Raw genomic sequence first — 60,948 nt, forward strand, 5'->3', positions numbered from 1 at the left:
AAATGATTGTCGATTTAAGCTACCTAAGTTTCAGGGTAATTATTTCATAGCAATGGATAACAGCAATAGATACAGCATTCTTTCACTCGATAATCCACTTTGAGAAATCTAAACTTCATAAACAGAAGCACCCGTGCTGAAGGATGGGTCTACAAGGATGTGTATTGCTGCTGTCTGTCTGAACAGTGGTTTTCAACCTTTTTCATCTCATGGAAAATATAAACTAAATACTAAAATTCTGTGGCACACCAAAAGATATATTTTTTTGCTGATCTGACAAAAAATTGGTATAATTTTTATTTTTTTACTAAAAAAATAGTAATTACCTACTCATTGTGCTCCAAAGTGACTTTTTAATTTATTTTTTTAAAGGTTTTATTTATTTATTTTCAGAGAAGGAAGGGAGGGAGAAAGAGAGAGAGAGAGAAACATCAATGTGCGGTTGCTGGGGGCCGTGGCCTGCAACCCAGGCATGTGCCCTGACTGAGAATCGAACCTGTGACACTTTGGTTCACAGAGCACGCTCAATCCTCTGAGCTACGCCAGCCAGGGCTCAAAGTGACTTTTTTAAGAAATCAAGTGCCTATATTTGTGTATAAGGATTTCTGCTACTAAGAACCAATCAGATGCAATCTTATTATGTGACAGGACCCATAAGATGCAACTTTTTTATATGGTTGGAGACAGGGCATTCACACCAGATGGCTGTTGTGTTGGCTGTTGTAATTTTTTTGACCATCTAAGGGGAAAGAGGTCAGTACTTTTTACTAAGTAGTCAGGTATTGTATGTTTTAAAAATTCTTATAGCATACCTGCATGCCACTCATGCATACTAGTTGAAAAAAATCAGTGTTTTAGAAACATATTGAATATTATTATAAATTACGGTGGTACCATTCTATGGGATAATTGTAAAGCTTTTAATAGAAATGAAGTAGACCTATATGCATTAATCTGAAAAGATTCAGGTCCTATAAAATGGGGAGGAATTCTAAGGGTAGGCATTGACAGATGGTATGGTATCTGGGGTAGGCATTGACAGATGTGTCTTCCCACTATCAATACTCTCTTCTGCCTTATTCACAGGCCATGTGCCCAGCTTCAAAAATAAATCTTTATTTCTCAGCTTCCCTTGCAGCTAGGCATGACCACATGACATATTTCTGGCTAATGAAATATAAATGGAAATGTCCAGAAAAGAACAGGGAAAACGATTTTTTTTTCTAGTAGTATGTGTTACATGCGCTTTTCATTCGAGTCACTTAGTCTGTGCCTGCTGGTTTTTGCCTTCTCACTTCTTCCTGTCTGGAATGAGCTCAGTGCCTGGAGGGGACCAGGTCCCACTCTCAGAAGGGGAAGCATAGGGAGATGGATCATGTACCTTAGCAGCTGCAGCAACCTGCATCATCTAATGAAACACTTCTCTTACTTAAGCCACTTCTTAGGTGCTGAATGCAGTTCTGGTTACTCTACCAGGCATTTTCACTTAAAACAGGGAGAAAAATCAAGTGTGTGTATATGTGTGTGATTAAATATTTGAGCCTAAGATGAAGGATGCATATCTCACCATTAACATCGACAGTTCATAGCAAGGGATGGGACTGGAGGCAATGGAGAGGTCATGAGGCTCTTGTTTTCACTCTGTGCTGTTCAGACTGTTACATCAAACATTTGTTAATTTTGTGATAAAATATAATAGTGTCCAAAAACCTTATAAAAAGAGAGGGACAAAGAAAAGAGGGTATAACAGCATTCTGGAATTACCTGTTATCACTGGGTCAGCCCAGGCTCGAGGCAAGCTGGGTCCCAGTGACTGGGTGGGTACTGGGCTGAGTGTCGGGGGAGGTAAGCAGGGATGGAGGATTTGGCAGAGCTCTGTCATTAAAGCCAACAGTACCAGCTTCAGAGTGGTTCAGTGGGTGTCAGTGTGGAGGGTCAGGCTCCAGCCTGATAGGTTAACACTGCAGGCACCCAGGGGACTATCAGAGCCCCACTGGGGGGCAGGAGGCCCAAAGGGACAAAGTGTAGCCTGCCAGAGGAGAGAAGTCGCCAGGGGAAGCTGGGATCTGGGGTAAGGGATGCAATTCGGGGGCCCTGACCTGTGGTATAGCACAGCTGTGGCGTGTAATGCTGGCCCCAAGGTCCCCAGAGACGGGTTCTTGCTTCCCGGAGCAGGGCTCAGTGACCTTCCCCAGTCTGGAGGCCTGGGCTTCCAGCTAGAGCCCACTGTTCCTGCAGCCGAGCAGGTCTGGGGCACACAAGCCAGGTGTCTAACCCAAATCACAAAAAAGTGGTACAGCTGATGTGCTCTTGATTTGTCTTCTCAGTCAGTGACTCTTTGCTTCCTGGGGCCTTCACGGCACCCACTGTGCACAACCAAGGTGGAGGGGATGGAGGTGACAGTGCTGTGGTCCTGGATCTGGACTGCCTTCCCCACCAGGGCCTGCCTGCTCCAGTTTCCTCTCCCACAGCAGCCAGGGGCTTCCTGTCCTCTCTGGCTGGCTGAGCAGCTTCCTTGTTTCTCTCTCAACATCTTGCAGCCAGTGTCTGGATTGCTTCTGCTTTTGAAAACTCAGGCCCGGACCAAGCAGGGAGCCTCTGGGATTGTTCAAAGGGGCATCATGGAAGGAACTCAGCCTGGCAGGGCCCAGCCAGGGTGGGTGAGGGGTGGCCAGTGCAGGGAGGCTGCCCTCTTCCTGTACCTGCCGGACTGCTCTGCTCCTTGCTCTGCCCTCCCCCACTCGAAGGCCTTCTGTTTGCTGATAACACAGTCTGGCTTGCAAGGTAGGGTTGCCAGAAAAATACAGGAAGCCTAGTTCAATTTGAATTTCAGATGAACAACAAATAACTTCTTTAGTATCTTATGTCCCACTTATTGCATGGAACATATTGGTACTAAAGAATTATTTGTTGTTTATCTGAAATTCACATTTAACTGAGCATCCTGTATTTTTATTTGCTAAATCTGGCAACCTGATTCTAAGATGGCTCAGCTTTCAAAGTTCTAATCAGATTTCCCAGAAAGGAAAGAGGGAGGGAAGAGGAGACAGCACAAAAGAAAAGAAAAAAACTCCCCCTGAAGAGAGTGTGTGGGTGACTCACAGCTGCCTCTGGGGTCTGAGGGCTGAGGGACCGACCCTCTGTGTGCCCAGAGACGAAGGCCAGGCTAGGAGGCTGCACCGGTGCCAATCCTGGCTCAGCCACCAAGTTCCTGAGGGTCACGCTGGGCAGAGGCTGGGTTTCTCTGCCTCCTAGGCTGGCACTTGTGGCCTCCAGCACTCACTCATTCATCACACTTGTCCTGAAAACCCTCTCCACATGCCAGACTCAGGCCTGGGAGAGGAGTGGGACTCAGGGCCCTTGAACAGCTGGCGGGCACTCAGCATGTGGTGGGTGCAGACGAGATCCAGGGAGATAGAATTTCTGCTTCTCTCCTTCAGCCAGAGAGTTACTTGGCCCCACTAGGCCTTGCACCTGCCCTGTGCCTGGTGCCAGTGGCCACTCGGGAATCCGCAGGGGATGCCTGTGGGTAGCATCTGCTGCGATGGCACTTCTCACATTACCCAGTGGTGGCACTGCCACCGTCCACAAAAAGCCATCCATGCAGCCATTCTTTCTCCTGCAGCCCCTAGGATGGCGGCGGTGAGCCTGGTGAGCAGGAAGGTGCTATGGATAAGGGAATTGCTTTCCCTGGACCAGCTGGATCAGGTTGGGCTGAAGCAAGCTTGCGGTGTCTCCTAGACACCAGCCTATGAGTGTCCAGGGGTTTCGGATTACCTGGTAGAGCGGGGATGAAATTGAGATGGGAGTCTTTGAATGGCAGGCAGAGGGTGGTGCGGTCAATACTATCTGCTTTATCCAGCTTGGCTGGATGGGAGGGAAAATGGAAGGAGGGAATTTGATTTCGATGACCAAGAGGATAATCTAGAGGCTGCCATTCTCCACACAGCAGCCAGAGTGCTTTTTTAAAAGAATGTTTTTACAGTAGACCCTTGGTTCATGAACTTAATTCATTCTGGAAAGCTGTTCAAGAAGCCATTTGTTCAAAAACTGGATCACGCCTCAGACACACGTGACTGATCATACCGGTGTCAGCATGGAAGAGTCGTTGGGTCAAGAACCACGGTTTTGTTTGACAGCCGGGGCATTTTTTCCCCTGTGAACCATTTGGTCAAGAACCGAATTGTTCAAGATGGGAGACGTTCAAGAACTGAGGATTGACTTACTGAGTAGAATTATAGTATTAACATTCACTATTTCGGGCACAACTCAGTGGCACTGAGGACATTCACGATGTTATGTGCCCATCAGCACCATTTCTAGAACTGCGTCATCATCCAGACAAACTCTGTACCCATTAAACAACAACCACCGTTCCTCCCTTTTCCCTCTGGGTGGGTTCAGAGCTCGTCACCCGAAGATGAGCCTCTGCTGTACACAGACTGTGTTGAGCTAAAGGCAAGTGTAGCTAGAGGGCAAGGAGTTGGAATTCCAGCTGAGGAAAGTCCAGGCCCAGAAAAGTCAATAAATCCTCCTCCCTCCTATCTTAGATTATGTAATAAAGGTGTGCATTGTTCTATAAACAAACAAACAAACAAACAAACAAACAAACAAACATTTGCAACTTTAGCTGCAGGCTCAAGAGAAATTCTGCCCCTCTACTCACTGCCTAGAAGAACTTGAATTGGGACCTTGTCCATAAGGAGTGATTATCAGAGGTCACCCCTTTTGGCCTGTCTACAAGGGCAGGACAAACTTTGTTTACTAAGCATCTGCCAGTATCATCCTGCAGGGACCATTAGAAGCCCCAAGGCACACTGCCTCATCCCTAGCCAAGATATCTTTTTTTGGTTTTTAATTTTATTTATTTAGTTTTAGAAAGAGGGGAAGGGAGGGAGAATGAGAGGGAGAGAAACATCAATGTGTGGTTGCCTCTCACACTCCCCCTTATTGGGGACCTGGCCCACAACCCCGGCATGTGCCCTGACTGGGAATTGAACTGGCGCAGGGCTCTGGTTTGCATGCCCGTGCTCAATCTTCTGAGCCACACCAGCCAGGGCATCGGGGTGTCTTCTATACCTCAATCCCCTTTCTATTTCTGAACCTCTCTGGCATGTGGGGTCTCTGACTCTCTCACGTAAGGGGATTCCCATACCTATGCATGTATTAAATTTGGTTATTTTTTCTGGCCAGTCTGTCTCACATCTATTTGATTAGACCAGCCCAAAGAACCTTGAGGGTAGAACAAAGCTTGTGCCTCCCCCATACCTCCCAACCCCTGGTAACCTCCAATCTACTTTCTGATTCTACACATTTGCCTATTTTAAACACATTTTATATGTGGAACCATACAATATTTATCCCTTTGGGTCTGACTTCTTTGACTCAGCATGTTTTCAAAATTCACCCCTGTTGTAGCGTGTCACAGCTTCATCCCTTTTTACAGTTGAATGCTATTTTACTGTATGGATGGACCATATTTTGTCCATCAGTTCATCTGTTGGTGGGCACTTGGGTCATTTTCACACTTTGGCTATTGCGAATCAATCTGCAAAGAACACTGTCACACAAGTGTGTGTTTGAGCCCCTGCTTTCCATTCTTTAGGGAATATGCCTAGAGAGAAACTGCCGGGTGAAAAGAAGAAACTCCCGTGTTTCTCCTCTATTCTACTACAATAGTCTGCGGTCACCGAACGTGTGGGGTTTTCCCACACCACGCAATCCTCAAGCACCAGCTGGGTGTCCTACGATTTAGTAGCTCAGTTCTGACACTTTCTACCTGAAGATAGCCTCGGATCCCACAGGTTAAGGGCTCAGTCCCTGAAGGCTGCCCCCACTTCAGACACCAATTGCAAGGAAGTTGAGGTTGCCACCTGTGCCGAGGGATGGGCTATAAATTGAGGTTCCCATGAACCCCCTCCTTGGGTTCATTCATTTGCTAGAGTGGCTCACATAACTCAGGTAAACAGTTTACTTATTAGTTTCTGGTTTATTACAAAAGGTAGGAAAGGATATACATGAAGGTTCCCATTTGCCTACATCCTCCCCAGATGAAGAGATACATGCGGCCAGGTCCAGAAGGGTCCAGAGTACAGGCACTTCTGCCCATTAGAGTTTGAGGGGTTCCACCCTCCTGGCACATGGGATATATCTTGTTCACAGCCTGGAAGTTCTCTGACCCTGATGTTGTAGGGATTTTGCATGGAGGCTTCATTACTTAGGCATGGCTGATTAAATCATTGGCCATTGGGGATTAATTCGATCTCTAGCCTCCCCATTCTCTCCCTGGAGGTCAGGGAGTGGGGGCTGGAAGTTTCATCACAGGATTGGCTCCACCCTCTGTCTGGTGGAGTCCGGAAGTCACCTCATTTACATCAACTCTGGGGTAGTTGGAAGGGCTTGTTATGAATAACAAAAGACACCTTCATTGGTCTTATCATTTAGGAAATTCCAAGGGTTTTAGAAGCTGGTCCCAGAAAGGAAAGTGAAGACCAAAATATATATATTTCTTACTGTGTTACAGTATGGCACTGGTCATATGACAGCTCCGTGTGCAGCTTTTTGAAAGCCCACCCGCTGTGTCCCACGGTGGCCGCACTGGTTTACATTCCCACCAGCAGTGCATGCAGGTTCCTGTTTCCCACAGCCTCAGCAACACTGGCCATTTTCTGTTTTATTTGTTATAATAGCCATCTTAATGGATGTGGAATGGCGTATCACTGTGGTTTGGTTTGTATTTCCTTGATGATTAATGATGTTGAGCATCTTTTCACATACTGATTGGCCATCTGTATATTTTTTTTGGAGACAGGTCCACTCAAGCCCAACCATTTCATAGTTGTTGGGCTGTGTGTTTTTGTTGTTGTTGTGCTGTAGGAGTTCTCTATATTCTCCACATAGCAACCAGAATGATTTTTATAAAAAACCACAAATTGGATTGTGTCACTCCCTGACCAAAGCTTCTTGGTGGTGTCCCAGCCTCTCTGAGAGAAGTCTCACCTCAGTTCAACTCTCTAACCTTAGGACTCTCTCCCCTTCACCACTAGCTGACACCTTCACACCCTCCCAGTCTGCAGGAGCTGCTCCTTCTCCCTGGATGGGTTTGCCTCCCTTCTGCTCTTTGCCTGGCTGACTCAGCTTCAGGCCCATCTATCTCTGCAGAGATGGCTTCCCCGGCAGACCCCAGCCGTGGTCCTGGCTCATGGTTTCCTTCACAGCTCAGGCCTTCACTTGTACTTACATGTTTATGTGTTTGCTGTCCATCAGAAACAGGGGCACAAGATCTTGGCAGAGGCTGTGGCTGAGCTGCATGAATCATTGTTTAATGACAAATTGTCTCTGTAATGGGCCTTTTGGGAAGACACTGCGATCGCTTCCACCTGCTGGCCCTGACAGCCAACTCAAGGGGCCCAGTCTCACAAATTTACTGAAGCCACAACAGGTGACTTCCTCAGTCTCTGCAGTCCCTCCCCCTTTTTCCAGATTCACTTCAAACCACTCTCTCCCTTTGGGCCCTAAGGAACTAGGTACCTAGGCCATGAGGGTGTCCAAGGTCCTGAGATGAAGAAGCAAGCCCCTTGGGTCACGGACAAGGCAAGTATGTGGGCTTACGCAGAGCCCTGGGAGCATGACCTCTGATAGGAGGTGCGGGCAGCAGCAGGAGAGAGAGAAGGGGAGAGGCGGAAACCAAGGGAGCACAGCCAGACTGTGGCCACCAGGCTGGTCGCCTGCAGGACCTCACATAATGGCAGAGCAGGGAGAGCTTGTGGGGAAGGACAAATCATCATGAGACCCACTGAGCCCTGGCTGGCTGCTCAGTTGGCTGGAGAGTCGTCCTGTACACCAGAAGGGTTGCAGGTTCAATCCTGGGTTGGGGCGCCTGCAGGAGGCAACCAATCAATGTCTCTCTCCCTTCCGCTCTCTGTCTAAAACCAATAAACATATCCTCAGGTAAGGATTTTTTAAAAAATTAATTGACAGACTAAATGGGAAAAAAATATTTGCAAATCTTATATCTGATAATGAGTACTTCATATCCAAAATATATAAAACACTCAAGCAACTCAATTGTAAGAAAACAAATAATCCAATTTAAAAATGGGCAGAATATTGCATCAGGCATTTCCCCAAGACATACAGGTGATCGACAGGTACATGGAAAGGTGCTCAGCATCACCAATCATCAGGGAAATGCAAATCAAAACTACAGTGAAATGTCACCTCACACCTGTTAGAATGGGCATTATCAAAAAACAAACAAACAAACAAACAAAAACAAGAAAGAACGAGTGCTGGCAAGGATGTAGAGAAAAGGGACCCCCAGTACACTCTTGGTGAAAATGAAAATGGTGCAACCACTATGGAAACCAGTATGGAGGAGCCTCAAAACATTGAAAATAGAACTACCCTATGACCCAGCAATCCCACTCTGTGTATTTATCCAAAGAAAACAAAAATACTAACTTAAAAAATATCTGCGCCTCTGTGTTCATTGCAACATTATTTATAACAGCCAAGATATGGAAGCAACCTAAGTGTCCATCAATGGATGAGTGGTAAAGAAAAAGTGGTATAGATACACAATGGAATATCATTAAGTCATAAGAAGGAAAGGAGATTCTGCCATTTGTGAGAACATAGATGGACCATGAGAGCATTATGTTAAGTGAATCAAGTCAGACAGAGAAAGACAAATACCCATATGATTTCACTTACATGTGGAATCTAAAAATTAAACCCTAGGAAAACCAAACTCATAGATAAAGAGAACGGACTGGTGGCTGCCAGAGGTGGGGGGTGGGTGAAATGAATGAAGGTGGCCAGAAGGTACACACTCACAGTGTAAAATAAACACGTCTGGAGGATGTTACAGCAGGGAGAACAAAAGAGGCTTCAAGAGGCACAGCAGATTTCCTGAGCAGAGAAGGCCTATATCTCAAAGCTTGTAGAGCATGATGTCTGATAGGCTCCAGAGAAGAAAAGGACCTTCTTTTTTCTGGGGGATATTTAGGAAATGTTAGGAGTTTGTGTGTCGGGCCATGTGTTCAATGAGCTATTTTTCAGGGGACAATAGCACACTGTGATATGCGCTCTGAGAGCACCTGCCGGACCGGGAACGCCTGGGGAGGCTGCACAGAGAGGACCCTTCTGCTGAACCATAAAGCAGAGCAGACTCTGGACAAACAAAAATGGGCAGGGGGGTGTTGGGGAGGGCGAGCCAGGCCAGGGGGAGAAGGCCTGGGTAGTGATATGGAAGCATGAGAGGCTCCAGCATGTTCTGAGAAGAGTGAGGATGTGGTTTGGCTGGAGCCCAAGGTGCACTGGGAAATACAGGAGTGAGCTGTTGGGGGCTGGGCCTTGGATGCCAGAGCGAGGCTTGTGGATTTCCTCCTGGGACAGCGGAGGCCATCAGAGCCAGGCTGAGAGCCAGGCTGAAACCCGGGCTGGGGGAGCATGCTCGGAGCTGTGGGTGGCAGGGCTCTTTGTCAGATGCCAGTTTCTAGATATGTGTGAGCCAAGCACTGTGCTGTGTAATTGGAGATTGTGGCAACACCTCTAATTAAGGTTTTAAATGTGTTGTGTGTATGTGTGTGGGTGTATGTTTGTAAGTATATGTGTCTATGTGTGTGTATGAATGTGTCAGTGTGAATGCGTGTACACGAGGGCATGTGTGTGTGAGTGAGCGTGTACTCCTCTAGTCCTTCCAGCTGTGGTCTCTGCTGAGGCCCCTCCCTGTGGACTGAGAGTGGTGTCTGGTCTGAACAAACTTGCTCACACTCACTTGTTCTTTCTCTTCAAATGCATTGTACCTGTCTTCTTCAAACAAGGGGAAGCCAGGAGGGAAGCTCCCCTCCCAGCCTGAAGTTGCCACTGCTTTTCCATCTCTGCTGGAAGGCCAGTTGGGGGCAGGAATCACTCTGGGAGGGACTGGGTGGCCTGAGTCTCTGAGTCAGGGACCCTAATCTCGAATCCTGGCTTGGTGCTTAATTTTTCCTGGTTGTGTAACCCTGGATACAGCCCTTGATCTTTCTGAAACTCAGATTCTTCATCTGACTTTCAGAAGACATAATATTTACTTTGCAGGGCTGTGAAGATTAACTGCACACAAAAGGTCTTGCCAATGGCTGTGACACTGCAGACATTAAGTATATAAGAGCTGTTTTTACTATTGAGTTGGCCAAAAAGTCCATTTAGTTTTTTTCTGTAAAATAAAAGACAGTTTTCATTTTCACCAATAACTTGATGGACTTGGATATTTTGAGCATGTCGGCCATCTCCCACTACTGGCTTCTAGTGGGTAGAGGCCAGAGGTCCCGCTAAACATCTTCCAATGCATCAGGCAGCCCCACAGCAAAGAATCCTTTGGCTAAAATATCAATAGTACCAAGAAACTCTGCAAACCACTTTTGACACATTTGATCAGTCACAGCACTTCTCCTTACACACTGCACAAGTCTTTTTTGGAATTTCAGTTGCCTTTTTATCTTTCTTCAATAATAAAGCATAATACACCAAAAATGTTGCATATTATCTTCCACCTTCAATATTAACATGACTTCACAAAAATTCACCAGTTTTGATGTTTTTTTAACAAATGCTGATATGACAGCTGTCACAATACAATCTAACAAAATTGTTTCAAACTAAGAACTACCAGAGCCATGGTATGGAAAAAACATAACAGACCTTTTCACCAACACAATATTACCTGCAAAAGTGTAAGAAAGGTGGAATATTTATGCAGCTACTGCTGGTGGCCTCCCCTGCCTCTTCTGGCACCTAGAGTTTATCCTGGGTCCCATTTCCTTCATCTCGTTACCAGACAGGGCCTGGCCCCAAGTGGGTCTGCCTAGGGCCAGACAGTATTGTGTGGGTTCTTGACTTCATGTAGGAAAGACTTTATAACACGAGTCCAGGTGACTAGGAGGGTACATTTATTAAAGCTGGGAACAGTAAAACAAGGAAGGGCTTGGCATAGATGAAGCAAAAGGAGAGCCTAGGCGAAGCTGCCTCACTCACTAGGAAGTCAGAGAAAAGGGGGCTTTGGGGGCAGGTTCCAGGGATTGGCCTGGGACAAGCTGCTGCTGCCCGTTGCCTCAGTTCAGGGAGATGTGTGCCTCTGGGGGAAGAAGTGGGGGAAGAAGGGAAAGGCAGCATATATTCCCCAGAAGGAGAGCACACACCGGGTCCATTATCTTGAAGCTTTCATTTTTCTTGCAGGTAGGAATCTTAGGGGAGGTCTCAGGGGAGGGTTTCAGTAAAATAGTGATCAGTTTCCAGGTGAGTCTCTTCAGGGTTGCGGTCCCCACTGATTGGTCAGCGCTAGGGTGGGGTGTTTAGTCACTACAGTTGGTCCTGGCGTCCCACACCTGGTTTTGCCGCTTCCTGAGCTTGGAGCTGAAATACAACTGAGGCCTAGGTGTTATCTCTAGGGAGGTGAGCTTCTGTACCTGGCTGTAAAATGCTTGGCCATTGTGTTCAGCTGTCTCAGTGCCCCTATTCCACTTGCCAAGGAACTCTCCTAGCTTCTTACTATCCTGTCTCATTAGGTGGGCTGTCTCAGGGACACTGGTGTTGAAATCAAGGACTTCTGGAGTCCGAACACTAAACCAGCAGTAAAGAAAGTAAGCTTCAATGGTGGAAGGATAGGCAGAGGCACCTGTCATGGTTTCCTTATGCATGGATCCTGGGGGCTGGAGGAGGGGCAAGGTTTCTAGAATCCTTGTGGAGGGATTTAGAACTAAGGAGCACTCATTTGGCTTTCCCTGTGGACACAGGTGTGGTTGATTCACGCATCCACGTGGCTCACATTTTGTGAGCAGCTCCCATGTCCCGTGTCTGTGGTAGGTGGTTAGGTTATAACAGCAAGCCGATGAACGCTGTGCCTGCCATCACAAAGCTAAATAAAGCAAGGCAGACAGCCAGAAAATAGCTGCACAGAAAAGACAGTATTACACATGGTAGTAATAACATCATATTTTAAAAAGGAAATGAAACTGAAAAATGATGAGGTTGAGGTATCCGCTTTAGACTGGGTGTTCTGGAAAGGCCTCTTCGAGGAGAGGACATTCAGGGACACTTCAGTGAAAGGTGAGACAGGAAGGAGGTGCCACAGGAGTTGGGAAGGGGAGGCCGTTTTGAGGAAGTGGATGAAGGATCCCCAGCCTCATGTGACAGAGAGGCAGTGCTGCGGAGAGGGCCCAGGAAATGAGAGCCGAGAAGCATGGGGCACAGGCTGAGTCGTGTGGAGTCCTGGGGTTGTTCAGTCCTGTTTTTTACTCTTTACCAGAAGATATTCTTTCATTGCTTTAGAGAGAGAGGAAGGGAGGGAGAAAAACACTGATAGGAGAGAAACTTGGATTGGTTGCTTCCCACACATGCCGGGGCCTCGGACCATATGTGCCTGAACTGGGAACCAGCACACAACCCAGCATGCATCCCGACCTGGAATCAAACTTGCAACCCTTTGGTTACAGGACGGTGCTCCCACCAGCTGAGCCACACCTGCCAGGGCTGTTAGGGTCCTGTTTTGATCCACACCTCCATTTTGCAATTTCCACTTCTGTATCCTTGAACCTCGATTACCCAGAATGTTGCCAACAAGAGTGGTGCTGGTGTCCTAAGAGCTGCCTGCCCAGAGGCCAGTAACCTCCAGTCCTACTCCTTCACTGTCTTTGTGCCTCAGTTTCTCCACTGAAAAACACTTCATGTCATTTTCCCAAAAAGAATTCACCTTTAATTGAACCACCACATGAGGCTTAAAAGACGGGCTATCATTCCTTCCCATCTTTTCTTTCTCTTTTCTTGCCTGGGCCAGGTGGGAGGAAGAGGACCCTGCACAATGGGGGCAGTAGACCATCATTAATAAAACTTTGGTGATTTTGTGTGTGTGGGGGATATTTATTTATTTTTAGAGAGAGGAGAAAGGAGGGAAAAAGAGAGGGAGAGAAACATTGATGTGAGAGAGAATCATCGATTGTTTGCCTTTAGCACATCCCCAACTGGGGACCTGGCCAGAAACCCAGGCATGTGCTCTGACTAGGAGTTGAACAAGCTCTTGCCTTTTGGTCTGCGGGACAACACCCAACCCACTGAATCACACCAGTTAGGGCAACACATTTTCTTGACAAAAGTATAAAAAAATAATAAAAGTAGTCCTGCCTGGTGTGTCTCAGTGGATTGAGCACTGGCCTGTGAACCAAAGGGTCATCAGTTCGATTCCCACTCAGGGCACATGCTTGGGTTGTGGGTGGGTCCCCAGCAGGTGGCGTGGGAGAGGCAACCACACACTGATATTTCTCTCCCTCTCTTTCTCCTTCCCTTCCCCTCTGTCTAAAAAGAAAGAAATAAAATCTTAAAAAATAAAAATACATAAAGAAATCAGAGTTGTTGTGAACCCCCTGCTACTGGGGCTCAGGACCAACCACCTCTATTTTTTATGCAGAAGGTAAGCACCTGGGCAGTGAGGCAGCCTTCGGCACAGCAGCAGGTGCAGTGAGAGCTGCTGTCCCTCCATTGTCTCCCCAGCCCTCCCCTCCCCACGTGCCTCACCCTAGCTTTGTCCCTGTGCTGATTATTGCTTTATTACTGTTTTCAGTCACATTTAATTCTGGCATTTTCTATAATCTCGATCTTTTCTTTGATACCAGATTTTTTATACAAAGATTTGTATATAAAATGATTACGTACCCACCAGAATACATTCCCGGCAATCAGAATGTTTAAGATGCAGCTCCTGACACTCCTTCTGCACATTCCTCATCTATTACTTTTGAAAGTGTTTTGTGATTTTTTTGTGGATATGTTTACAAATCCAGTAACAATTCTCATTTAGAGTTGCAAAACACGAAGCCATTTTGAACCCAGACAGATGGCAGATAAATGAAGTTTAATTAAAGAAAGAGTGCTTTGAATCAAATCACTTTAAAAAGTACAGTACACTGCGAGCCTGGAGAGGCTGCATAAACAGCATCTGGGCTGCTCCGCGGAAAGCAGGGAGTGCTTGCGAGGAAAGACTCGGGAAGCCGGCTCCATGCGATCGGGGCTGGGCAAAGCAAGAAGGCAGGCGGCCATGGGCCCCAAGCTCGTCCTCTATCCTCTGCCCTCTGCCAGGACACACCTCACAAAACCCAGAACTCCCGGGACAGGAGGGGACACTAACACAGGCCACCTCTGCGTTCAAGAGCTTTACTGGGGTGGGAGCATCCCCTTTTAATTTGAGCGAATGTGGCCGGGCACTGGGGTGAGAAGGTTTGCCACACCAACTCACTTAATTTGCACACGTCCATTGTGAGAGTGAAAGGAGACACATGGCTGAGTGTCTGCAGACCTCAGCACTACTGGACCCGGGTCCCTGGCTCTTACCCCGGGGTCCTCACCTCTCCGCGCAGCCGCGGGGGGGCGAGGGGGGTGGCAGGGAGGGGGGAGCGGGGGCTGGGTACAGCCCCACCAGGCACTACCCGCACCCCCACCCCCGGGAGCCACTTCCGTCTCTCTGGCCGCAGATCAGAGCTGCTGGGCAGAGGCGGCGGGGCTGGTCTAGACAACCGAGAGGCGCCAGCCCCGCGCGGGGAGCGTTGTGAGGGCGTCAGGTGGGCCCAAGCGCTGTTGTGAGGCCGAAGCCCAGGCTGCAGCCGCTCACTGCGGGGTGGGGGCTGCCGTGAAGAAAGGGGACGGAACCAGGGGATAAGAGGCAGGGTGGGGGACAGACGGGGAGGAGCCTGGGTCACCAGGGTTAGAAGTTTGTACTCAGTGCTGTGGGGTATTAGAAACCCACGGAGGTTTTTAATTCAGGGAGATACAGTGTTAGACCGGTGAAAGATGGGTTCCAGGAGAGAGGGGCTGAAGGCACTCTGTCAGCAGCTAGATTGGCCTTGTTTTCCCGGGCAGTGTCTGCCCTGAGGGTGGTGGTCAGTGTAGAGTTGATGTTGCCCTGACCTCGAGAGAGACCTGGCCCAGGGCAGGGACCAGAGGATGGAGCCCAGCGCCCTGGGGAAGCACTGGGCCACTGGGACGTGGGAGGGAGGTGGTGGCTCCAGCCCAGGGAGGAACAGTTTGGGTGGGGTGGGCCAAGCTTGTGGTTTCTGGCTTTTCCATCATCTTTCCAGGAGGAAGTGGAGTCTAGAAGGCTGGGAAGCCTTCCCCGCAAGCTCTGGGCACAGAGGTGACCCAGAGGGCTCGCAGAAGCTACTGGACTGTTTGGATCATGTACTTAGCTCACTCAGAACTCGGTTCCTCCAAGTCTGAAGCCTCTTGCTGAAACTTGGCAGGATCCTATGGTCACCCCGACCCCTCTGAGCCCCAGCACTCCAGACCAATTGACCCTTAAGTTCTGTTGGCTGACCTTGTTACTCTCCTCCACTGGCCCAAACCACTGCCAGTTCTTGCTGGAACTGGAAGAGCCTCCCACGTGGTCTTCCAGCTTCTCTCACCACGGCTACTTCCTCGCTGCAGGAGGGCAGACCCTTCCAAAATGTGGTTCTGGTCATGGCTCTCCCCACTCCCCCCCACACTCCCATAAGTCTGTGAGGAAAAGGGTGAATCCTGGCCCCAGAGAACAGAGCTGGGCAAGCAGAACCCAGCCTGCACTTCTGCCCTCACTCACTCCTTCAGCGCAGCAGCATGTTAACAGCCTGCTCACTGCCCCCACCTACCCCTCCATCTCCCTCCAGCCATTCTCCTCAAGCCCTCTGCTCCGGCAACTCCTTCCTCTTCCTGGAATGCCCAGGTTGTCTGTCCAACGACCCTGCCTTTGCACGCGTGGCTCTCGCCACCTAGAGCACCATCTGCCCCAACCCTCCCCACTTGGTCCCACCAACTCCACTTCAAGAATGGTTTCCTGATTCTGTGCTAGATGAGGTCACCCTGCCTTGCCATCTCAGAGCACTCTGCCCTTCCTCATCAGGATCCTTGGCTGGCATGCCTATCACCCCACCAGTGTGCCAGTGACTTGTGTTTCTACCTGTAGTCTTACCTTGCCACCTAAGTGGCCTTTCTGAGACATAATTATGACCCCATCACTCTGCTGCTCAAACACCCTGAGCTCCATCAAAAATCCACCCTACCCTCCAGGTCCAACCCAAAGCCCCCTCTCCAAGACACCTTCGCTCCAGCCATGGAGATCCCACACTTGATAAGCTTGACTTCACCTGAGTTACTGGGGCCAAGACAGCCTCCTACCTCAGGATGCACTTGGGGGGCCAGTCTGGCACTTGGCCTTCTGGGGCCCCCTTCCTCATGTCCCATGGACCCAGCAGCAGAGAAATGAGCAGAGTCTGTACCCAGACATCAGGGCCCAGTGGTCAAGGACACCACCACTGCTTTGGCAAGGAAAGGGCTTTGGCAGGCCACCTGAGGTGGGTCTCCTGACCTCGTCCGAGGGACACCTGCAGTCGCAATTCCAAAAGAGAAGACGCCGCAACAGTTAAGAGCAGAGGCAATGCTTTTTTTTTAACTTATTTAAAAAAGGCCTTGGTGGCAGGAATATAGTGTAAAAATCATTGGAAAAACTAAAAGGCATCAATACATATCCGAATATACACTTTGTACATAAATTACATTTCCTTTAGTCTTTCTGAATGAGGTCCTGATTCAGCACTGAGGTCTAGTAATTCAGAGGTCCCGGCAGCTGCACGTTCAGGCCGGCATAGTCCACCATGTACATTGGCCATTGCTAGAGAGAGGGCGACAAAGGGTCCCAGTTAGGACTCCAGGTCACGTAGAAAGAACACCAGAACACTTAGCTCTGCTTTCTGAAGGGCTTCCTCAGACACTCTTTATTTTGAGGCTGCTAAAGGCCCAGAGAGGGGACGTGACCTGCCCGAGATCATGCAGTAGCCATGGAGCCGGGGCGGGAGCCTTCTGACCTGTTCTCACCTGTGTCCGGGGGCTAATCACGTGGAGCAGACGTGAGGGCCACAGGGAACAGGGGAATTGGCTCAGAACAGGTGGTCACTCCCATAAACTCAGCCCCCTCTAGGTCTCATGCTCTAAGAAGCTGTCATGTTTCTCTGGGGCTGGAGCCAGTCACCCTCTGTGGGCACTCATACAGCCAGGCAGGGAGAGATGCAAAGCCTGCACTTTTTTCCAGGAAGGGGTTAAAGGGAACTGTGGTCAAAGGATAAAGAAATGCTGAAACCTACAAGAAAAAAAAATTTCGATAGCTATGCATGTTAATTACTTATTGTGGTGATCACTTTGCAATATATACAAATACTGAATCATTATATTGTTTACCTGAAACTAATATAATGTATGTCAATTATGGCTCAAAAAAATGTTTCCCCGAATGCGTTCCAATATTCTCCCCATTTGGACTCAGGATTTCAAAGCTGGTATTTTGAAATCAGAAAGAACTCTCAAATGTATGCCCCTAATGAGGTTTTCCTCTTGTGTGGAAAGGAGCGAACCCAGCCACATCACAGAACAGGCGGAGCCTCGCAGATGGGTTCTCCACCCACCACGGACTGTAGTGAGGCCAGAGTCAGTCAGCCTCCCACTTTCGTTTTCCTCACCTCCACTCTGCGGGTAGCACCCACACATCCCAGGGCCATGTGGGGTGCTGTGTGAGATGTGAGCACAGAGATTAGCCTCGCATCTGACCACCTTGGAAACCTGGCGTCCTGCTCTGACACTGCCCAGGAGAGTGGGCAGGTCCCTTGCCCTTCTCAACTTTGGGACGTCTGCCCGCCTGCCCAGTGGGGATGGGACTTTCTGTCCAGGCATCTGTGAAGCCCTGATGCGAGGGCGGATTACCTTGTGGGTAGATCAGGCAGTTGTGTCTGCAACCAGGGGCTGTGGAGCCCACTCAGAGCCCAGTGCCTCCCCGACCCCCAAACCTATACCCCCCATAGTAGGCAGCCCTGCCCGAGTGCAGGGCGAAGGCCAGAAAGAAGAGTGGTCAGGTCCAGATCTGTGCAACTTTACCACGAGTGAGATCTGGTTGGTGGAGGCCATGGACTCTGGGTTGGAGGATGAGGAAGAGGAAGACGAGGAGGAAGAGGAGACCGAGTTTCCTTCGGAGACACGCTTTCTCTTGCGCTTGGGGATGCTGCTGTCTTTGGCTGGTGGGAGAAACGGTTGCTGACACCGGATGCCGAGGCCATTGTCTCAGCCTTCCAGACACCCCTGGAGAGGACCTTTGCTTTCAGGTTTAAAGTCCCCTTCTCACCAGTCAAGGCTCCCAACCCACCAGCTGAGGCCCATCTCTCCAGCCTCCTTCTCTAACCAGGCCCCATAGCTCATTCGTCCACCTCCTGCTTCTGCTCACCTGTCTGCCTTTGCTACCACTATCGCCTCACCCCCAGCTAGGCCTCCCCAGAACTCCCAGAATCCCCCCTGGGGCCAGAATCCCACGGTGAAGAGCACCGCCTCCACAGCTACACAGACGGCACAGATCTGGCTTCCTTTCCTTTCCTCGCCAGTAAAATGCCAGTAAGATTCTGCAGGGTTGCTGGGAGGGTCCCATGAGATAATGTGCCCAGCCCCCAGTGAATACTCGGAAACTGAGAACTGGTATCCATATCATTGCTACTGTTACTGCAGATGCATGACGACCTTAACCTGACCCATGCTGTGACAGATGACATTCACAGGTACACTCGAGTAGACCAGGCAGTGTCCCAAGGTAAAAGAAACTCCACTTTGGAGACAAAAACCCTCAGTTCAAATTTCACTGCTGCCATTTACTAGCTGCATGGCCCCAGGAAACCAACAAAGCTCTGGGAGCCGAAGCGGGAAAACTGAGTGATGGGCGGCTCAAAGGGACTGTGGGTGCGAAAGAGCCCAGCACCAAGTGTGGCACAGAGCAGGCCTCAGCAGGGGTTTTGTTGCTGCTGAGTTGAATTCATGTGAACAGGTAAGACTTAGAAATAAGATCTGCAATGGTGTGCTACATAAGTGGGGCCTGGGGCCTGACCGGGGAACGGGCTGCTGAGCAGAAACCTCGCCCAGGCCACCAGCAGGGTCTTCACGCCACGGTGCGAGGGCAGGCTGGCTCAGGGGCAACTGTCTGTCCAGCTGGTGGGGAAACACCAGAACCTGGGGGTCTGCAATGTGATATAAACAGCGACCCCGGGAAGGAGAAGACTCTGGAGGCAGGGGGAGCCCAGGCTATGAGCTGAGGAGGAGGGAATTTTGTGGGGGGCAGGAGGGAGCTGCTGGCGACTGGCTGGGCCCCTGGATTGTGCCTGTGTTGGCAGGGTGCGTGCCTGCACCAGACTATAGGCTTTTAGAATCTTTCCGTCTGCAGGTACCTAGGCGACCTTAAAGATGCAAGAGGGGCTGGTCCAGGGCTGTGGCCTGTCTGGGTCCCCCATAAGACCTTAAAGACAACCACGGTGGGGAGTGGTGGATGTGATTGCATTTAATCTGATAATCAGTCCCAAATTCTCCTCCTGTCTGAGGCCTCCTCAGGGCTTTCTGCATCTCTGCCTTTGATCTGGAAGCAGCTCCCAACCTAGTCACCTCCTTAACCCGAGTGCCTGGTGCCCAGCCCGGCCCCCTCGATTTGCACGTGGTAGGAGGAGGTGGTCTCTGGTTGGGCTGTGCACCCCAGGCACTGGAGACTCAGGCGAAGCCGGACCTGTCTGGAGTTGGGACCTCAGGCTTTAGGCTGGGGTGGGGTGGTGTTCCTGAACCCCACTACCGTTCCCACTGAGCAGCCACTCCAGCGTCTACAGTCCCCAGTGGCCTGTGGTATAGATGGACAGTCTGGTCACAGGAGTGCAAGTGGCCACCACCTCCCTATGTGGCCTTGGCAAGTCCCTCCGCGTCTGTGGGGTTCAGCTGCCCAGCTATACAACGAGGGCGCACCTCCCAGTCGCCCAGGGGAACATCCTCTGGAGTCCTATCCCACACCTTCTCAATCAGACAGTCTCCCAGGACCTGAAAGGTTCTGAAGGCCCAGGGGCTGGGGCAAATGCAGGCAGAATCCAGGGGGCCCAGCCAGTCTCAGGAGGCACACGGGCCTGCCTACCTTGCCCTTGCCAGTCACATGTCACCTATTCTCGCCTCAGGTGGCTTCTGTGAGCCTACCTCACATCCCCTCCCCCTGGCTCTAGCCTGTCCCTCATCCTCTCTCTAGCTGATCTGACACGCTCAGCTGTGCTGGGGCATGCCCCCGCCCCTCCAAAGGGCACCCACAGGGTTCCTGGGGCCCTCTGGGAATACTGGCTCTGTAGATGGAAATCTTAGGTTCCCTGGAGAGGTACTTGGTGGGAGGGATCTACTCTTCTCTGGGTGGCCAGCCACCTGTTGCCTGACACCTGTTGAATGTCCGCAGATTGGTCCCTGAGAGGCAGAAGTGTGGCTTCTTCAGCCTCTGATTTACCTGGCACCATGGCGTCATTGCAGATTTCTGCAAAAGGTCTGAAAAAGAAATGAGGTTGCAGTTAGAAAATGAGGATTTCTCTTCGTTCTCACCTGCTCCCTGAACATGGACATCTAAGTTAGCCAAGTAAGACCTGGATGAAAACGGTCAGCAGACCCCCTCTCCCCAGAGCAGACAGGCCGATGGCGGCCCGCCTGGCCCTGGTGAGAGCCGTGCCAGGCAAATCGCCCTCTGGGGCTTCTTCCCTCGTCTCCAAAGTGAGCCTGTGGTCTGACCAAGTGATCAGAAATGAGTGCCTAGATTTGTGAATGGATATTCATCGTGACATTTTTTTTACAAGTGTTTTTTAAAAAAGATTTTATTAATTTATTCTTAGAGAGAGGGGAAGGGAGGGAGAAACAGGGAGAGAAACATCAATTGGGGACCAGACCTGCCACCCAGGCACATGCCCTGACTGGGAATGGAACTGGTGACCTGTCTCTCTGTGGGGTGATGCCTAAGCAACTGAGGCATGCCGGTCAGGGCAACAAAGTTTTCCTTTTTTTATTTTATTGGTTATTTTACTTGCAGCATTTTTTATATGAACCAAAAAAAAAAATAGACACAACCCAATGTTGTCTGTTATAGAGACAACATGGTCCATCTGTACTGTCTTTAAAGGGAGTTATGACGGATACAAATGATGCTCAAAGTGCAATCAAAACAGCCAGACAGGAGACACATCATGTTTTATTTAGTCTGTGGGCAAATACTGTAGGACTTCAGTTTCATTTTCTCCAAGAGCGCGTCTAAGAGGCATAAGAAGAAGAGTGGAATGGAGGAAGGGACGCCCTAGGAGGTCTGTGGCTGGTTTCTCCGGGGGCTGCTTGTGGGGCGGGCACTTCCTCCTGCGTCTCCTGTGTTTTCCAGTTGCTACTTCCGGGCGTGGAAGGGGCAAGGGAACCTCTGCTCTTCATGTGAGACCTTTCTGAGTGGTTTGATTATTTGTACACATGCAAATATTATTTTCACTTCAAAACACCTAGTGTAAGATTAAGAAGAAAATACACGTAGGGAAAACTGTGGAAGAAATACACCATAATGCTGACTCTGCAAAGGAGAATTATGGGCTACCTTCTCTTCTTCTGCCTTTTTGGTTTTCCCTAGTTTGTTTTTCAATCTGAAAATAAATAAACTATTCTATTTGTTTTTTAAAGACTGTAAGGATATACAGTAAAATATGGACAAAAATAAATAAAGATAAAATATGGACAGTTGTTATTTCTGGGCGATGGGAGTATTCAAGGGCTGGTATTTTCCAAATACCATCAAAAAGGGTAAAAATGAATGACACAGCCAGAAAGTCAAATTTAATTGAAATTGTAAAAGTAAACACCATGAAAGCTGAGGACTCACCAGGACACTGGGTGATACAGACTAAATGTTTGTGTCCCTCCCTCTGCCCCAAATTCCTATGTTGAACCTAGTCTCCGAGGGGACAGTATGAGGAGGCAGGGCCTCTGGGGATGATTAGGTCACAAGGGTGGAACTGTCATGAGTGGGATTGACACCTTACAAAGGAGACCCCAGAAAGCTCCCTTGTCCCTCTGACCATGTGACGACACAGGGAGGAGGTGGCCATCTGTAAACCAGAAGGTGGGCCCTCAGCAGACACTGAACCTGCCGGCAACTTCCCAGCCTCCAGAACTGTGAGAAACACATTTGTGCGCTGCCGTCTGGTTGACGGCATTGTGTCCTCGCAGCCTGAACAGTGGGAGAGACTGGGTCTGGGGCCGAGCTGCCCCACTGTGACGTCCACCATCCGTCTCCTCCACCTGGCTATCAGGTTCTTGTCCTTACGATGCGAGCCTTCAGCTAGCCCATCTCCCGGATTCAGTGCAAGTGCACAACAGGTCTCTCACTCCCCGTGTCCCCCCGCTCTCGGCTGGGCCTGCCATAGGGATTCTCCTTCCGGGGCCACACAGCACCCTCTCCCACAGCCCTTGCCCGCTCTTCCCACCCCGCCCCAGGTGCCGGGGGCACTCACTGCAGCTGGTTGATGATGACCATCCGGACATGCTCCCGGGCCTTCAGGATCTTCTCTAGCTGGTGGATGTCGTACGTGTTGGGGTTCCGGAAAGGGATGTCATCAGGCAGGTCCATGACCTTGACGGCATCTGGGCTGTCCCAGATCAGTTTGTAAGGGAGCAGCACTGGCCGGTTCAGGCCCAGGGCCTCACCTGGAGGGCACGGGGGCCCGGGGAAGCAGAAGATGTCTGCTGTTAAAGGCCAAGCCTCTGGGAAAGGGCTGGAGCCTGGCAGAGCACAGCACAGCGGCCATCACAACCCAGGGAGAGTATCAAAGTCAACACACACACACGCTATTTTTTTCTTTATGCTCACCCGAGGACATGCTCACTGATCTTAGGGGGAGGGAAGGGGCGGAGAGAGAGAAATACTGGTCAGCCGCCCCTGGCACACGCTTAGACGGGGAATCGAACCAGTGATTCCAGTCCATGGGACACCATTCCCATCTACTGGGCCACACCGGCCAGGGCCACCACACACACCATTTTAAAAGTTCAATTAGCAAAAGTAAAAATCTAATACCCGATGCTGATAATGAAACAGTTCCTGTCACTTTTGTGACGATGTGTTAAATGTGCACACCTAGAACTGAAATGGGGACTTGACATCTGCCTAAAATCCACTACCTTTATGTTAGAAAAAATTAAGTGCTTAAGTATTATGGATGCAATGATATGATGTCTTCGATTTAAAGTACTGAAAATACTGAAGTACTGTGTGGAAACAGATAGAGTCACAATGGCCTAATGTTGGCGATCACGGAAGCTGGGCTGGGGCACAGCGTGGGCGTCATGTCACTCTCTGTGCTTCTGTGTTATGTCTGAACACTGGTTCCAAAACGAAAAGTGAAGAAGACCACAGCACAAACCACCAGCAGAGGCTTCCCATGCACAGTCAGAGCGAAACCCTAACTCAAGTCAGGCCTGCCCACCTCTCCGCCCAACTGAAGCCTCCCCATCTGCTTGTGCTGGCCTTCTCACAGGTCCCCAGTCGCAGAGTGGCTCCCCCTGCCTGGCTTTTCCTCGAATGTCTGTCCCCTCTTGATATTATTAAAGCCTAGGCTAAAATGCCCCCTCTCTGAGGCGCTTTCCTGTTCACCGGTCCAGAGAGGCCCTGGCCCTCCACCTCCTGCACTCTCTCCTGCATCTTGGTCACACTATGGGTTTTCTTCTTTTCCTTTCTCACTCTCTGAAGTTCTTCTTGGTAAAAAGTTCATTGCTATGTCTCCTCTGCTACAATGCAAAATGGAGACAACACTAAATTCATCACAAATACAATATGATGTATGCAGAGCACTTGGCACAGCTGGGCCCTCAGCAGTCTAGGAAGGGCTGTATCATTTGGAACTGCACTCCCAGACGTCTCATCCCGGGCTCTGCCCTAGGTGCCTTCGGCACAGGGCTCAACATCTCCTGGCTCTCGTCTGTTCCACGTCCGACACCCTCCGCAGACCAAGACCCCAGCGGCTGGAGCAGACCCCTTCTGTTGTCCTCAGAGCTAAGTGCTGGTTGGGCAGATGGGCGTGTGCAGAGCGAGTACTTGGCCGTGGGCCATGACCTCTGCAACACAGCGCAGCCCTAGAGGAGCAGAAATGCTGACCACTGCTGCTGCCCTGAGCACCACAGCCTGGCGTGCTTTCCCCCTTCTCAGACAGGGCAAGGAGGACAGCTCCCATTAGTCACAAGCAGAGCAACTATGTCCCCAGGGAGCTGGCGGGCCACGTGGGGGCAACAGAGGCCAGAAGGGATGCAGAGGGAGGAGGGGCCACCCAGGAAGACTAGCCCCACAGCCCCTCCCCGGGGAACTGACCGTATTTCTCATTGAAGAGCTCCTTCACCTGCTCCCGGAGGATCACCTTCTCCCCGAGTCTGTTGGCATCATCTTCATCTACAAGAGGAAGGCAAGGGGGTGTGAGGGTTGGCATGGGCTTGGCCACCAGACCTGTTCCTTCTCCCCTGACCCTCACCTGCTGCAGCAGTGTCTCCAGGCCCCGCTCACGCCCCTGCAGCCCGCTTCTGCCCCATCTACCCCACATTCCTTGAACAGCTGCCCTAACACAGGCCATGTCAGGCACGGAGCACCCTGAAGAGTGGGAGGCAGGGCCCCTCCTCTGAGGAACTCAAGCCCAGGGGGCGGCACACAGTCACAGCACCCACCCAGAAGAGACGCCTACGAGAGACTCGGGGCATGAATTGTGGTGCTCACCCCCATCTGTGCAAGTCTGGAGAAGCTCCATGGGAGAGCGACATGTTTAGGGGGTGTCTCTTTCTCTCAGAGGGCTAGTAAAGGGCTTGTGATAGATGCAGTGGGGTGGGGAAAGACACCCAGGCAGAAGGCCTGGCCTGTGCATGGTGCCAAAGGGTGATTGGACACAGTACACTGGTTGTGGCTGAAGCACAGGGTGGTGCTAGGGGAGGTAGCTGTGATGAAGCAGGTGCCAGTGTGACTGAGCTGGGCTAACAGGCACCCACCCTGGCTGCCTCACACACCAAGAGCCCCAGGCCTGTGATAGAAAGACAGAGTGTTCTGGGCACTGGTGCTGATTACTTCCCCTGAGCAGGGCAACTCTCCCTGGGCCCTGGTGCTTGGACCCTGTGCTCCCTGAACCCTTCTCCTTGGCCTAGAGGAGCAGCTGAGGTCAGGGGAGCCCGGGAGATAGAGCCTGGGCTGGGCTGGGGAATGTGGAGTGTATGAGAGGCCAGGGGAGGGGATGGCATGAAGAGGGTTGGGGACAGAGCAGCCTGCTGGCTTGTGGCCTGGGTTGGGGAGGGAACTGGGGTTCCAGAAAGGGCACTTAGCACCATCACACAGTAACCATGGACTTCTGAGGCAGGGGTGGCAGTGGGTGGGTGGAGCTGGACACAGGCAGGGAGCCAGGGCCTGGGAGATAAGGGACAGAACAGACGGAATGGGTCTGCAGGGAAAAACAACTCCTGGTGGAACCTGGAAAATCGCACAGGAACCAGTTCCATTTGGAAGGCGGACCTGGGAACTGCCTCCCCGGCAGTGGCTCTATCTCTCAGCGTCTGCTGCCCGGCCTGCACGTCACACCCCCCGCGACCGGGGGCTGCCCCACTCGGCAGAGAGCTTCCCACACTGCCTGTGGCCCCTGTGCCCAGTGCTGCGTCTCCCGAGGCTCCTGTCTGGGCCTGTTCCAGCCACACTCCTGACTGGAGCCTCTCTCTGTGAATTCCTGCCTGTCTCCTTTTAGCCGTCTGGGTGCCCGAGACACCACAAACCTTGGGCATCCCGGTTAACATCCTCTGCCTGTGTCCCCATCTTGGGAATGATGGCTCTTCTCAGCTGCCCCGAGACCCCAAACTCGGCACCCAGAAACCTCTTTCTCACAGGCCCCAACATGGCCCTTTTGGAGGGTCTCTAGGACCCCAGGCATGGCAAGAATCGACCTGATCCTTCCCCAGGTCCTGGGAAGACAACTGTGACAGGGTCCTGGGCCCAAGGATCACCTAGAGCCTTCAGGAAGGCGGCAGACCTCTGCACCTATTCCTTGCCAGCCAGCAGTCCTTGGTGCCAAGATTCCGCCCAGGCAGCGCAGCGCTGCAGAGGGCCGGGAAAGGGGGCTGGGTCCCACCAATGCTGCCAGACTTGTGGCTGGCAGCATTCCCAGACCCTGTCACGGCCCCTGCTCACCACAGCCGAGGACACACAAGCTCAGAGAGCTTAAGGAACTTGCCCAAGTTCCCACAGCTGCCGAGTGTCACCAATGCTCTCTCTGTCTGACCCGAAGCTCCGCTCTTTCACTCCACCACAAACCCTGGGCCTCCCGAAGCCTCCGTCACCCCGTCTATAAAAAAGAAAAAGTTAATCTTTTCTTTTATTTCTTGCTTTATCAGCTCATAGTTCCAGGTGTGTCTCCTTGTGAGCCCAGGACGGGGCTGGACTTACAGGCGGTTCTCCACAAAGCCTGCTGCATCGAAAGGAAGTGGACAGCACTCAGATTTGAGCCCAACAAACCGAGGCTGCCGGAGGTCTCTGTGGAGTCTGAGAGCCCGCCTCGGGCATCTGCCCTGCCTCCTGCTCAAGGCTCTTCCTGCCCTGTGGGTGGAGAAAGGGCTAGACAAGGCAGCCCCCTCATCTCGGGAGAGGGGATGCCAGGCCCCGGAAGGGCACGGAACTTGGCAGTCAGAGGCCCGTGGGGCATGTGACATCACCTCTCAGCATTTCTGCTCATGCTCCTTTGTCCCCTGAACAAATATTTCATGAGCACAGTCCCGCTTGGACATGGTGCTGGGCACTTAGCAGAGAACAGAAAACAGCTTCAGTCTGAGGCAGGAGAGAGGGGAAGGCTTGGGGAGCCACTAGGTCTGAACACTGTCAGTGCAGGGCACGTGGGAGCCTGTGGGGGCCCCAACTGAGCCAGGGGCCGGGGAGGTTTCCCAGAGGAGGTGACAGCCACAAAGCCCCATCTGCACGCTGGGGCTCCAGGCATCCTGCAGCACTCGACACACACATCAGAAAACACTGAACTTGCCCCTCTCCTTCCAAGCCCTGCCTGGTCTGAGGGAGAAAGCACCCCAAAGGCAGGCAGTAGCTGACAGGGAGGAGCGACACCACGGGACAGCCAACAGAAGGCAGACTAGAATCCTAGGCAGCACAAGGGAAACAGTGGGAGCAGACGAAGGTCAGGGGAGTGGGACCTGGACTGCGTCAGGGACGGGGGTGGCTCTGGGAGGCGTCCGGGACACCTGAGCATCGTGGTCACAGCTGCTGCCGAGCACCAAGCACGTGCAGTGTGCGGACTGTGCCAGGCCCGCCGTGCTTGTTGTCGCTGGATATTCGGGCTCTCAGGCCCTGGAAGGATGCCTTTCAGCTTCTCCCCACCTCTTCGTTTTTATTTGATTTGGAGGAAGTAAGTTTCCATTTTCTTAAATGAATGTGTCAAGAAGTTTCTGGGGTGGGCGGGAACCTGGAGGGGAGTGTGCCCTTGGCCCTCTGGGTACTCAGAGGGAACAGGAGGCAGCTCCTCGGGCTGCGTGGGTGAAGGAGTGACCCCCTTCCTGGAAGGGAGCCCCACGAGAGGTGAAGCTGCCCCTCCATGTTCCTGCTCCAGCCTCAACCTGTCCAGCTCCATCCAGGGGAGAGGAAAATGTGCCCATCAGAACACACTGGTGTTGTGGCTGGAGGTGCCCAGGACAGAGCCGGTCATCCCCGGTGTGGACTGTGGTCAAAGCCCATGGCTTATGCAGCTTGCCCTGGCATCCTGGCTACCCCAGGGTGGAGACTGGTGCCTGGGGGGTGGGAGGCTACAGTCCATAGTCTAAAGGCTAGTTATTACCGTTCTGAACCCTGAGGCAGCTAACCTATACTGGGGGTTCAGAATAAGCTGTGCTTCCTGAGCTCCTCTGAACCTAGGTTGGCTGTAAAAGATGCCAATAGCAGCAACATTACAGACTGCTCTCCGCTGGGAAACATCATGATTAGGGCTCAATGAGGAATGTATGTGTGTGTGTCCTCAATGTACCTGCTTGACTGCCTATGTACAGTGGGAAGGAAGGGGGTCCCCAAAGGCAGTGACAGGGAATGCCCCTGACCCACTAGATTGCAAGGCAGTGGTGATTATAACCCCAGTGCTGTGTGACATTTGGAAAATCACTCAACCTCTCTGGGCTTTTGTTGACACACCCTTCAAATGGGAACCCTAGCCTGTTAGGAGAATCCAATCATATCACATAAAAAAGCTTTAGGTTTCAGGCCATCAAGGTCAAATTGTCACTGATCGTGTTGAGACCGCCTCAATTATCCTGTGGTCTCAGGAAATTAAATTTTACACAAAACTCTTCCAGATAATGGAAATTTATTCTTTTAATCCCCTGTGTTCATTTTAGTCATTTTTATAGGTAGACCATTTTCTAAAATGCATTAGTTACCCTTCTCTTATCAAGCACATAGTGGGGGGCATGGGAGAAGTACCCTCGAGATCTGTCCCCTAGGGCCGTCCAGAAAGTGCTACCGAACCTGCCCCAGAAGCGGTGGCCTGTACCTGCTGCCTCTGCCCTACCCTGCGGGCATTTCTCCCACCTCTCCCTGCTCATTCCAGTTCCTGGGTCTGCTCTCTTTCACATCTGTCTGCTCCAGAAGCTCTCATCTCCTCCTTTCTAATCTGCTGTCTGTTAGCCTGAGGATTAACGGAGTTTTGCCGGGGGAAAGAAAGCAACCAAGTTTATTAAATCACAGCCATGGGAGGTTCACAGTTTTAAGCCAATCAGCTCAGGGTGATGCCTGGAGTGGCCCCACAGCCTTCTCTGGGGGGCAAAGTGCAGAGCCCTCAATGGCCAGCCTGGTCTTTCTCAGGAAATTAAAGCCTAGTTTGAGGCCTGCAGCTCAGAATGACGACTGTGTGCTGATGATCGTGACCATAAACACAGGGCACAGAGGCAGCAGCGAAGCGAAGGGCTGCTTACAGGAGAGGGATACGCCCAGAAGAGCAGAGTGAGGATTCCTTCTCTCCCCTCTTTCTGCCAGGCCTGGGCCACCCAGGCCTCAGGCAGACCTGGACAGCTCTGGCCCTATGGACAGCAGAGAGCGGGACGTACTTTGTTGGAACAGCTGCCTGCCACTCAGGTGGGAGAGGAGCCACAGCCCTCCCTCGGGCCTGCAGCCCCTACCACGCCTCCCTTTCCTGGCACCAGACCTTCACCAGGATGCGCAGGTGCACTTGGGTACTCCTTTTAACCCCTTCTCAGGCCTGCATGTAGGTGCAGAAGGAATCCTGTCATCGCTGTTTTAGATGGAGAAACTGAGGCTCAGAGAGGGGACGGCTGTACTACAGTGAGGGGGGACGCCCTTGCTAGGCCTGTGACTTCTTGTACCCAAGAGAAACTTTTGAACGTGTGCACAAGGAAACATGTTTAAGGCCATCAGAGCAACCCAAACAACCTAGGATGGGAAGGCAGATGACTCCAGGGTGGTATAATAGCTCGATGAGTATTACGGAGCAGTATAAACCAAGGAGCTACAGCTACACATTTCCACATTACATGACATAAAATTGAGTGACAAAATCAAGTTGCAAACTTGATACAATAGGGTACCTTGGTTATAAAAGTAAAAAAAAATGCAAAGGAAACAATTTTGGTTTAGGCAAATGTTATATGCCACAGAACACACAATTTAAAATATCAAAGAGTGAACAATGGTCTTATCATGGGGCAAAACAGTCATAAAAGACATTCTGGGGAGTTTGAACACAGACTGTACATTAGACAAAAGGGAGCCACTACTGTCATGAGTGTTACCACAGAATCAAGGATATGTAAAAGAAGGGCATTGTTCTGTAGGGACGTGGGAGGTGTGTGTTGAAATGTTTAGGCGTGAAGAGTCAAGATGCGTGCGACGTACTTCGAATGGAACGACAGGGCGAGAGGGAAACAACGGGGCGGGGGCTGAGGGGAGGAGAGGGACAGAGGCAGGCGGAAGGGAAACACGGCAGAACATTAAGAATTCAAGAATCAGAACTTCCGGCCAAGATGGAGGCGAAGGTAGACACACTGTGCCCCCTCGCGCAACCAAAATAAGGACAACAACAATTTAGGAAAAAAAAACAGTACTGACAGAAAATTGAACTGTATGGAAGTCCAACAACCAAGGAGTTAAAGAAGAAACATTCATCCAGACCGGTAGGAGGGGCGGAGTTGGGAGGCTGAGGGGAGAGGGGTTGCAGCAAAAAAAGCAGTGCCTGCAGACCCCAGGTGCGGGGTGGCAGCGGGCGAACCCAGGAAGGTGGCAGACTGTGGAGGGGAGCGGTGGCAAGGCAGCTAGTGGACCGAGCGGTCCCATATTCGTGTGCAGATAAACCAGGTGAAACTGGGCAGCGAGACTGACCAGCCAACCCAGAGTCTCAGCACGGGGAGATAAAGCCTCAAAACACCAATGGAAAACACCTGTGGGGGTTGAGGTGCAGGGAGAGACTCCCAGCCTCACAGGAGAGTTCCTTGGAGAGACCCACAGGGTCCTAGAAAGTACATAAGCCCAGCCACACAGGAATCACCACCAGAAGGGCCCAGTTTGCTTGGGTGAGGCGGTGGAAGGGACTGGGATCAGACGGAGAGTGGAGCAGGTGCCACTGTTCTGTCTTGGACCCCTCCCCCACAAACAGTGTCACAATGACACAATATGGGCTTGCCCTGCCCTGATGAACATCTAAGGCTCCGCCCCTCACTAGTAACAGATGCATGAGGACAAAAAAAAAACATCAAGACAAAAAATGGCTCAAATGAAAGAACAGATCAAAGCTTGAGAAAAAAATATAATTATGCAAGGAGAAGCTCGCCAAACTGTCAGATTCACAGTTCAAAGCACTGGTGATCAGGATGCTCACAGAATTGGTGGAATTTGGTTGCAAATTACATGAAAAAATGAAGGCTGCACTAAGTGAAATAAAGGAAAATGCACAGGGAATCAATAGTGATGGGAGAAAACTAGTACTCAAATCAATGGAGTAGACCAGAAAGAAGAAAGAAACAACCAACAGAAAATAATGAAGAAAGAAGAATTCAAAGAAATGAGAAGAGGCTTAGGAACCTCCAGGACATCTTTAAATGTTCCAACATCTGAATTATAGGGGTACCAGAAAGAGAAGAGGAAGAGCAACAAGTGGAAAAGTTATTTGAACAAATAATAAAGGAGAACTTCCCCAATCTGGCAAAGGAAATAGACTTCCAGGAAGTCCAGGAAGCTCATAGAGTCCCAAAGAAGTTCGACCCAAGGAGGAACACACCAAGGCACATCCTGATTACATTAGCCAAGAGTAAAATGAAGGAGAGAATCCTAGAAGCAGTAAGTGAAATGGAAACAGTTACCTACACAGGAGTTCCCATCAGACTGTCAGCTGATTTCTCAAAAGAGACCTTACAGGCAAGAAGGGGCTGGAAAGAAGTATTCCAAGTCATGAAAGGCAAGGACCTATATCCAAGATTGTCCTATCCACAAAGCTTTCATTGAGAATGGAAGGGTAGATAAAGTACTTCTCAGGGAAGGTCAAGTTAAAGGAGTTCATCATCATCAAGCCCTTATTATATGAAATGTTAAAGGGACTTATCTAAGAAAAAGAAGATAAAAAAACATGTATAGTAAAATGACAGCAAACTCACAATTATTAACAACCACACCTAAAACAAAAACAAACTAAGCAAACAACTAGAACAGGAACAGAACCACAGAAATGGAGATCACATGGAGGGTTAGCAACAAAGGAGTGGGAGGAGGAGAGAGGGGGAAAAAGGTGCAGAGAATAAGTAGCATAGATGGTAGGTAGAAAATAGACAGGTAGAGGGAAAGAATAGTATGGGAAATGTAGAAGCTAAAGAACTTATGACACATGGACATGAACCAAAGCAGGGGAATGTGGGCGGGAGAGGGTGTGCAGGGTGGAGGGGTCTGAAGGGGGGAAATGGTACAACTATAATAGCATAATCAATAAAACATATTAACAAAACAAAACAAAAGAATTCATGAATCAGAGGAAGGACACACAGGTAGTCATTGCACTATTCTTTCATTTATTTTTCTGTAGCTTTGAAATTCTGCAGGCAGAGACCAAGAGAATGGTACACACAAAATTTTGGGTATCTGTTCTTGAGAGAGATGGACAGGACAGAGAGTGCACGTGGGCAGGTCCACATGGTGGTGGTGCTCTAACTCTTAGATGGCTGCTGGGCTTGTGTGTGCTCACTGTAGCAGGCATCACCCAGTCAGCAGACAGATGTGAGGGTGTACCAAAGAAAGAATAAAAATAAATGGCTATGAAGTGCAAAGCAGTGTCCGGGACTGGACAGAACATAAAATGGACATTGGCGGGGAAACGGATGAAATCCAATATTGGCAGTTTAGTTAGTTGCATCTTATCAACCCACAGTAACGTCTTAGTGTTGACAAATGTACCGTGGTTATGTAACATGTTGTGTCCTACGCAGGTCAACTGGAATTTGGGAACTGAAGCTTTGCAATTCTTTGCAGATTACAAATCATTTGAAAATAAAAAGCTGCAGCAATTCATCGACCATTACATGCAGAGACCAATGGTAGAGTGACCACTGTGACAGTGCATGAGACCCCCTGGGGAGAAAGCCAGCGTGCTCCCTGACAGCTCCCCCAGGCTGGGCTCTGTGGCCCCCATCAATCCCTCTGCCTTCCCTGGGGTGGGTGGGGGTGGGTGTTGAGTGGGCTGCAACCTGCCGGGACACATGCTCTGTGCCCCTCCCTGGAGCCCAGCTGTCTGACCCCCAGCTGCACACAAGGGGGCTTTCTGGCTGGGGCTGCCAGGCTCTTCCACTGCCCACTCAGCAGCCAGTAACAGGATGCAAACCCCACATCTGCTGATTACACATCTGCCCGAGATTGCCTGGAAATTTACACACTGATGCCCTTCATTCCTAACCACAAGCCTGATCTCTAGGTGTCAAGATCCCTATTTTATAGGTAAGTAAACTGAGGCTCAGAGGAGTCAAGGTGCCAGGACTCAAAGCCAGGTCTCTCTGACCCCTAGGTACTGCTTTCCTCTCACAACAGCCCAGCACCTTCTGGGAGGGCTGTCTTACAAACTCTCCTGCAGCCCCGAGGCTGGAGCCTCCGAGCCAGCTTGGGCAGACAGAGCAGGCTCCAGGTTGGGAAATGTGGCTCTGTCCTAGACAGATAATCCTGGGGCCAGCCAAACGCACGGCCCTTCCCAAAGAAGAACACTCCCTTTCCTCTCTTCTCCCTCCCCTCCAGGTCCCAGCCACACAGGGACAGTTACAGTACTGGCCCAAGGCTAGCGAAGGCCTAGGCGGAACTGTGGCCACACCGGCCAGGCACAGAATGACATGCACTCAGCATGATGAGCAGGAAAGGTGGACAGAATGGGGCAGTTGACCACACAGGCTGGGGCAGGAAGGATGCACACTGTCCGGCATCACCGGGCGGATTCCGAGGACTCGTCCTCATGCTGTGCGGCATCAGCGGCCAAATGCTCCAGAACAGACGCTCCCTGCGTGGTGAGGGCGTTGTCTGTTTTCAGCGGTCTGTTCACGGTTCTAGCCCCAGCACCTATAATCATGCCTGACGCATCATAGGTGCTCGATAGAGAGACCAAGCCTTTCCAGGCCAGATACTACTCTAATACCTTTGCATGGATTCATTCACTTAATCCTTCCAACAACCCTAATAGGTTGGCCCTATGACTATCTCCATTTTACAGATGAGGAAACTGAGACACAGAAAAAGCAACCTGCCCTTGGTTATATAGTGAGTGTGTGAGTGTGTGTGTGTGTGTGTGTGTGTGTGGTGGGGCGGGGGACGGGGAGCGGGCAGCCTTTCAACCACCTTGTAGTACGGCCTCTCTCTGTCCTGGCTGCATGGATTGCAGAGGAGGGTCCAAAACCCAGGCTTATTACCATATCATGCTGACTGCTTGTTAGGGCCTTGTTTCCACACGACAGAGAGGGCAGAGCAGACCTTCCTTCTACCCCACCCATGCTACTCCTTCTCACCCCTTTCTGCACTTGCAAGCCCCAAACCCGCATTCCCAACTGCCTCCTTCAGCACCTTGGATTCTGCACTTCTCCAAATAGCCTTTCCACGTGTCCCAGGTCCCACTGTCCCACACGGCTGCTCAAGAGAGAAATCTTGGCTGCCTCCAACCCTTGGCAGGCTGAGTAGGGGCCCCAAGGCTATGCATGTCCCCATTCCTGGTACCTGTGACTGTGTTTCATTATATAACAGAAGGGACTTTGCTGCTGGGATTAAGTTGAGGACTTTGGGATGGGGAGATTATCCTGGATGATTCCAGGCCCTAAATACAAGAAGGGCAAAAGTAGGTTTACACTTGTTCATACAGAAAGTAATACGTTAATCAATAATCATACAAGAATAAACTTTTCCTCATAAAAAGGAAGCAAGAAGGTCAAGATTAGGAGATGGGACAGCAGAAGCAGAGGATGGAGTGAGGAGCTCTGAAGATGGAAGAGGGGCGGTAAGCGGATGAATTCGAGTGGCTGCCAGAAGCTGGGAGAGACAAGAAAACAGTTCCCCTTAGACGCTCGGGAAGGAACCTGCCCTGCTGATGCCCTGACTCTAGCCCTAAAAAACTACCTTCAGACTTCTTACCTCTACAACAGTGAGGCAGAAACCTGCCTTGCTTTAAGGCACTAAGTTTGTGCAATTCATTACAGCAGCCACAGGAAACTGATACCAACTCCCGGTGTCCCCTTGCCTCCACCCACCAATCAAGGGGGGTCACCACGACAAGCCCCCTTTCCCAGAGAAACTTCCCCCGAGTGCAGCCCAGGGGTCAGACAGCTCTCCTCTCTCTGGGACAAGAACTTCTCACTTGGCCTCCTGAAACCCATTCTCTGCTCTGCCAGCCACACTGATCTTTCTAAACAGTCTATCTGACACTGTAATTTCCTCGCTTAAAATCTGCTGAGGGCTCTCTGTTGTCCACGGGGCCAATCTGTCCTCCTCCCCCTGGCAGACAAGACCCTGTGCTGGCACCACTCTTCCTGTTTTTCGCCCAGGTAATGTGTTCTGCCTGCCCCTCCCTGGGTCCCCACCCGAGAGGTCATGGGAAATCTGTGCAGTTTCATAGAGCAGATAACGGACTCGGTCTATCCTACTTCATGGGCTGTGAAGAGGGGACCTTCTTTTCCTGACTCACCCTGTGTGGCATCTATAGTCCTGCATGGAGGTGCTGTACCTACGAAGGGCTGTGTTTTCTTACGAGCCTTAAGACTGGGTCCTGATAAGAAGCCACCACTGCTCAGGCCCTGACCCCCATCATCCCTGGAAGATACCCAGCCGAGCCTCTGGGCTGTGAACCTTCATGGACACCAGGGGAGAAGGCTCTCCCCTCGGGAGAAACGGGGTTTTTCCATTTGGCTTCAGGACACCACCCATTCCTGAGTCCCTCCCACCTGACCCAAGAACACTGAAGGCACCAAGCTCCAGTTTGACTCACTTCCAATGATCTCATTCTGTTTTAGGGCTTTAAATACTAGCCATACACTCATGACTCCTCAAACTATATAAATACACCTCAAGCCTGGTCTGCTCCCTGAGCTCTCCCGACTTGTGCATGGACCTGCTACTGGGTGACACCCCAGACTGAACATGCCACAGAGTGAGCACCTGGCACTGCAGCCCTCCCAGCAGGCTCCCTCTGCACCACCACCATCTCAGCTGCAGGCACCTCCTTCTGTCCAGCTCAGCCCACATTCCTGACATCAAGGTCAACTCCTCTCTCTGAGCCACATCAGCAAGTTCTGCTGGCTTTAGCTACAAAATACACCTGGAGCCAGGGACTCACCACTGGGCCTCACTTCCCGACGTTTCTCCCTGCTTCCATCCTGCCTGTCCTCACCCAGCCGCCAGAGCGATCCTGTTAAATTCTAAATTGGATTCTGTCTCTCTTCTGCTCAGAAGCCTGCACTGGCTCCCAGCTCACTTGGAACAAAAGGCAGCATTCTTATCCAGCCCCACACAATCTGCCTTCTTTCCCCATTTCCACCTCATCTCCTACTACCTCCCGTACCGACTTCCTCCAAAACCCTGGCAGGGGATCTCCAGGCCTTTCCAGTTGTACTCTTTGCCTGCTCTGCTTTTCTTGCCCTCCCAGCTCACTACCGCCCCCTTCAGGCCTTTACTTAAAAGGCCTTTCCTGGACACCCACCCATCTGTTCTAACTTCCTAAAAATAAACACAACGTCTCATCCGCTTCCCTGCTTCTCCTTAGTGCTACATCTAACTTGCTTTTTACTTCACACATCGGTTATTCTCTGCATCTACACCAGAATGTAAGCTCTGTGAGGCAGGGTTTTTAAAACATCAGTGTTGATTAAAAGCCCAGCACCCAGTCCAGTGCTTGGCCCCACAGACACCTGGGAACTGTTCACGGACTAAGTACCTGCACCTGGGCTCCCAAAGCCCTGAAGGGGCCCCTATGCGGGCTGTGTGTCCTGGTCCCCATGCCTGGGAGCTCCAGAGGGTTAGGGCTGCACGTCAGCCCCCCACCATGAGGCTTCTTGTCACCAGACCCCTCCCAGGAGGTTGGAAAGACTGAGTCCACCCAGCAAACACCGTGTGCTGAGCCTTACTTAGTGCCCTGCCCCCATGCCTCCACTTTTGTGGCTCAAAGACGCATTTATCAGCCAGCAAGAGCTTCTGTTCAGCAGGCAGTGCCTGGTGACCCTCAGCTGATCTCATTCTAGACCAAATAAAGGCGATGGTTGTTCCTGTCAGTGTGGGTGGTCCCAGCTGGGGACACAGCTTCAGTGAGGTTTTCTGGAATGTGGCAGAAGAGTCAGAAGCCCCCCACAGTTCCTTCTGGGGCCTGTGGAGGCCCCTGTCTAACAACTGCAGGAACCCCAGATCCAGCCGAGCCCCCACACACCGGGGTGGGGGGGAGGGAGAAAGGGCGGGGCCTCCTGCCATAACGTCCTTGCGTGGCCCACTGTAGCCTCTCCTGGAAGAAAGGAGGCAGCCGGCCAATTCTGGGCCTGGCAGCCAGGCCCCCGCCCAGCAGATGCCTGCTCCTCAAGGGAAGGCAGAGCAAGATCATTACTGGAGCCTAATTAACAAAGAAAAGCAGAGATAATTAAGCGGAGAAACATGTGGCTGGCGCTGGAACTGCACTATCTTTAGAAACTTGAGAAAGGACGGTTTTATTTTGAGTTCTCTGGAGCCTGACCGAGTTGGGAGGGTGGTGACAACACGAGGAAGGCTGAGAAGCCTGAGGAGAGCTGGGAGGGACCCCGCGGAGGGCACGCCTGCTCCACGTGACCTCCAGGGCCGGAGTCAGTAAGTTATCTGAGATCTCAGGCAGCAAGTTAACTTGTCCAAGATCACAGACAGTTAACCTATCGACGATCACACAGCTTCCAAGAGGTAGAACCAGTTTCTAAAGGGGCAGAGGGGACCTGTTCCTGCTCCCCTCCAGCTTGGGGCCTCTTCCCAGTAAGCTCACCCCACAGAGCACCTGCTGAATGACAGGAGACCCCACAGAGGAGGCAGACCTAGCAGGGGCCCCAGTGGGGACAATGACTAGAGGTGTCTGTCATCCCATTTGGGGCTACAGCTTTCCCCTATTTATACCCTCCCTGAAAACAGGGTCACCGCCCTTCACCCACAGCAGAGTTTCTCACACTGGGACTCAGGAGGCAATGCTGGGGGTGTGAAGTGACGGGAGTAGAATTGCCTATTTTCCTCAGTGGAGTGTAATTTAACATGCATTGCAGTTCCTTAAATTAAAACTAAAATAGAATTTATGAAGTAGACTATGTGAAGACTTCCTAGGTAAAGCTGGGGCCGGCCAAGAACTTCAGCCCTGGCCCACAGGGGTGCTCGGGCGCTGGCTTTGGGGACATCAGCGGAAGAGCTTGCCAAGGCCAGGTCTGCAGGGTGTAGTCCACACTGCAAAGCCAGGCCTTCCAGGCCCTCCACGCTCCGGCCTGGCCGGCCTCTCCGCCTTGCCACCTCCTGCTCTGGACAGGCCATTCATTCCCCTCCTCCTTGCCTTCCTTGGCTGTGCGCTCCAGGATGGCCCTGGTGTGCGACATTTCCCTATCTTACTAGTAGGTGAACCGAAGCCCAGGCAGGCAAACCTGACTTGCTGGAGTCAGACAGGAAGTCAGCAGCTCTGGTGTGTCTCTGGGACCGGAGCTCCTGCTCTAGAGTGGGGAGGGATGGTGAGGGGACTTGGTTGCTCACACATGAGTTCCTTCACGTTGGCAGGACAGGCTACATGGTGGGGGTTGGGGGAACCAAAAGGAGAGGAAGCTGGGGCAGGGAGGTTGGCCTGGAACTCTCGTTATCCTTTGGTTCCCAGACCAGAGGAGCTGAGGGGAAGCTTGCAGCTGAGCAGCAAAGGGAAGTAATTGGGTTTGTGAGTGGAGGGGAGGCCCCTCCCTCTGGGCCTTCCCCAGTTCTGAAAGGCCTGGGCTCTGCTTCCCAGTCTCGCCAGGCAGGTGGGTGATGCACCAACCAAAGGCAGCTCCATCTGGGAAAGCTGTTCCCTCCTCTCCTGCAGTGCGTGCGCCCCATGGGAAGTGGCCTCTTTGGTGAATGGACTGGACGTGTAACTTCAGCTCAAATGTGTCCCTCCAGTAACAGGGGATTCCCTACCTTCCAAGGTATTTTTTAAAAAATCCTCACCTGAGGACATTATTTCCTCCATCGCTTCCAGAGAGAGAGGAAGGGAGAAACATCAATTTAGAAAGAGGCACTGACTGGTCACCTCCCGTACGTGTCCAGACCAGGGACCAAACCTGTAACCTGGGTATGGGCTCTAACCGAGAATTGAACCTGTAACCTTCTAGTTGCAGGGTGACACTCCAACCAATTGAGCCACACCAGCCAGGGCCCAAAGCCACCACAATTTGAATAGTTCTAGAATGTTCTTTATTTCTTTGATCCCTCTTTTGTTGCCCAGGACTCAGCTCTTCCAAAATTTGCAAACAGTAGCGTGACATGCCAGGCTCGCTCATCTTACAGATTCCTCCACCTCCTTCCCAGGCTCTTCTTCAAGGTCCCTTGGAGGTCGCTGTACTCTGGGCTCTACCCTGGGCTCTCTTCTGCCAGCTTCATCCTGACCGTGCCCTGCCCCATCACCGTGCTGCCGGCTCCAAGCACCACTCAAGACCTGAGAACTGTACAAGTGCTGCTGGATGTCTCCCAGGGCTTCGGATCAAGACTTGGGCATGGGTACTACAATCACCCTTCCAGAACCTTCCGCCCTCCCTCCCTCCCTCCCTCCCTCCTCACACTCTGCTGCTACCTCTAGGTCCTAACCCCACCCACCTCTAGGTCCTGAAGCCCAAAGCCTAGCTTCATTGCATAAGTTTGCCATCTGCAATCCACCTAAGGTGGGTGTAAATGTGGTAACCACGGTAACTGTAGGACCATGCACATTGGATCCCATCAGGCCAGACTGCAAAAAAAAGGCATGAGTCTCCAGGGTTTGGGTCAAGGCCTTTAAGGATTCTGGCCCCTCCTCCTCTACTGCCCAGCACTCCCTGCTCAGGTGCCAGAACAGCACAGACCTGGGTATGACGTTGGCCCCGTGCTAAGCGACTTTGCCTTTTTCAGCCTCAGTGTGCTCAGCTGCAAAATGGGAATGACGACAGCACTGACTTCACAGTCTTGTGTGAAAGACACACGGACTCCCAGGCCGTGGGCTCAGCAAAGGCTGGCTGTGCTCATTTCGTAGCTCCCTACCTTTGTGGTGCCGCACTCAGTCTGGAGTTTCCTAGCTTCCTGGGGGAGCTTGCCCTGACCCCCAGATGCAGCTCCTTCTCCTGAGGGAGGACAAGGGTGGTCTTTGCCTGCAGGTGGCAGTGAATTCACACAGCAGCAGCAGCTCAGGAAGCCCACACTGCTTCCTCATGTTCCCTGGGAATCAACGTATATGCAGACAAGCCTTGCGGGCCCCTGGGCAACCTCCTCTCCTCCCTCCTGCCACATCTAACCTTTTGGTCATCAACAGCAGTGGTCCGTCCATGGTGTCCACATCATGCGACCTTCTCAGTCCCTTCCCATCTCTCCAGCCTTGACCTCCGGTATCTTACCATTACTGGGACCTACAGCCCCTGGCTCCGGTCACCCTTCCCACCCCCTCTAAGGAGTCAGCAGAGGGGCTCTTGCAGAAGCTCTCAGCACTCCCTCTCTGTCTGCCCTGGTTCTTGAGGGCATACCCAAGAACCCTCCTCTTGCTGTTTTCCCCACCTTCTCTGCTATGTCACTCATCTCTCTCTCTAACATCACGCTGTTGCTATTCCCACCTCTAAAACACTCTCCATCTCTTTCCTGTCCCAAAAGGTCATCTGTCCCTGGTGAGTTCCATTTCTCTTCTTTCCTGAGACCCCTGCTCCAAAACTGTTCCCACCCTGCCTGAACCTGCTCTTTGCCAGGCCTCCTGGGACCTCTGGGCAGCTCAACGCCCCAGTCCTGTTTCAGGTCTCCTGTGCTTAACCCCTCCGCAGCATCTGGCCCCACAGATCACTCTCCTTCCGCAGGGTCTCACTTGGCTTCCACACACCACACCCTCCAGGTGATCCACCGGTCTCTCCTTCTCACCTTCCCAACACCTACGTGCCAGAGGGCCCCAGGGCTCATCCTCAGACCCCTCCCACCAGACAAGGCTCATCCTCACTGTGATCTAGTCCCGTAGCTCCAATACAGAATGGCTCCCAGCTGCCTCTGTCTAGCAGGACCCTCCCTGATTGGTGAATCCAGCTGCCTGACCTGCCTTCCACTTGGGGGTCACACTTGCCCACCACTCAGACCCGGCCCTCTCTGTCTCTCCAGCTGCTCAGGAAAAATCTTCATGTTGTGGAGGTTCAAAGTGAGGCAGCCCTAGATGTGCCTCTGTGGGATGCAGATTGTTGTGACCGAGCTACAGGCAACTACAGTACTTGCGTCTGACCTATCTGCAGGGCAGGGCAAGCTTGTATTTCTTAAATGTCTGCTCTTACTGTCCTGCAGGGACTCTTTAAGGCCCCCAAGGCGCAGCGCCTCCTCCCTGGCTCAGGACGACGTGCGTACTTCTGCCCCCTTTCTGCCTCTCGTGCTCATAGGCCTGACTCTCACGCCTGCAGCGTTCCCCTGCACGTGCACATACTAAATTTGGTTTTGTTCTCTTGCGAGTATGTCTCATGTCTATTTAATTATTAGAGAAAACAGAAGAACATTGAGGGTAGAGGACAGTTTCTTCCTCCCCCGTGTCACCTTTTTCTCATGCCCCACTGTATGAGGGATCTTGTTGGCTCTACCTTCAAAATGTGTCCAGGGCCCCTGGGCCTTTGCCCTAACTGCTGCCTTGCCCCCCAGCTGTTCTGACCTGGATTTCCACATGACTTCTACCTCACTCCTTTTAGTCCTTAACGCTGTACGTTGTCCTCTCAAATCACAATCCTCTCTCTGTTGTATCAATATTTGTCTGCATGGCACTAGTCGCCATTGAATATACTATTCTTATTTATGTGTCTCCCCCACTAGAATATAAGCACCATGAGGGGAGTGATTTTGTCTTACTATACCTTGCTTGATACAGAGCAGGCACTCAGTACATTTTTTTGTTGTACAAATTAGTGAACCAAATGATTGTGAGCCTAACAGCATTGATAGGTAGAACCGATGTTATAGATGCTGGCAGCCAGAAGGGGGCAGCAAAGAGGTACCCAGTGTGGATGAAAGGTTGGGAGAGTGTTGGAGAGGGTGGGAGGGGAGCATGAGCATGAGCCTGAGCTGAGTGACCTTAACAAGCCCCGTAACATCTCAGAGTCTCAGTTTCTTCCCATAAGAAAGGTTACTGGGAGAGAGCACATGTGCTGGTATGGGAAGTCTTTGTAACCAGCAAATTGTAAACGTGATGTGGATATTAGGTGCGCACAGTGTGAGTTGCCCAAATGTCCCGAGTTGGGGCACAGGGGAGTTATATGAGGCTGCCCGATGAGAGAATATTATAAGGCATTTCAAAGACACAGAGAAATGCTTGTGTTTTAAGTTTGTGTGTATGTAAAAATTTTTTAAAAAGCTTTATTTGCTTTTAGAGAGGGGAAAGGAAGGAGAAAGAGAGGGAGAAACATCAGTGTGTGGTTGCCTCTCACACGCCCCCTACTGGGGACCAGCCTGCAACCCAGGCTTTGCTCTGACTGGGAATCCAACTGGAGATCCCCTGGTTTGCAGGCTGGCACTCAATCCACTGAGCCACACCAGCCAGGGCTGTATGTAAATTTTATAGAAAGAACAACAATAAAATGTAGAATTAATAAGCCTCTGGAAAAATCTGGAGGGAACGTATCACCACAAAAATGAACAGCTATCTGGGAAGTTCGATTTCTGTTGTTTCAAAACTGTCACCATGGGCATGTAGTTGTGATTCCCTTTAGCTTTTTATGACCTACTAGAATGTTCTGTGGTTATTACTACACCTGCTACCTGGACAGAGGCTGCTCCTCCCTTAGTAATCCCTGTTCTTCCCAACACATCCTGAACAGCCTCCTTCGCTGTCCCAGGTTTTTGAGGCACCGGGCCCCGCTGGGCCTGGGGAGAGGCCACCCTGACCTGGGCGCAGAGGGTGCTGCCACTCTCACCCAGAGCCCCTTCCAGAGCCGTGCTCTGTGCACCTGCTTCCAGGGGCCTGTTGGTTCCTGACAGCCGGGTGGGCACCTGTGGTTGGACAGCAGAGACGTCCACTGCTGGCCCCAGCTAGCCACCTGTCTGGCCCCTGGCCCAGTCTCCCACCGTTACCTCAGTGCTACTGCAGGCAGGAGGGCGAGCAGGGGACGGCCCAGCTAGGTGTCAAGGAGCTGCCAAATGCTGTGCACTTCTGCAGGCCTCAATGGCTCGGACCCCTGGGTCAGGCCTGGGTTACCTTGGCCCCTTGAAGCTGGGGCTGGAGCTCACTCTAGTACATGTGGGGGGCCTGGCCCTACCATTCCCAGGCTCCTCCAGCCTGAACACCCATCCCCCAGGGATCCTGTGAAGCCCCTGGCCCACAGTTCCCCCAACTGGAGGCCTGAAATCCCTCCCACAGTCCTCCAAGGCTCATCCAAGCCTGTCTTCCTCTCTAGCTAGGCGCCTGCCTCCACCTGGCATGAGCTGGAAAGGCTACCAGACACCAGTGGGGAAACTGAGGCCCGAGAGCAGATGTGTACCCAGTTGGGACAACACTAAAAGCCTTCTACCTTCATCTCTTTGGACTCAGAGCAAAAGTGGCCCAGGAATGGCTGTACCCTCGTCCCACTCTGGGCCAGCCCACCATTCCAGGCTGCACTGTGAAAGCCCCAGATTTAACAACCGAGTTACTGGTACCTTCAAAGCACAGCCTCCTTTATGATTCACCCGATGGGACCCCTCCCCATAACCTTTTGGCACTATGAAACCCTGTGGCACTTGGACACAAGTCCAGGGAAAAGGGGATCCTCAATGGACTCAGATTAAGTTTCTGCTACTATGTAATGCAGGCAGAAATCTAGTTCCATTGTGGAAGACTGAAACAAAAGTTCATGTCTTACACTTCTGAGCCAGCAGACTAAAGCCCACTCCATATTTTTAGAGGAGAATGAAAAAGAAAGGAAAAAGTCTCAAAGTCCCCAGTGTGCCGGGAAAGGACTGCCTCTTTGTCACCATCACAATGCCCTCCTGGCCGCATGGGCTCCACCCCTCCTGCTGGTGCCCCCAGCCATGTCCCCCCAAACACTTCTGTACCCTGTGCCTGCACCACATTCTGTTCTGCACCTCCAAGGCCCAGTTCAATGTCACCTCCTCCAGGGAGTCTTCCAGAGCCCCCATGAATAACAGTCACCACTATCCCATTGGCTGAGCACCTTCCACAGGTGGTCCAGGGTTGAAGGTTTTACAAATATCTCACTCAAGTGTCAGGACAAAGCCACCCAGGGCAGCAGAGTGAAACTGTCCTCTGGAGCTTTCCCACCAGGGCCCACCATGTGTCCAATGCAGATCACCTGGGGAAGCAGGTATGCCCATCTCCACCTTACAGATGAGGAAGTGCAGGCTCAAGGATGTGAAATAGTGAACCCAGGCACATGGCTAGTAAAGGGGATGCAGGGATTTGAACTGGGTCTCTCTGAGCACCAGCCTGTGCCTTCCCACAGTCCTGCACGCTGCCCAGAGATCACTGGCTATCCTCCAGGTGCCCAGGGCACCTGCTAACATTCCACCCACCCCCGACACCTGAGCTCCTGTTCCAGCATCACCCCCAGATGCTGGCCAGTATCAGGCTTCAGTGATTTTCTCATGGAAGTTCTGGAACAGCCCTTTCTGGGGCAGGAACAGCACTCAGTGACCTCTAGTGAACCCTCGGAGGCTCCTGTGAGCCTGGACACCTTCCCAGCCCAGCATGACGAGTGGCGTGAGTAGGCCTGGAGCTGGCCTGCAAGCCAGTCTGCTTGGCCCTTCCAGGCTGCCAGCTGGTATGGGTGCCAATGCCTGGAAAGGTGCTGGCAGTTGCATCCCCAAGGGCTGGGGCCAGGGCCACTTTCCCACCTCCTCTTCCAGGCAGCCTACCATCCTCTCACACACCACGCAGGGAAGAGAAAGCATTTCCAAGGCCTGTCTCTGTACACAGAGGAGGTTAATGGAAAGCCAATGGGCAGGTGGGTGGGTGGGCAGGCAGACTGGCAGAGAGACTGTGGGGTGATGGCTGAGATTCATGAAGCTGTTTAAATGGCAAAATGAGCTGCCGAGCTTTCTTAGCTGGAGGGTAAGCCTTGCTCAGTGAAAGAGGTCAGCCTCAGAAGGACCCAGGAACTCTACGGTCTGTGTGAAGCCTGCTGGCTGACCCTTGACTCCAAGTGTTTCTCTCTTTCTAAAAGATTTTTATTTATTTGTTTTTAGAGAGGAAGGGAGGGGAATAAGAGAGGGAGAGAAACGTGGATGTGTGAGAGAGAGAGTTGTCTCTCACCCGCCCTCAACTGGGGACCTGGCCTGAAACTCAGGCATGTGCCCTGACTGGGAATTGAGCCTGCAACCTTTTGATTTGCAGGCCAGCGCTCAATCCACTGAGCCACACCAGCCAGGACCCCAGTGTTTCTCTCTGGAGGCTGACACTCCATACCACCTGCCCGTAATCCATGGGCATCCCTGACAGAACGTGGGGAGCCAGGCTTTGGAGCCCACAGTTCCTTCACTACAGGGGGCGCATCTCAGGCAAGTCACTGATGTTCCTGACCCCATAAAAATGGGACAGGAAAAGGTGACAGTGAAAGCACTGAACTTATAGCCCGGCACACATCAGGTGTCATAGATGATTTTCACTTTGCTGCTTTCCAAACTCATTCAAAATGTCCATACCCTTTTCAGTCTTCCAAGAGGACCTTTGCATCCAGGGAGAAGGCACTGGGGAGCACAGGGGGAGCCGAGGGGCTGCCTCACTGCGTTTCTATTTGTCATCAACAGAGCTGGCTGGGCACCGACACCAACTTAGGCTGAAACCCAGGTCGGCACAGGCAGGGGCAGGAAGCTGACTCAGTGGCACCAGCACTGATGTCTACCTGTCTGGAGCCAGGTGGGTGAACCACACGCTGCCAACCACTGGTCCTGGGGCAAGACAGGTCTACAGAGGGCCCAGCAGCCTGGGGCAGGGGCTGGTGGTACCAGGGCAGGTGTGTTCTGGTTCCCTGGGCCAACGAGAAGGGAGCTGTGCAAGGCCAGAGGCCTGCGGTGTCCTCAGCTTCTTGGGGAAACGCTCACTTATACTGTGGTTGGCTGAGTCAGGGGCCCCCCGGTTCCACCTTAAGGCCACCTGCTAGCTGTGTGACGTGGGCACACTGCACATCACTGAAACCCCGAGCCTGTTTCCCTGAGTGTGTTGGGCTCTCAAGCCTGTCTCCCAGGTCCGAGGAGCAAACGCGATGCCTCCTCTGTGCTCAATGTTGTAACCCTAGTGTCTACAACACTGCTGGCCTTAGGCGGGCCTCAGAAACATCTGCAAAATGAACCCACACGCAGCAGGTCTGACACCCAATAATTTTTAGCCAAGGGCCACCACAGATGCATATTGTTGCTCCTTCCACCATCTCCACCTTGCAGGCATTATCCCATCGACTCCACAACTGAGAGCTCTGGGAAAACATCACTGAGGTGGGCCTTGGATCCCTGCTGCTTACCCACCAAACACCCTCCTCTCCTCCCCTCCCCAAGTCTGGACTTCCCCTGAGGCCCGACATCAGCTACCACATCACTACACCCTTCAGGAAGCCTTGCCCGCCCCCCGTTCAATGCCCTCTTGACCCTTCCCCAGAAGGCCGCCAAGCCGGGCCTAGGCACAGGGAGTGAACAGCTCCAGGGAGCAGGGGGCTGGGGTGACGTGCAATGTCTCCGGGACCGTGGAATCAGATCCTGTGCTGAGGGCTTCCTCCCATCTGGGCATGTTGTGACGTCCCACCCGTTCCCAGCTCATCGGCGCAGCCTCCCCAAGGACGCAGGCCGGGTAATTTTCACACCGCAGTGGTGTCTGGCGTGGGCATGGGGCAGGGGCGAGACGCCAGGGCTCCCTGTCTCTCCATCGCAGGCCCTGGCCGGCCCTATTGCTCACCAGGTGGCTCTGTCGCCCCACTCATGGTGTGGGAGGGCCAGGACACGGGCCATGGAGGCGATGGAGGGGGATGGATGCCTCGAAAGGGGGTAGGAGAAGCATTTGACCAACTAAGACTGGGTGGGCACCCCTTACATCTACGGCTATGCCCTCGGGTCCTCATGCAGACCTTTCAACAAGGTTAAAAACCGACCCGCCAACAACCTCATCTGCTCAGCAAAGGCAGCCAGGCCCCTTCATCGGGAGAGTGGGCACAGATGCGTCCCCTCCCTCCAGAACTCTGGCTGGTGAAGCTGAGCAGTCACGGGTGCCGCCCCCACCCCTTTCTCTGGCCCAGGTTCCAGCCTGGCCTTCCTCCTGCCTCCTGGGGTGGTGCCCAGGTGAGGGGGAGAACAGAAGGGCTGCGGCCTGCCTCCTGCTCCAGGGACCAGCAGCCTGTGTCCCATGGGCAGTCTGGCCCCCAGCACCATGGCCGGCCCCCGTTCCAAGCAGCACCCCTCCCCCCAGCCGCTGCCTCTTACCAGGCTTTGGGATGAGTCCCTGGAAAGGCCTGGAAGAGAAACAGAGAGGGATTGTCAGAGGAGGGCCTGGGAGCTCATCAGAAATGTTTGGAGCACATCCAAGACCTAATGCCTCAGAATCCGCCACTGTAACGAGATGGCTGGTGGCCTGTGTGCAGGGGACATTGTGCAGGAAGAGGGTGACCAGACTGTCTCCTGCTGGCTCTGCCCTGGCCGGCTCTGTGACCTTGGGCAAATAACTGGTCTTCATTTCCTCCCCTCTGAAGTGGGCCTAACGCCTTTCCCAGGGTGCCAGGAGTGCAGTGCGCAGGTGCTGTGGGCAGGCAGAAGGTGCCCACGAAGCCACCCTGCTATGGTGCTGTGGTGTGGGGGCTGGTCTCACCTCTGTGGGGCCTTCTGCACCTCGAATGGCCTGCAGTCCTCCCTCCAACCCCCAGGACCCAGGGTGGCACTGGGACAGCTGCATTGTCCTGCAGGGAGGACAGGACCGACTGGAGGAAAGGCCAAGGGTCCCCTGGTGCAGGCTGCCACCCATGCTAGTCTTGCCTCCCCACCTTTCCTCTCCCCCCGAGTACCTGGTGACTGTGAACTTGATCTTGTCAGCCACTGCGAGGATTCTCTCCAGGTTTTGGGAGCCAAAGGTACAGGGTTTTTGGAATGGAATGCCTGGGGGTAGCCCCTCAATGATTACTGAGCCGGGGTTACTCTTGATGTGTTTGTAGGGGACCTGGACGGGGTACTTGATGCCCAAGGCTTCCCCTGTGGATGATGCAGAGGAACTGTCATTAGGAGCCAGAGGCAGGGCTGGTATGTGGACTCGGAGGTGTGCCAGGTGCTCTGTGCACAGGTGTGAAAGAGAAACCTGCTGTGTAGTACCAAGGAAAGGCTCAACCAGTGTGGGGGGAATTAGAGGGTGTGTCGTGCAGGGACCCTAGGGGGTCAGGTGCGTGAGTCTGCGGGGCTGGGCTGAGGAGTCAGCAGGGGACGTGTGGCCAAGGCTACTGGAGAGAGGACAGTGCCTAATGCTTCTTAGCATCCTAGTCTGAGAATCTGAAAGCCCATCTTAAGGACGCTACCTTATGGGCACAGCTGGCCCTTCCCACAGTGCCGGACCCTCCATCAGCCCCAGGGTTCTGCCTCACTCCGGTTCGGGACTGGCCTGGCCTGAGAGGGTGGACTGCATTTGGGTACAAGGAAGGCAGCTGGAGCCCAGGCAAGGAGCACCTCACACCTCAGGCTCCCCTTTCCACAGAGGGGCACGGGTCTCATTCCTGCCGCCAAGCCTCTGTGCAGGGCTGTGGCACGCCCATCCCAGTGGCTGTACTTCTCTCACAGCTGGCCTGGTGGCAGTCCTGGGGGGCGGTGGCCACTGCCACCCCACTCTCAGATGAGGCCTCGTGCCTGCTGTCAGTGGCCACCCGAGAGGCACTGCCCGGCTGGCCTTCCCGAGGCTCCTGCCCACAGAACCAAGGATCGGTGCACAGCCCTGGGTGCTGTGAGGCCGAATGGAACGTTCTTGGTGCCCTGGGACTGAGACGGAGCCCAGCACAGGAGACCCACCTGGCCGGAGGGCTGAGCTCACTGCGACCCCCTTAGGGGCTGGTTGAGAGCATCATCCTCAGCATCACAGCACGCCCCTTTATGAAGAAATGCTGCCGAAATCTCCACGTCTTGCACTAGAAAGAACAGCTGAGCTCTTTCATGCAATAAACTCATGGTTGCCTCATGGACACTGGGAATGGTAAAACCTGCCTCATTCTACGTTTTGCTCTGATGCCTAGGAAACACGGAGCCTGCCGAGTGCCCTGCCCCTAGCACGTACAGGATTTCTGCATCTTCACATCACCCCTGGGTCCGTGCCATTGCCTCAGCCTACGAACTGACTGAGATGTAATTCTCATACCATAAAATCGACCATTTTGAAGAGTACAATCCAGTGGTTTTTTAATATACTCACGAGGTTGTGAAAATATCTCTACAATCTAATTCCAGAACATTTTCATCACTGCAGAGAGAAATCCTGTGCCCATTAGCAGACACTCCTCCCGCCCCTTCTCCCCATGCCCTGGCAACCACTAATCTACTTTCTGTCTCTACCATTTTGCTTTGTTTTGAATTCTTTGTCTTCATTTTTTTTGCACACTAGTTTATGTGCTATTAGTGCACAGAAATCCTTTCTGAAACGAGAAAACTCAGGCAGAGAGGAAAATTTACACCCAAAATCCCTGAATGGGAACATGGCCTTTTCCACTTCTCTCTCCTCCAAAACGGCTCTTGCCACAATGACCGACGGCCTCCATGTCACAAACCCTGTGGACACTTGTACCCTTTTGGCAAAATCCAACACAGATGGCCACTCCCTGTTCTGTGAAGCCTTCTCCTCGGTGTCCACAATCCCGCATTTCCTGGTTTCCCCTCATTCCGACCACTCCTCCTCCTCCGGGGCCTGACCTCTAAACACAGCCTTCCTGGCCTTCAGTCTGGGTCCTCTGTTGTCCCCTCTGCACCCCTGTGGTGTCTCCTCTATTCCCATGACCTAAGTTTTGGTTCCAATCCAGATCCTTTTCTGAATAGCAGACTTTGTCTCCACTCACTCCTCTAACTCCACACGTCCCAAATGGGAACCCATAACCTCTCTCCTGACTCCCCTTCCAGTGACGGTGCTGCCTTCTTCTCCCTAGCTGACAGTGTGGGTGTCCCCCTGTCTCTCCCTGGTGTGCCATGTGTTCTATCCCTCCCCCTGTCATGGTGACAGGTCCAGGTATCCCAATGAGCATGTGGCATTTCCCTGCCACAGGGATGAGGTAAGGAATGGACATAATACTCAACAGAGACCAATGAGAAGCAAGGGGAGAGCTCAGAAAATTCTGGGGAAGAAATAGCCTGGCTCTCTTGAGAAAGCCCGTGGAAGAGCCAGCCCAGTCCTTCCTTCCAGAGTGTGCAGAGGGGTGTCTGGACCTGCTGCAGCCATTCTGCCAGCGAGCAGGAAGCCAGCCTGAGAGGATGCTGATACTGTGGAAAGACACCAAGGACATTCCTGGGCTGCTGGATCCAGATGACCCTGAAGGCCAGCCTACTGCTGGACCTCCCATGCTGAGCTACGGCTGCTTGTACTGCCCAAAGATAGCTGGACTGACTTTTCTCCCATTCCACATGCTCCTCTTACAGTGGAACATCTACACTCCCACACAGACAACTGGGAATGGGACTTTGTGACTGCCTCGACCTGTACAGTACAACAGAGGTGACACGGCGTGACCTCTGGGGCTGGGTCACAAAAGGCAAACAGCTTCCAGCTGGCTGTCCCTTTCAGGACATGTGTCTCAGGAGCCCTGACTGACAAGTAGGAATTTTGATAGCCTGGAGTTACTACGCTGGAAAGCCTGAGTGGAGGGATTTCATAGAAACTGGGAGAGATGCCCGAGGGGCCCAGCAGATCCAGCGCCAGCAGTCTCCCCAGACCGAGCCCAGGGATCAGACACATGAGTCGGGACGCTGTCCAGGTGATCCCAGCCTCAGCCACCTTCTGCTGGCACCCTTGGGAAACACCCTGAGTGAGGTGACTCACTGACATCATCAGAGAGAATAAGTGGTCACTGTTATTGTAGGTCACCACATTTTGGGGTGAGCTCTTCACTAGTCATAGTAACCAAATCATAAGCCCATTAATCCCCTTTATTGCTCAAGACAGTTTTAGTGGCTTGAGACCAAAAAGGATCTTAAATGATTCTAGCTTGTTTTCCTCAAGGAAGAACTCAGCTGGAGGCCTCTGTTCTCCTCCCTCCTCCCTGAGGATCTAGCAGCAGGGATCTCTCTCTGAGCACATCTCCACTCCACCCACCTTCCTCCCAGACTGAGGCCGGGGCCTCGCCCAAGAGTACATTCCAGCCTACCTACCACTCCAGCCTCTGAGCCGGTGTCCCACCACCCATCCTCATCCTCCTGCACCCATGCACTTTCTTGTTGTTGAAGACTTTATTTATTTATTTTGAGAGAGAGAGGAGTGAAGGAGAAAGAGAGGGAGAGAAACATTAAATGCAACAGAAACATCGACTGGTTTCCTCTTCCATGTCCCGAACTGGGGACCTGGCCCGCAACCCCCGCATGCGCCCCAACCGGGTATTGAACCAGTGACCTCTTGATTTGCAGGCTGATGCTCAATCCACTGAGCCACACCAGCCAGAGCCCCATCCGGGAACATATTCTAAAGTACAAAGTGGCTCCAGTCATTTCCCCTTTCCCAACCAGATATAAGGCTGAAACCATGGATGATCAGCTCTGTTTCCTGGCCAGCTCCATGGGGTCCTTCCTCCCCCAACCTGCACACTTCAGCTTCCTCCCTGTCTTAGGAAAAGCCTCAGGGCCTTTGCACATGCCCATTACCTCAGCCACAATGTCCTTCCTTCACAGTCTGCTCAATTAATTCCTTCACTACCCTTTAGCTCTCTTTTTTAAAAGAGGCCTGCCCCTGCCCCCCGATTTAGGGTAAGCATCCAAGTTATTCTCTCCTGAGTAGCCTGCTCTTCTCCTGCATGATGGTGGAACAGTTCCTCACTGTTATTAGAGTCTGTGTATCGGTGCTGAATGTGTCTCTCCTCACTGAGCTATGGGGGCCCAGGAGGGCAGGGACTGCGTGTTTTCTGCACTGTTGTGTCTCCAGTGCCTGGCACATGGTCAGTGCTCCAGAGAGATCTGTCCGTGGGTGAAAGGGTTTCCCAGAGGTGACCCTGGGAAGCTCCTGCCTCACTTCCAACCCTGCTGGCTTCCCTCACCCAGGCGCCCGGGCCTCACCGTATTTCTTATTGAACAGATCCTGCACTTGCTCCCTCAGGGGATGGTGTTGGCGATGTCGATCCGGGAGAGTCTGGTGTCATAATTCTCTGCAAAGTGAAAAACAATTATGGATTTGGGCTGTTAAATTAAAAGGCACTTAGTGAATTTTAAGGAATATGATTTTCTAATTATGGGGACCTCCTTCTCTGGCAATTATCAGACCCTTGGAGTGGGCCCCTCAGGTCCTTCAGCGCGAATGTCTTGACAGAGATGTGTTTTTCTGGAAGGACGCACGCTGTTGCAACAACAGTGAGTTGGAAATTAAGTTAATTGTTGACATTTGAAAACCACCACCACAGCGATCAATAAGCCCTGGAGGTGACAGACACCATGAAGAGGACCGGTTCCTGAGCATGGTGGGCTTGGAGCAGGGCAGGCAGGGGATCAGATGGCTGGGCAGCCCCGGAGAGGTGGAGCAGCTCCCAGGGGTCACTCCCCCACCGGGAGGGTATTGGTTAAGGAGCCCGTATGCCGCATGTGCCAGGGGGACCCCAGATGGGCCCCTGCACCCAGGGAGATTACAGCCTGGCACTGCCTTGTGGGAAGAGAGAGGCGAGGCAGTGGATCTCAGGGTGGTTGGGTAGGGGGTGCTGAGGACCCCAGTCACGTCAAAGGACTGGGCAGGAGGCACCTTGGGGTGTGGCGAGAGACTCAACCCCCCTCATCACAGGAAGTCCCAGCTGCCTGGGATGGAGGGTGAGACTTGACAGTGAGCAGCCGCCCCTCTGGGGTCTGGGTCCTCTCTCTCGGGGCTTCCCCACCCCCTTCCTGCCATGGGTCTCCCTGACCCATTTTCTCCTCACAGCCACAGTGGCCGCCCAGGGACACCTAGGAAATGCCCACTCACACACAGCCACACCCAGGGCTGCCCCTACAGGCACCTGGGCTGTTGCTCCCCACCCCCTCACTGAGGCTACACTGAATCCCAACCAGGAAGCTGAGAAGCAACACCGCACCTGCACCGATGGGAGGGGGGCCGCCCCCTCAGAGCCTGCCCTGGCCTGCTTCTGTTTCTCAGCTATGGCCCACACTCCATGCCTTCACTCAAGCTCTCCCCCTTCTCTCCCTGCACACTCACTTCCTCCAATCCCATCTCGCCCCCCTGCAGTTCCCCTCCTCCAGAGCCCTGCTTGCCTCTGTGCATGCCTCTGCTTTGACAGCAGCAAGAGTGAGGCTGACTGCCTAGTGTCCAGTGGGCAGGCAGGTCAGCTGACTCCCCGCGTGGACAGCGGGTGGCTCCTGTACTCTGTGGAACCCCCCCACCCCAACCCCCACAGCCCCTGTGGAGCCTCTTGGAGCTGGCAGAATACAGCCCTGTCCCCGCTGCTAACCCACCTCACCCAGTCCCCCAGGCCCTGGGGTTGTGGGCAGCCCCACCCAGCCTGGCCAGGTCAAGGCTGTGGCGCTGGGACTGTCGACTCCATCCTGAGCTGCAACCTTACCTTGAAAGCCCTGTCTCTTCAGGCTCTCGTCCACAAAAGGGTCCCCGGAATCCCTATCTAGGGGTGGGGGGAGAGAAGCCAGGATGAGCAGGGGGCTAGCTCCTGAGACCCAGGGACAAACGTGGGGGTGAACTGGATGCAGAGGGCAGTGGGGGAATGCCAGGGGAGGACAGAGGAAGCAGAAGGAGGGGAGGTGGCAGAGGCCTGAGACCCCTCCCACACCCAGCCCCAGGGTACCTTGGCTGTCCGTGATGGGCTCTTTGACTCCTTCAGTGAGCAGCTCAGGCCTGGAAAATACAAGTGAGGCTATCACCAGGGTCCCTCCAAACCTTCTCATACTGCACAGCCCTTCCCCCGGGGCCTCAGTCTATGCATCTGTGCAATGGGTCCTCTGCCTCTGGACAGTCCAAGTCTGGGGTCCTCGCCCCACCCCCACAGCTGCCCTGCTGACCCACATGTGAGATCAGGGGGTGGGGGGCTGCGCTGGACTCTGAAGATTCAGCTGGGAGTGAGACCAGCCTGGTCCTGGCCTGGTGGGGCCGACACCCTCACTCTCAGTTCCAGGACACAGTGTGACTGCTGCTGTCCACCGTCAGAGCCTGTGGTCTGGGGGGCTCCCCATGGAGCTGGTTTTAAGTGTGGAAGCCTTCGGGACTGACTGAGCGGCACCACAGTCTTGGAGGCATGAGGACAGCCCGAGGTTTCTGGCTCACACCTGAGAGCTGCCATTGGACTTTGGGGTTGGGGGCTCGGGGACCAGCCCAGCTCTCTCCTAAAGTCTGCATCGACACAGATGTCACAAGGCCCTTCCCAGACATGAGGTACCTGCCGGCGTCCTTGAGGTAGGTACTGTCTCCATCTTCCCATTCTCAGGATGAGGAAACTCAGGCATCGGTGAGATGATGGACATGCCCAAGACCACACAGCTCACGGGGCAGAGTTCAAATTAGGGGCCCCTCTCGTCCTCACCCGCAGCCTCTCCAGCTGAGGGGCACCTTCCCCCGCACCAGACCACTGTTTTCTGTCCTGACTCAAAGAGAGGGGTGCAGACCTTTAAATCCAAGTTTGAGGAGAGGACGCAGGGCTGCGGAAGGTACTTTGGCCTGGGAGCCAGGAGTCCTGCTCAGCTCCTGCCACTCCTAGAGGACTGTGGGGCCATGGTTGCACTGCCTGAGCCTCAGTTTCCCCAGAAGGGGGAAGAGGGAGCAGTGGTGGTGGTGGGGGCTCTGAATGCAGCCTGAGGCCTTTTCCAGCTCCTCAGACTATGGGCCAAGGCAGGGCTGTGCCTGCACCCTCTGCAGCCCTGGACGCCCAGCCCCGTGTCGGGCAACAAGCTTATGCCCAGATCCCGCTGCCAGGACAGGCGTCCAGTCCTCATCCTCCGGCTGCCTGACTGAGGGGCAGAGTGCCCCAAGTCTAGCCTTTCTCCTTGCTCCCAGGCAGGGTATCTGTGTCGCTGCTTGGACATCTCTGTGGTGGAGAGCTCGTCCCCTTTATGGGCAGCCTCAGCACAAACATGTCCTCATAGGAGACCCTGGTCCAGCACCCTTCCCTTCGGGAGGTCTGAAGGAGCAGTTCTGTTACCTGTCCCACTCCACCATGCCCTCCTCTGGCCAGCCGGCCTCCCTTGTGCCCTCAGGCTGCCACGGGCCCCAGACCCCCGGCCCACCCAGACAGCCCCGCTTTAGCTGAACAAGGTTCCACTGAAAATGGGGCATTTGGGGTCAGTGCTGTGCCAGAGCCTGTCTGATCTTTATCCCCGGTTCCTGGGAGAGAAGCCAGAAATCTTCCACATTTCCCCAATGACAGGAGTGTCTCTGTCACTCATGGTGAGCCTCCTGGATCACACTTATGTTTATACGGGGTTGGTTCAGGATGTAGGAAGAGCAGCCGTGTGATTGCAGGACTGGGCTTTGGGACAGCTGACATCAGCACAACCTCCTGGCTTCTAGGGAGACGAGAGGCTGGAGAACGGATTCAATCACATGCCCAATGACCCAATCAAGTCTGGCTGATGCTTCCCGATGAGCACCATGGACACGGAAGCTCGGTGGGGATGCCCATGGCGAACCAATCGGTGTGCTGGGAGTGACGTGTGCCCTGAGTTCACGGGACAGGGCGTGGAAGCTCTGTGTCCAGTGCCCTCCCAGACCTCAGCCTTTGTGTGTCTCCAATTGGCTGGTCCCCATTTGCATCCGTTACAGGCCCCTTGTCCTTGGGGCTCATGTCTGCAGTGGGGGCGTTCTTGCTGGGTTTGTGCCCTGAACCTGTGGGGTCTGCTCCCTCCGGGTGCTCAGTGTCACAAGTGAACCACAGCACTTGAAGCAGACACAACCTTCCACAACTACTTCCCTGGGCATCAGTCTCCCACCTGTCAGAATGCACCTGTGGTTTTAAATTTCCTAAGTGTTTTTCAACTTTGGAGAATCTGATGAAAGCAAAGAACCCCCTCTCCAGAAAAAGGCACAAAAGAATACAAAAATTTTGCATATAAGTTCAAGAATCTGGGTTAATGTTTTTTGACCAAAGGTTTAGAAAGTTTAATTTGATTTTGTACCAGCTCTAATTAGCAGGCACTGGTTGTCTGGAGTATTGTTTTGAAGGATGTGGAGGTCAGGTTCAGACGCAAAGAGTGTCAATCAATTAGTGATGTCTTGCAGCTGATAATTTCTCAGTTATATAAATACATATTTTTATAAGCTGAATTGTACTCCTCCAAATTTCATGTTGAAGCCCTAACCCCAAGTATCTCAGAACATGACTGTATTGGAAAACAGAGTCTTTAAAGAGTTGATTAAATTGAAATGAGGACAGTAGGATGGGCCCTAATCCACCTGACTGGCATCCTTACGAGAGATTAGGGTCATGCCGAGAGAGATACCAGGGGTGCCTGTGCACAGAGAAAAGGCCATTTGAAGACACAGCAAGAGGCGGCCATGTGTGAGCCAAGGAGAGAAGCCTCAGGAGAAGCTAAACCTGCCAACACCCTGATCTTGAACTTCTAGCCTCCAGAACTGAGAGAAATAAATTTGTTGTTTAAGCCATCCAGCCTGTAGCACTTTGTTATGGCAGCCCCGGCAAACTAATATCCCCATGTACGTACATACATATATACGATGTACTTCACAGAACCATAAAGTTCACTTTTACAGTATGCCAGCCAGTGGTTTGTAGGGTATGCACCAGGTTGTTTATGTAGCCACACTTCTATCTAATTCTAAAGCAGTTATATCTCCTCCAGAATGTATTCTTTTGAAAAGTAAGATTAACGAGAAGTAGTTATTTTTCACTTAGTAGTCCCCATAGTATTTTTGCTCATTTTGAAAAGGAGGAATAAGAAAATAAAGATACTGAAATGCCCAACCCCTGTCCTCCAATCATCTGACGATGACCCCGACTTGTCTGCGGCCCCACACCCCACCTGCAAGGTCGATAGCTCTGCTCCTTGAACCACTTTCTTCACTTGGCTGTCAGAAACTGGAACTAGTTAAATTCACTTCTTAAAACTGCCATATTTTTAAAGAAATGAACTCCTCATCCAGGCAATCATGTGGGTCCGTCTCAAAACCTCAGCGAGAGAAACCAGACATGGAAGGCCGCACCCTGTGGGGTTCCATCCACATGACACACGAGAAAAGGTGACACGGTGACAGGCCATGGGTCAGTGGCTGCCAGGGGCCAGGGCTGCCAACGAAGGGAGCGCAGGGGAGAGGAAGACCAGTCCACACAGGTCTGCCGTTGACTGAGCTCCTACCGTCGAGCTGCCCAGGTGCTTTGGTTCTGGGTTTGAGGGGTGAGTGTGGCAGGCTGTCCCCACATGCTGCGTGCTTCCTGAATGCCAACAGCTCCCCACGCTCTGTCCCCACCCTGACCTCTCCACTGAGCATCAGGACTGGGACCCCGTCATCCCACTGCTGTCCCTCCCTGGACAGCCTGATGCATCTCAAACCTAACACATGTCAGACCCAACTCTTGACTGTGGCCTCCACCCCCAGCATCCCCGACCCAGAAAAGGGTGTCCCCGCCAGCCCGGGTGCTTAGCCTGCAACCTTTGAGTCGTTCAGGCCTCTACTCCTCTCACACCCACATCTAATGCATCGCAAATTCTTCAAACTAGTTCCTGAATCTGACAACTTGCATATTCCCCCTACCTTTACCCACTTCAAGCTCTGCTCTGTCCCCTGGTGCCAGATTAAGGTCTCCTTGCTGGTCTCTGCTCCTTCCCCTGCTCATACCCCCAGGGTTCCCTCTGCCCCACAGCTGGACAATTATAAATAAAAAATAGACCACATCATGTTACTCTCCTCAAAAACTTCCAGTGAGTTCTCATTAAGTTTGAAATAAAATCCAAACTCTAAACCAGCCCAAGACCCTGTGTCATCTGGCTCCTGCTATCTTTTGGGCCTCACCACTCACCACTCTTCCCTTGCTCACTCTGCACCAGCCATACTGTGCCCCGCTAGTCTTTGCACATGCAAGTGTGTCTCTGCCTCAGGGCCTTTGTACCTGCTGTTCCCTCTGCCTGAACGCTCTCCCAGTAGATCCTCACATGCCTCGCTTCCTTCCCCCTTACCCTCCTCTGCATTACAGCACTTACTTCTACTTCACATTCTACTGTTGTTTTATTCAGCGACATCGGCCAACTAAAGGGCAGGACTTGATGGCCTCTGCTATTGTAATTCAGCATGACACGTGGCTGGTATTCAATGTGTATTTGTTGAAGGAAGGAACCAGGTGTCCACTATTCTCAGCTCCTGCAAGTACCACCTTCCCTAACTTCTCCTGACGCAAACGAGGCTCCATGGGCAGCTCCCTGTCCCAGGCCCCGTCACCAGCCTGCCACTCCAGGAGTGATCAGTACCATGAGTTTCCCAACTTGGGGACCATCTACTCCTCTAAAGGGATCACACCCTTAAGAGTCTCCTTTTTCTTGCCACTTTCAACCAAACCAAACCTAAATTTACAAGACATGCCAGTAACACACAGAAGCAGGAAACACAAAACAGGTCACCCCATGTTCTCCCCCTCCTTTGAAAAATTAGTAGCCGTCCCCACCTCCTCCAGAGGGACTTTATACTGAGCAGGGCACACAGTTCCCCGGGGCCCTTGCTGATGAAACTGAGATGCCGAAGGGAACAAAAAGGACCTAGAAATGCCACAGCCATCTTTTCCAACCCTGGGGTAATGGGCATTGCCCTCAGCAGCGTCCTGGTGCCCGCTGGCCCAGGACACCAACATGGCTGCCCAGAGGATACTCAGAATGGCCCAGAAGAGCAAGCTGGCACACACGGCCCCATAGCATGTGCTGGCACACTGGAGCCAGGGAGGGCGTCGGGCTGGCTGCCCTGGGTCTGGCAGACCTGGATGGCCTGGTGCCTGCTCGGCTGTGCCTGAACCCTGACTAACACTGCACTCTTTAAAGACCAAACAAGGAAAAGCCCACCCTAACCTGCCGAGGCAGATGGGATTTTGGTGCGGCCCCCGGCCTTACCTCTTAATGACAAACTGGATGCTGTTGCTGGCCTCCAGGATCTTCCGGAGCCTGGCAATCCCAAAGCAGTTGGGCCTGCGGAGGGAGATGCCTTCAGGCAGCCCCACCACAAACAGCTCCTCTGGGTACATCAGGAACTTGGAGTAGGGCACCTTGACGGGCTCCGAGATGCCGATGGCCTTGGCTGCGAAGACACCGCTGCTATAGGGCCACCCAGAGCTGTGGGGCCACCAGTCTCAGCTCCCACCTCCCACGTCTGCCGAGGGGGAGGGGGGAGCGGCAGCCACAGGTGCCAGAGCCCTTTCAGAGTCTGCACTTAGTTGAGCCTTCTCCAACTTCTGGAGATGTGAGTAGCACTACCCAGGCTCAGTGAAGAGGCCTGGAGCTCAGAGGGGATGGGACTCATTTCAGGCCGCAGGGCCCCAGAGCCAAGGTCCGTGAATCCCAGACTCATGCCCACTCCATGCCCTCACAGCCTGGCAGCGCAGGAGAAACTGCCGGCAGCTGGCGAGACCTATTGCTGGCTCCACCCAGGACCAGGTGTCCTACCCTGAGTTTCCAGAAAGGCCCTCCAGAGGTCCCCTGCCACCATAAAGAAGTGAAGAACCCCAAAAGTCTGTGTGGCACACTTTGGGAAGAGGACAGATCTGAGGTCCAGCTTAGGCACTGCCACGCATTAGCTGTGGGGCCTCAGGGAAGCCATGTCCCCGCACAGGCCTCACTCTCCTCCTGTGTAAACGAGTATTAGGGTACAGGGATTCGGTGGGATGGGGTGAGAGAAGTGTGAAGCACCTAGCCAGGGCCTGGCAAACCACAGGCACTTGGTAAAGAATAGCTTCCTCCCTGCTTCTGCACCCTCTCTCCTGGTCCTTCTGGTAGGAAAGTTCCTGCTATGTATGAGTCCTCTGAGAACCCTGGACGGGGGTGCCCCTGAGGACAGTGGGCAGTTCATACAGTGGAGTGAATGGCCTCTCCAGGCGGAGGCAGAGGCAGATGTGAGAGAGCATGAGCGTGTTGACCGAGGAGGCTGGGTGTAGTGTTTCAGAGGGTGGGGTTCTCTGCAGTGCCACAGTCTCCCTGGGGGCCCCTGCCCTCTCTCAGTGGGTCCCAGTCCCTCCCTCCTCTCCCCCTCCTTGTTCCTTTGCAGGGAACAGCTGGGATGGGGGGCTGGGCATAATGTCCCTCTGAACACAGGCCAGCTGAAGGGCGGGCCGGGATGCCCTGACCTGTCCGGCCCCTGCTCACCGTATCTTGTGTTGAAGAGCAGCTCCACCTGCTTCCGCAGGGGCCGGATCACATCACCGTGGCTGTCTGAAAGGCAAGAAGCAGCCTGTTGAGCCTCCCCAGTGGCGGCAGCACCGTGCTCCTCAGCTCATGTCCCAGCTCTGCTGGCACCAAAATGACCCTTGGAGGGACCTTGGAATGGGGAAGGCTGGGATGGTGGTGGCAGGTAACCTCCTCCCTCACAAATGGCACCCCCGAGACAGGCCCATGATTCCTGGGCTCAAATTCCTTGTGAAACCCGGTCTAGGGATTGCTGAGTGGAGATCTTAAAGGTTTTGTGGCCTAAGAAAGATCATGGTCTTTCTAGGTTAAGTGGCACTCCAGATCAGCTCAGCAAGTCACCTAACTAGTGAGGAAATGCTAAGCCTGCAAATTGAGTATGCCGCCACCAGGTGGCAGTGGGCTTTTGTTAAACTTCCTGGTTTCCCTGCCAGGCTGGGTTTGGGGGAGTGACCCATCTCCCCTCTGACACCCACTCATTCCATTTCAGGGGCAGAGACTCCTGAGATGAAACAGGTCTGTCCTCACCTCGATGACCCTTCTGGCCTACTCTCATTCTCAGCGGGAAGGGAATGAGCTGTGTTCCTGAGAATGGGCATGCCTGATGGACACGAAGCCAATTTTGCGCTTTCAAGCCTCAATTCTACTTGCTCAGATAGACCAGGCTCAGTCCTCACCCTTAAGATCTTTGTGGAAAGAAACACAGTGTGTATACAAACAAAAAAAGGCAGTCTTGCAATTTCCCTTACCAGAATGAGCTCTGTACCTCTGACCAGGTACCTCCTGGTTCTAGAAAACAGGTCTGCAAACCTCCCACCTCAGGTAGCCCACAGGACTCCCACCCCGCAACGGGGTGCTGACCAGTTCAAGGAGAGATGAGGGGCAGGGGAGGGCAGCAGAGATGGGGTGGTGGGGTGAAATGCGGGATATGGACA

General features: G+C 52.6%; 1 protein-coding gene across 1 annotated transcript; it reads right to left on the minus strand.

The window, feature by feature from the left end:
* Nucleotides 1-16,472: 16,472 nt before the first annotated feature.
* LOC123806292 (general transcription factor II-I repeat domain-containing protein 1-like) lies at nt 16,473-60,569 on the minus strand. The gene is made up of 14 exons (XM_045819333.1): nt 60,542-60,569; nt 59,956-60,040; nt 58,730-58,930; nt 53,476-53,525; nt 53,239-53,295; nt 52,753-52,814; nt 51,755-51,827; nt 47,539-47,722; nt 46,964-46,992; nt 24,206-24,283; nt 22,356-22,548; nt 20,330-20,367; nt 17,926-18,062; nt 16,473-16,672 (listed from the first exon to the last, which is right to left on the minus strand). The coding sequence occupies exons 1-14, from the start codon at nt 60,567-60,569 to the stop codon at nt 16,604-16,606; spliced, it is 1,284 nt and encodes a 427-aa protein (XP_045675289.1). The 3' UTR covers nt 16,473-16,603.
* Nucleotides 60,570-60,948: the final 379 nt, after the last annotated feature.

This window comes from Phyllostomus hastatus, unplaced genomic scaffold, assembly GCF_019186645.2.
Source record: "Phyllostomus hastatus isolate PE091 unplaced genomic scaffold, TTU_PhHast_1.1 phas_scaffold_385, whole genome shotgun sequence".
NCBI lineage: Eukaryota > Metazoa > Chordata > Mammalia > Chiroptera > Phyllostomidae > Phyllostomus > Phyllostomus hastatus.

Bases quoted from the DNA above. Each gene is read 5' to 3' on its own strand.
- LOC123806292 (XM_045819333.1), bottom strand. From the start codon at position 60,569: ATGAGAGTAGGCCAGAAGGGTCATCGAG. The intron at 47,723-51,754 runs GTGAGGCCCGGG...CATCATCCACAG, and splicing joins TCTGTTCAATAAGAAATACG to GGGAAGCCTTGGGCATCAAG. The intron at 24,284-46,963 runs GTAAGAGGCAGC...TTCCTCTTGTAG, and splicing joins GGGACTCATCCCAAAGCCTG to ATGAAGATGATGCCAACAGA.